We start from the raw sequence: 71,270 nt of genomic DNA on the forward strand, positions 1-71,270 counted from the left end.
CTACCCTGTCCCAATTTTTCACACTTGCTGTCTGGTCAACCTAGTCCCACTGGGCACTGCACTGACCCCGACCGGGGCCCCCCATCCTGCTGGGCACTGCACCGACCCCGACTGTGATTAGAACCCTTCTGTGCTGGGAGCTGCACAGACCCTGACTGCCACTGGACCCCCTTGTGCTGGGAGCTGCATAGACACATTTTAAAACACAGTCTCTGCACCCACAAGCACTTGAAATCTAAATAAACAGACAGATAAAGGGTGGTAAGGGGACATAGAGGCAAGGTGACTTGTCCAAGGTAACACAGGAGGTCGGTAGTAGAGCATCCGAGGAATTTTATCTCCCAGTCCCCTGGCTCTAACCACTAAACAACATACCCCTCCCAGAGACGGGAATAGAACCCAAGAGTCCCAGTCCCCCAGTCCCGTTCTGTTTTAACCATAATGTTGTCATACAACACCCATTGCAGGCATCAATGTCAAAAACACACAAACAGCACACACGAGAGGCTCTGAATGAGACGGTTCCATGCTTTTCCAATCTATTCAAAGCAAACCATGCAGCCAATGACAAGCAGCTTCCATCCAGCATCTCTTGCACTCATTCACACTCACTCCCTTTACTCCTCAGAGAGATTCTTCTTTAAATCATCTTCTTCAAGGAGTGCAGAGAGTGTGATGGTTATTAACCAGGAAGTTGGGTACAGAAGGAAAGATGAGCCCAGATTCCATACCAGAGAAGAATTCCTCCCATTGTAGGAAACACTGGGACAAGGGGCAGCTGAATTTTAGGGGATTAATGGTGATCAATCCCACCAGTAATGTCACTGCTGTGTCCTGGAGAGGTGGGTGGCAAATGGTTTTCTGGTCCTGCTAATAGTTTTGAGAGTTCAATTTTTTTTCTCATCTCGAATCAGGACAAAAAGGTCAAAAATCCTGAAAACATTCACAAACTGAACAACAAAACCTTTTCTGGGTTTGGGTCTGTGGAAATATTTTCTTTGGATTTCAACCTTTTCTCTTTATTAAGCGGTTTTAGGCCTAATTAGCTTAAATTTCTAAACAAAAAGTTGTTTCCAACCAAACCACCCGAAATTTTCATTTAGAAAAATGTTGGAACGAAAAATGTCGACAATTTCAAAAAAAATGCCCTCTACATTTTGTTGAGTCAGGAAATGTGTTAAAACGGACCTTCTTTCAGCATCAACGAATGGGAATTTCTCAACAAATCTTTTTTCATCAAAAAATGCCTAACCAACTCTAATGTCATGTGGGCTGTGTACAGCAGGATGCAGTACCACCTGCTCCCACTGGAGGAGCTGCTCTTAGGTCTGTAGTACACCTGGCTGGCACCAGGGGAGTTCTGATCCTTCAGCACATGGATTGCTGGGAGCAGAGGGGAGAGGCATAGAGTAAGAGATGCAGGCTTCAATGGGGCCATTGCAACTCAGATTGTAAGGCAGTATGCACATGCTCCTTGAAGCCAATGCTGGCTTGGGTAATGCAGAGAGTCAGACTAGATGATCAGAATGGTCCATTCCAGTCTATGAAATGGGAAGAGCAGGTCTGAAAACAGACTGAGATCTGAGTTTCCACATTCAGGCCCTGTATTAGAGTCAGTCTGTGAGTGCAGAAAGGAGTCAAATTTCATTGTGGGGACCTAACTCTGTAAGGTATTTATACAGTCCCCATTACATTAACAGCCCTCTTTTTACAAATGGGGAAACTGAGGCACAGGAAAACTAAGGCCCAGATCCTTAAAGGTTTTTAGGCACCTAGCTCCCATTGATTTCAAACAGCAACTTACCCAAGAGGTCTATGTCCGAGAAAGGAATAGAGCCCTGGTCTTCAAAGTCCTCAGCTAGGACCCTAAGCATTGGTCCCTCCATCACAACAACAAAAAATTACATGCAGCAATAAGGCTCCATACAGCAGCAGCTGAAGTTGAACCCTAGACTTTAAAGACTGCCAGTACAAACTGATATCATTTGAGCTACAGGAGAAGAGATAAGTAGGGCTGTAAATCTTCCTGCTTCTGGCCATAATGCAACTGGGGTTCAGGAGGAAATGGTCACGGGGGCACTCAGATGGGCACACTGGTCTGATCTGGTTTGGCAATTCTGATGTCCCTATAGCAATAGCCCCAAACCCCACATCATCATTGCTGTGAGCTGCAGCTCTAAGAGTGGCTCCTGCAGCCCCTTTTTCAAATAAGGGCTCACATGCCATCAAGTTAGTGGGAGGGTTTGTTTGACGTATGACGTGATATTTACCAAGGTTCAACAAACAGATGAGAAATACAGGGACAATAACATAAGCTGCCGGAAAACTTCTGCATTTTTACCTCCTTCCCTCCTGCCTGGGCAAAAATTGGATTAAAGACGAGAGAAGCAAAGCCACACGGGGATGGAGCGCAGAAGGTTATAAAGTTACGCTAGTCTTTGGAGAAGGACAATGCAGGTTATTCTCCATATGGAACTCACTCAGGTACAGTAGCTGTTGCCCACTTTCCAGGCATGTGTTAGGCGCTGGTGAGGTTTTATTAATGCAGCACTTTGGAAAGTAGGGTGGGCTTATGGGTAAGGTGCTAGGTTAAGCTGGGTCACTGGACAGCTTTATTCGCTTCCCAGCTCTGTCACCAACTCCCTCTGTGACCTTGGAGACAGTATGGATTAGTGCAGTAGCTCTCAACCTTTCCAAACTACTGTATCCCCTTTCAGGAGTCTGATTTGTCTTGCATGCCCCAAGTTGCACCTCCCTTAAAAACTACTTGCTTACAAAATCAGACCTAAAAATACAAAAGTGTCCCAGCACGCTGTTACTGAGAAATTGCTCACTCTCTCATTTTTACCATATAATTATAAAATAAATCCACTGGAAGATAAATATTGTACTTACCTTTCAATGTATAGTATATAGAGCAGTATAAACAAGTCATTGTCTGTATGAAATTTTAGTTTGTACTGACTTCACTAGTGCTTTTTATGTAGACTGTTGTAAAACTAGGCAACTAACTAGATGAGTTGACATACCCCCTGGAAGACCTCTGGGCACCCCAGGGGTATGCATACCCCTGGTTGAGACCCACTGGTCTAGTGGATAGAGTACTGGCCCATCTCCACATTACCTTGTAACCTATGTTCATCTGGAAGGCTGGTGCTCACTGTATAGTTCTGTACCTGCTGGAAGTGGGGATTCTATTCCTGGCTCAGCCACTGGCCTGCTGGTCAGTTTGGGCAAGCCGCATCACCACCCTGTGCCTCAGTTTCCCTGTCTGTAAAATGTAAACTTGTGGCGTGCTTTGAGCTGCCTGGCTGAAACGGGATGTACAAGAGCTAGGGGGGTTATCATCTCAGCTTCCCCACACGTACGGTCCTGCATTGTGCAAGTAGCTTGTAATCTCCTCGGGACAGAGACTCCCTCCCAAACTGTGTGTATGAAGAAGGGGGGTGTCTGTATTGGGAAGAAAACGTAGCCGTGCTAGGTTGTTTTCCTCTCCAGACATCCTCCCTGTGCTAAACACCATCAAATGCGGCTTGCAGCGTTTAAAATGCGGTGTGATTTACAAAAGAATGAGTCATTTTGCTCTCCAGAGCCATTCACTGCTAAAGGACACAGCACATGCCCTGCAGAATTTGCAAGGGACTTTCTGTTTTCTAAATAAATAAGTTGCATGGTCAAATGGCTCAGGCACTAATGTGAACGCAGCACAGCTCGGTTCAATTCCCAGCTCTGCTACTGAGCTGCTGTGTGGCCTTGGGCAAGTCCCTGTCCTGCTCTCTGCCTGTTTCTACGCCCACCCTTTGTCTATTTTGATTGCGAGCCCTTTGGGGCAGACTGTCTGCCATTATGTATTTGTGCAGCACCTGGCACGACAGGGTCCTGATGTCAGTTGGGGTCTGTGCCATGCCCAGCACAACAGGGCCCCAATTGTGGTCGGGGTCTGTGCAGCACGTGGCAGAACAGGGTCTTCACCCTGATGAGGGTCTGTGCAGCACCCAGCCCAGCAGAGTCCCAATCTGAGTCAGGGTCTGTGACGCACACAGCGCGATACGGGCCTCAATCATGGTCAGCATCTGTGTAGTTCCCAGCTTGTCATGGCCTTAATCTGGGTTAATGTCATAAATGTAACTTTGGTGGAGCTACGCTGATTTACAACAGCTAAAAATCCAGCCTACAGCCCAGGCCACCAGCAAGCACAGCATTGAAACCAAAACCTAACTGCACAGCTAAGTAAATAATCATTGTCAATTAGAGGCATATTTGAGCCAATTAGAAGCAATGGGGCCTTGCGTTGTGATAGCGAAGGAGTTTGTCCATATGGCTGATGCTCTCCAGACGACAGACCTCAGAGGCCTCATTGTGGGTCACCCTTGTTCACATGATCCTTGTATTCCTACCGGTAATTAGAATGATGCTTGCTGGCCTTGAGGTAATGATGGGAGCAGTCTGCTCCCTGCCATAGGTTGGCCTGGTCATGTAGGGCGGGGCCTCTGCTTTCAGAGAGTATGGGAGCAGGGGCGGCTCTATGTATTTTGCCGCCCCAAGCACAGCAGGCAGGTGGCTTTCAGCGGCATGCCTGCGGAAGGTCTGCCGGTTCCGCACCTTTGGCGTACCCGCCGCCAAATTGCCACCGAAGCCGCAGGACCGGCGGACCTCCCACAGGCATGCCACCGAAGGCAGCCTGACTGCCGTCCTCACGGTGACCTGCAGGCCGCCCCGGTGCGGCTTGCTGCCCCAGGCACGCGCTTGGTGCGCTGGTGCCTGTGGCCACCCCTGTATGGGAGTCAAGCAACATTACAAACTAGACAATGAGAAACAAGTTAGGAGCCAAGCCCAGGGAGGGCTGGGAGTCAGGACTGTGGGGTTCTACCCATAGTTCTGGGAGAGGAATAGAGCGTACCTATTGCAGGTAGTGGGATCCAAAATCTAAAGGCCCGCCCCCTCAACTGAGGGGGATGTCGTGGAAAGAATCACCCACGCAGTGATTTTAGTTCACAGACTCAGAGCCTGAGGCCTTTATTGCAATACATACCAGTGCGCACTGGGGTGAGGTCCGAAGACCAACACACCGAGCCCCACACGCAGGCGGGCTTTTATTCCATTAAACCACAAGCAAGGTACAAACAATACGTCATGAGTTAAGAAATTAGGGACCAATTATAAGCAGGACATGGGGTGAACACGAGCTCGGGAGCAAATCATAGGCCGGGGATGGGGTGAACACGCGCCGGTCACGAGCTAGGGTGTTGGGGTTGGGGTCACTCTTCCCTCCTCCCCTCGCCTACTTTCTCAATTTCCGAGGAGTGGGCGTTCGGTGGTTTTCCGCAGGGGTGGTGCTCGGCCCTAGCTTGGGTACATTTCTTAAGACTTGGTATATGTCATTTTCCGGGGGGATTGTGACAAGGGCTAAGGGGGGCTTTTCAGGAGATGCTTAAAGAGGAACTATTATAGGTTATTTGCAGATAGCTACAACTGCAAGAGTGATTAGCTCTTTGCAAAAGCAATTTCTTAATGTATTTCATAAACTTGCGGTTAATATATTTTGTGTTTCTTTCCTTCCTCTCTTTCCTTCCTCTGTGACTACTTTTGTCTGGGTTTTGGCAGAAAATTGATTTGAGCAGTATTGTTTAGGCTTTTAGGCCTTCTCTACTCTGCACAAAGGTCACCATCATGACAGCCTTCTGTTGGAGGTGTTTTGGGGCCTGTAGGCCCAGAACTTTCGCTATCGGAAAGAAGGCCCCCCCTGTTCTGTTCCTCCACAGGGAGAAGCCACTGAATCCAGCCGGCAAGCGAATATGAGGGACAAAAAATGAAAAAAATAGGGCAGGAGGGAAGGTCAAAGGTTGAAAACCAGGGATTCCCAAGGGGACACCGAGCAGAGAACCCCTGGCAGCACCCACCACTCCTCAAAGGTGTCTAAAGAGTTAATGGACACCACCCGGGGGAACTCTGCCCAGAGAATGATCAGACGAGGGACAGGAAATAGTCCCGTGACTGGCAGAGTGCACTCCACCCACAAAAACCCTCCCCTGTCAAGCTTCCTCCTCCTGGTTTGGTGGATGGCCACCAGGAGGAGGTTGACAAGGAGGTCTCATGACTTCATGGGGCCACAGATAGGCTGTGCAAGGTCAATAAGTGAGGGGGCAAGTGCAGCCAGAGCCTCAGTAAGAGGTTCTGGAAGAGCCAGAGGTTAAAGCAGGGGGGTTGTACATCAGGACTCCGGGGGTCTAGTCCCAGCCCTGAGAGGGTCTAAGGGTTAGAACACAGGGGGTGGGAGTCAGGGCTCCTGGGATCTATTCCCTAAAGATTTTAAACACAGGGGTTGCAGGATTGGTTCTAGGTGACGAAGCTCAGGGAAGCAATGGCTCTTAGGCTACAAGCTAGGGGAGTGATTCCCCTTCTCATGTACACAGACTTGCGCTAGTACAAATATAAATAGCAGCGTGGCCAAGGCAGCATGGGTAGCAGCAGCGGAGGCACGGCTTAGCTGTGCCAAGTACAAACCCACCGGTTTCATCTGGGTTTGTACTCAGCCCGGCTAAGCCATGCCTCTCCTGCGACTACACTGCTATTTATACTCCTGCTTTCTTGATGAGAGCTAGCACAAGTACATGTGCACGAACAGGGGAAATCAGAACCCTAGTTTACCGTGTAGCCATAGCCTTAAAGAAAGCCAGGGATAGAGGTCACCTCTTCTGGGGCGCAGTGCTGGCTGGAGGAGCTCAGGGTGGGATTTCTGAGGAAGGAAATTGCACATGGCGTGTACGTTCCACATGTTGCCAGGGAAATGGACCTTTGTTTATATTTCTGTAAATAGACAGATTACACTAAGGATTCTTTTCTTCCAAACAGAATCACACCCAATTTCAACCTATACAGAAGCAATAACAACAACAGGGGTGGCAGATTTTTACTGGGAGGCTTAAAAGCAAAGTGCCTCTAAACACAGGCAGATTTAACAAGTAGAGCCCATGTGTGGTGCCTACATTCAATTTTCTTACCGTGCCACCATCTGATCCCATTTTAAAGGGACATGACTTGCAGGGCATCCTCCAGAAAGAAAGGAGAAAAGTTCTGACACTTCTCCAACAGTCTCCTCTGCACCCTTCCAATCAGAAGTTGTCCTGAGCTGTGAAAAACACACCTGATCAACCCCATCCCTTGAATTACAGGGCAGTAATAGAGCCAGGGAATCAAGGGGCTGAGGGTTATGTTCACAAGGAAAATCAAACACCGATGAACTGGCACTAGCAGGGATCTGTGCAAGGGAGGAACTGGGATCTTCACTTGCAAAGCCCAAGGGGATTAAATTGCTCACATAAAAGCATGTAGCAACTGGATCTGAGGTACTTATATGACTCCCACCACAATAGTATCTGAGCCCCTCACTATCTTTAATGTGACAAAACCCCTCAGAGACAGGGCAGTGCTATTATCCCCAATTTACAGAGGGGAAAACTGAGGCACAGAGCAGCTAAATGACTTGCCCAAGTTCTCCCTAGACTCCCCGGGCAGCCAGCTGAGAATGTGGCCCCCCCTAATCTGTGGATCTCAAGGCAGGAATTTCAGTATCATTAGCCCAAATCTTGCCCACATTTTTACCACTCTAACTAGGGGAGTGTTGTGAGATTTTAAAAACCCCAGTATAATTAAAGGAGCATGCCTGAGTGTGTAGACAAAGCATTCTGAACCCTTTAAAGGATGCCAAGGAGGAGCAAGGGGAGGGGAAACGCAGTTCCTGGTGCTTGGGAAAGGAGAGGTCTCTGGGGCTTTGCATCTTGCTTTTTGCTTCCACAGCACTATGCAGACCCAACCTCCCCCTTCAATTATTCATGTACCATTCACTTCCCATCACTGCTGCTTGGGTTGCCAGAACCCAGCAGTCACTCGTGAGCTGTAACAGGTAAAGAAAAGAAACCCACTCTTCCCTTTCAAACCAACCAGAAGTAGGAAGTCTTTGGCAAGGGCTGGGGGGATGACTGGGAACAAGATGGAATCTGTGGGACATTAGTGTGTAGCAAGATTCATGCCCGGAGCCGCTGCTCAGCCAAGCTGCATCCTGGGGCAGGGACTATGTTTTTGTTCTGTCTTCATACAGTGCCTAGCACAATGGGGTCTGACTCCTGGCCCATGACTGGGGCTCCTAAGTGCTACTACAATTCCACAGAGCAGTGAGGTTTAGGAACGGCCTCCCAGTAAGAGGACTGGAAGGCAAACAACCTTGTTTCTGGGATTCTATGACAGGGTTGCCTACAATAGCAGGGACTGGACTCAGTGATCCAGGAGGTGCCCTACAGTCCTATGTTCCTAATACAAATAATAAAAATGAATAGCAGTAACGAATTGGATGAATAGAGCTGGTCAAAAAAATTTTCATCAAGATGTTTGTTTGGACAAAAATGGCTTTTTAAACAAATACATTTTCATTGTGCTGGAATTTTTCCTTTTTATTTAGAATGAAAACATTGCAAAAAGCAAACATTTCTAATTGTTGTTTTGTTTCAATGGTAGGGGGCAGGGGGGCCAACCACTCACTTTAAAAATAATTCTCCACTGAAAAAAGAGGAGAGGAATAGTGAGAGAAAATAGGTTTCTCCCCTCCCACACTGAAACCAATTTATCCAAGTCTCTTCTCATTACTCATCTGAAGCCCTCTCATTATTTCCACTATATCTTTTGGGTGGCCAGAGAGACATAGATCTTAAGGCCAAAGGGGACCATTTCTGCTGTATCATTTCTGAGATGAGGATGACCAATGAGTTTAGGTCAGAAGGGACCAGTGTAATCATCTAGTACAACACTGCCCTAAGAATTCCATCCAGTGACTCCTACACTGAGGCCTGGCCCAGAAAAACACTCCGATTACTGTGTTATCGTTATCCCCATCCTCTCATGGAGCCAGGCTGTGCATGAAGCAGAGACTGAAATAGCATGAGACAGCTATGGATTCCCAGTCACCAGTCCAGATTTCATTTAGCTAAAACCTCATCTAATAATACAAAAACCTCCACAAGGTTAGGAAATGAATGATTGATCTGTCATCTGGTGGGGGGGCGTTGTCTCCTCCCCCCGCCCCCCAGCATCTTGAAACTGCAGTCTAGATTGGTAGGACTGATTGGAGGCGCACTAGACAGCTGTCTACTCCTCAGGGGAAAACACACACACTAACTTTTACCCACCCCTGTGTACAAAATGGGCCAGATCCCCAGCTAGTGTAAATCCTCAGCTGGTGCAAATCACTACATTGGCTTCCATAGTGTGATGCTGTTTGAAACAGCTGAGGGTCTGACCCTAAACACTTGTTTTATCCCCACTTGGTGCACAGAAGATGTCTGTAGTGTATTAATGTGTGAAACTCACCCCTGTACAAAGACCCAGCAAAGACTCTCTCACCTTAAATGGTGCAAAGGCTTTGTGCTGGCCCCTCTACACAGGAGTGAATATCACCTAGGGCTGCCTGGTCCTTAAGATTTACTGGGGCTCAGCGGTACCAACAGCCTTGCTACTAGCAGTATCACCAACCTCAAGAGATCAGAAATAGTGATTCAGACCCAGAAAAATCAAGATCAGCCTAGAAAATGAGATATTTAAAGACTATTGTACATTTTGGTCTGTCTTTTGATGTTTGAACTCCCCTGCCTACACCAGCCGGGGAGGAACAGGGCCGGGGGGGGGGAGAATGACGACAATGAGGGTTGCCAACTCTGACTGAAGCTATTCCAGGAAATTTTTTTCCCCCAACATGGGGGAAATATCCTGGATTGCTTTCAATAGTCACCAGGAGATCGATGCCGATTCTGGGAGAGGCTCTGGGGGACTCCAGGCCAATCCTGGCGGGTTGGCAACCCTATTGACAATTAGTGCTGCCCACTCCCCAGAATGTATTGGGTAAGGTCACTTTGGCCCCTGCTGCAGGAGCTCTCACCCCCTCATCCACCCATCCCCTGTCCAGCAATTAATTCTGCCCCCCAACCCAACAGCTGAGCTCCCCAGCCCCTCTTAGTCCAGCCCTGCTCAGTTCAGCCCCCCCAGCCTCACCTCTGTTCCTCCTGAGGCTCTTCACCCCCCTCTCCTAGTTGGGGAGCCGAGTGGGATCCTCCCTACCCCTTCCTGGCTGGGGGGCAGCTCCAGGGGCTCTTTAACCCTCTCTGCCCCTTCCCAGGCTGAGTGCTGCAGGCCGGGGGCGGGGGCAAGGAGCAGAATCACCATCCTGTCTGAATTGCTCGGGGCGGGGGGAGGCAGAGCTGTCCCGAGCTGCTGGGCTCTTTAGCTCCCTCCTCCCCTCCTGTGAGTATGGCTTTGGGTTGCTATGGGGTCTTGGGGAGCGGGAGCCAGAGGGAGAGGGGAAGAGAATTCTGCCTGCAGCAGCTCTATTTGGTTACTCTGCCCCAGGAGGCAGACAAGTTGGGCAGATAGCCAATTAGAGGACTCAAGTTCACTAGAAAGCTGGTGCTTCTCACTTCATGGCATGAGTGGCTCCAACCCCAGCCAAAATCATGTCTCTTGATAAAGAAATCTTAGACCATGGCTTAGAAGTGGGCAACACTCCAGGAACATGAGTCATGTGGCTAAAGTGCTGCAGGGTGTAGTACTGCCTGCTGCCACTGGGGGAGCTGGAGATGCTGAAAACCTTCACCAGATCAGCCTCCAAGATTCAAGAAACAGCCCGGAGTAAACAGGTTGCTTGTTTAAACTTGTTTTGAAAAGCAGCATGGCCTTCTACATCTTTTCCAAAACTAGAGCCCTTGAGCTAAGCCACTCCATAAACCAGCAGCAGTATAGGGCATAAGACAACGTTAATCATCATAGTAGATTTACTTGGACTGGAAGCTCTTTGAGGCAGGGAGCTTCCATCTCTTTGTTCTGTGTTTGTATAGCACCTAAAGCAATGGGGCCCTGGTCCATGACCAGGGCTCCTGGGCACTATCCCGGTACAGATAATAAAATTACACACACATAGTTACACTGCTCTGATTCCATCCATTTATACTGCACACATAAGGTCGTTCATTAGAATACTTAGCAATGGCCCAGCAGCTAGCGCTAGGCTGGGCTAGGTTTCACTAGACCTGGGTTCTATGCCCGGCTCTTTCACTGACCAGCCGTATGACCCTCAGCAAGTCCCTTCCCCTCCCTGTGCCTCTGTTTTCCCTCCCAACCTTTATCTGTGTAATTATAAGCCCTTTGGTGCAGGGACTGTCTCTCGCTGGGTGCCCGAGCAACAACTAGCACAACAGGGTCCTGATCAGGTGGGGCTAGTAGGAGCTGCTGTGATACAGTAAATATTATGTGGAGAGGGATGCCGTCCAATTTTCAAAAATAAGATTAGGTTAAAATAAAATTAGGGTTTTTCTTAAATTGAGGATTATAAAATTAGATAAAACAAATAAAACTAGATTAGATAACAATGAGAATTTAGCTAGATTCATTATTATTAAACTTAGATACACTAAATAAGACTAGAAAAATGTTGGAGAGACAACGTGGATGAGGTAATATCTATTATTGGACCAACTTTTGTTGGTGAAGAGACAAGCTTTTGAGCTTCACAGAGCTCTTCTTCACCTGAAAGCTCGAAAGCTTGTCTCTTTCACCAACACATGTTGGTTCAATAAAAGATATTATCTCACTCATCACGCACGTCTTTCATATCCTGAGACCAATATGGCTACAACACTGCAAACAAAATAGAAAAATATTTGAGTTATTTTTTGTATTGGGAGGTCTGGTTCTCTTTCTATTCCTGGAAGTGTGTGAAATAGAGGAAGTCAACAACCTTTTTCCCCCAACCAAAAATTACTTTTGAAATAAAAAACAGATTTTCTCATTTTTGGTTTGATCAAAATTATCCTGTCTTCCGCTCCCTAACAACAACAAAACAAAATGAGAATAGAAATGTTTTCATTAAAATGTGAGTTTTCTACAAATGAAAATTTTGTAAGAAAGACCAAAAACATTTGGTTTCCAATATTTAATTGGGGAAAGACGAAAATAACTTTCTGCAAACTTTTGAAGGGGAAAAGTGAGCTTTTTTAAATTTCTGGTGAAAAATTAGTATTTTTCAGCCAGCCCTGGGATACAACATGTTAATAAAAATGATATCTAGTTCTTCCATAGCACGTTCCATCCATAGATCTCAAAGCACTTTACAAAGGAGGTCGATATCATTATCTGCATTTTATAGATGGGGAAACTGAGGCACGGAGTAGGGCAGTGACTTGTCCAAGGTCACGCAGCAGCCCAGTGGCAGAGCTGGCAATTGAACCTGGGTCTCCTAAGTCCCAACTCAGTGCCCTATTGGTGTGGTTCTTTGTCTTTCCCAAGTGGTGTATGCCATATATAGCCATTTGTAAGCCTACTATTGCCCCCTGGCCAAACAGACTTTTCAAGGGTTACATGAGCTTTGCTTTAATTCCTTCCTAGGACTGGGCTGTGGTTTCCTTTGCAAAGCTGAGAACTTATTCACTATCGTGCCTCCTTCCTTATTCCACAGCTGTCTCTGTTAACCGACACTCGGAATCAGAAACAAGGACAAGAAACAGGTTTCTCTCTTTCTTAGGAATCCCGGTTATTAAACGTGCCAAGAATTCATCAGTTATTTCCAGGCATCTGGTGTTTGGTTGCATGGAGGGGTGTGTCTCCCCATGAGAATATTTGCATTTCCCCCTGTTTGCACAACTCCACCTCCATGTGCATGTACATGTGCACATGCATATATGCATTTCCCATTTCCCAGCCTGAATTGGGCATTATTCACACAGAAGCTGAACAACTTCACAGATCAGCTCCGGTGAGTATATTTTGCTCCTGCTGCTGCTACTGTGCAATAAACTCTGAGCCACTGGCAGACCTTAGAGAAACAATGGGCACTGGGTGGAGGGATTTGTGGTGGTAAACTCTGGACTGTGATTCAGTAGGTCTGGGTTCAATTGCCAGCTGTGCTTCAGACTCATTGTGTGACCTAGGGCAAGTCAGTGCAGCATGCCTCAGTTTCCCCCTCTGTATAACAGAGTTAATAATCCTTTGTCTGTCCAGAATGCAAGCACTCTTGCTATGTGGCTGTACTGGGCCCTGATTTTGGTGGGAGCTCCCAGTTGCTACCATAGCACATATAACAACAAGGAGGAGCAGTGGCAAAAGGGTCTAAGTATATTTCACTTGTGTCCTTCAAAAGCTGGACCATGTTAAGGCAGATTCTTCCCAAGGATTTTTGTTTTATTCCAGACCGGAATCTTAGTTGGCCAGCCATTAACAGTTCATGTTACTCTCTTCCTTCTGGTGTTTTGGCCAAGATGGTTTTAAAAAGTGACAGTTGATTTCAGGTGCCATTTGGGGGCGGGGGGACGGGACGGGACTGTCCAACTTCAGATACCTTAAATGGGCCTGATTTTCAAAGGGCAGGTAGCTGATGCTCTGAAGGTGTCTCAAACTGTACCTTGTAGGTGGCTGGCCTGTCTCTCCAGCCCAGGATTAATGCCATGCCTAGGATCTGTTCAGGGCCTTTCATCAAGCCACCATTTATTAATTGCAGTGACCTTTAGCAAACCCCAAAATAAAGCAGTTCAGCATAGAAACCACCTCTTTTCCCCTGAGCCAGGGTTTTCTGCAAAGGCCTATACATCACAGGTTCCTACTCTACCGGCCACTTACCTGAGAGTAACCCTGCTCCCTATCGCTCTTCCCCTCCCCCCATCTTGACCCAGCAGTTTGCTGCCAGATTCTCTCTGCTTCTGCCAGCTCTCGCCACACCTGCATCATTTGCTGGCTTTTATAATCATCTGACACCTTTCCAGCTGGGTCTGATCAACCCAAACACCAGTTCTTAAAGGCACTCTGCCTTAGAACAGAGGTGGATGATCCCAACCCCCCTGGCCTATAAAGGGGTAGACCTCCCTGTTACACACATTGAAAAAACAATGCATTCAAAATCATTAGTCAATTTCAAAACTTTTGGACTGTATTTTTCCTGAGCTCTTGACAGTTCTAGATGCTAGTGATCAGAGAAACAGGCATTTTCTCCTACCAGTGTAGCAGGAGAGTTTGATTTGCTATCGTTCAAATTCTACTGCTGCCAAGTTTTCTGGGGGCTCCTTCTGTGCTGCTGGGAAAGCACCTAGCTACATCCTTGTCAACTGCAATGAGGCAAAAGTACCTCCTAATAGCCTTGTTAATTGCAGTTAGGTGGAGGCAGCTTGGAATTGTATGCAACAAGCCAACAGGTCACCTAGCTCAGAGGATGTGGAGCTGCAACCATATGGACTGGACCACGAAAGACAAAGGTTGGATGCAACAAGGACAGAGATTGTTGCATGAGGTTGCACACTGGTAGATTAGGGTAGATTCCTCCCCCTACCCTCTGTGGAGCTTCACTACACTAAGCTCCTGTCAAAGTTTGCTTGGAGCAAAAATTGAACCTGTCCCTTTTACTAGAGATAGAACAGCTGTACACTAGGGCCCCTATAGGGTTAAGGACCCAAACCTGCATCATTGAAATAAACAGTAGTTGTGATATTGTCTTGAGTGAAAACAGGGTCATGGTCTAAATGTAGCTATTTGAGGGTTACCTAGCAGTGTTGGAGAGCCGTGAAAAAGTAACTACTTTTCATTGATACAGGTGGCCTCCAAAATGTGACGTCTTAGATGTGTCAGTGCCCCACTACCATGGCAACATCATTGGACTGGAGAAGGGACATGAAGTTTCAAAGAAACAATCTTGATAGCAAGGTGAGTATCCTGTGATCTCCTTTGCCACTCCAGGCAATGGGCTCCAGGGTCCCTGAGATCCAACCTTCCCATTGGCTCCCTCTTCTTATCATTTGTATGGTAGTGTGTAGGGCACTGCCTAGACCCTGACCGAGATCAGGGCCCCCATCATGCCAAGCGCTGCACAGACACAAAGTAAGAGATGGTCTCTGCTCCAAAGAGCTCACTATCTAAATAGACAAAGGTGAGAAGTGAAACAGGCACAGGAAGGGGAAATGACTAGACCAAGATTAATAGCAGAGTCAGGAATTGAACCCAGGTGTCCCAAGCCCCAGCCCAGTGCCCTCTCCATTAAAAAAAACTGCCTTTCTGCACAGAATGTGACTTACCCAAGATCATAGAGCAACCAAGCCAGGAATGAACCCAGATCTCCTACCTCAGTGCCCTCGCTACCCAGCACTTGGGTGGGGGGAATTTCATGTCAAGTTGAACTAAAACTGAAATCTTTTCAACATTTTTGGCAAATCAAAAACTTAAAAAAAAATATTTTGGGTCAATGTTTTGTTTCAATTTGAATCATTTAAATTTTTGAATTTTTTTTTAAATAATTGAAGGAAATTTCTGAATAAAAATTGTTTCAAACCAAAAAATTGAAATGTTTAATTTACAAAATGTAACATTATGATTGGAGGGGTGGGGGCTGAGGGTTTTATGAAATGAAAATTGAGCAAAACCAACATGAATTCACAAAACATCTCAGTGTTGCCAAATCTGCATTTTTCAAGGAAAAAAATATCTGAAAAATTTCATCCAGCTCTAAATCTGACCCTTCTCCCAGCTCAGTCAAGTCTCTTTCCTCATTCCAGGAGGCCTCCCCAGACTGAAGACCCCTGCTCACCTTTCTTCTTCCAGCCAAGGGGCTTTGAATTGGAGTGGTGGGACCCCCAATGTCATCCCAGTATGCTATTCTGGGAGAGGTGAGACCCCACCCCAGCACCATGAACCTTTCTAATGTCCCACCAGGCCTCAATGGCTCCCAGGGAGGCCCCGGGCCTATCCTGTATGGGGGCCATTCTTTGTGGCAGGTGGTGTTGATTGTGCTGATGACTGGGATCCTCTCACTGGTCACAGTGGTGGGCAACCTGCTTGTGATGGTCTCCTTCAAAGTCAACAGCGAATTGAAGACAGTCAACAACTACTTCCTACTCAGCCTGGCCTGTGCTGACCTCATCATTGGGGCAGTGTCTATGAACCTCTACACCACCTACATCATCATGGGCCACTGGGCCCTCGGCAACGTGGCCTGCGACCTCTGGCTGGCCCTTGACTATGTAGCCAGCAATGCTTCAGTCATGAACCTCCTGATCATCAGCTTTGACCGCTACTTCTCTGTCACACGGCCCTTGACCTACCGGGCCAAGAGAACGCCCAAGAGGGCGGCCATCATGATCGGCCTAGCTTGGGCCATCTCCTTCATCCTTTGGGCACCCGCCATCTTGTTCTGGCAGTACTTTGTTGGGGAGCGGACAGTGCCCTCAGGAAACTGCCATCTCCAGTTCCTCTCTCAGCCTATCATTACTTTTGGCACGGCCATTGCAGCCTTCTACCTGCCGGTCACCATCATGATCATTCTCTACTGGAGGATCTACCGGGAGACTGAGAACAGGGCCAGGGAACTGGCTTGCCTGCAAGGCTCAGAGAGCAAGAGCATTGTCAGGCCACCCCCCAACAACGGGCCTAAAGGAGGTGGCGTAGGCAGCAACAGCAGCTCCGAGCGGTTGCAACCCATCAAGGTTTCTTCTGCTGTGGCAAAAGCCCACACACAGGCCTGCTGCTTCCCCAGTTGGAAGAAGGCCAGACTATATGTGGAGCAGAGCAGCAATGGGAGCTGGATCAATACAGAGGAGGAGGAAGAGGAGGACGGCTCCCCTGATTCCTTGACATCGTCTGAGGGAGAGGAGCAGCCCTTTGAGGTTCAGAGTGTCTGCTCGGTGGTGATCCGGCTGCCTATGATTGGCAGTGTAGCGCAGCCACCACTGCCAACACAGAAGCCAACCCGGGACCGGGAGAAGCTGGCTGGAGGGCCATGGGCAGGAAGGAATGGCTTGTGCAGGATCCTAGCCCAGTCTCCTGCTGCCCCCGAGTCCCCCAACATGGCCAAGAAGCCGTCAAACAAAAAGATATCACCAATGAAGGAGAAGGGGGCGTTGACTGCCAAAAGCCATCTGCGGAAGAGAAGCAAACAGCTCTCCCAGCGGAAGACCCTCTCCCTGATCAAGGAGAAGAAAGCAGCCCGAACACTGAGCGCCATCCTGCTGGCCTTCATCCTCACCTGGACACCCTATAACATCATGGTGCTGGTGTCCACCTTCTGCCAGGACTGCGTTCCTAACAGCCTCTGGAAGCTGGGCTACTGGCTTTGCTATGTCAACAGCACTGTCAATCCCATGTGCTATGCCCTGTGCAATAAGTCTTTTCGCAATACGTTTAAGATGCTGCTGCTGTGCCGCTGGGACAAGAGGAGGTGGGGGAAGATGCCCAAGCACGTGGTGGCCTTCCACAGGGCTCCAGCACACTGAGCAGGCGTGGGGTGAATTCCAGAATGGTGAGCCAGGCACAGCCAGTGTTGGGAGCCAAATGAGGTGGCGGTGGGGGAGAGGGGGAGAATGGAAATTAGCTTCTAAGGTGGGAAGTGGAGGGTGAATCAGACCATGAATTGTTGAGACTGTATGGTGGAGATTCTCAAACTGTGGGGTGTGCCCCCCAGGGGGATACGGAAAAATGATGGGTGGGGCAACCCCCACAGGAGGTGGGGAGGGAGCGCCACCCAGCCTTGCTCTGCTCCGGCCCTGCCCCCAGCTGCAGGCCTGGCTCCCGGCTCCGAGACACCCCCAGTCTCAGCCCCCGACTGGCCTGGATGCGGCTCCATTCCCAGCCCCACTCCCATCCCCATGCCCAGCTGCAGCCCCAGCCTCAGCTCCCTCACCCTGGTCTGCATCCCGCCCTGCCCCCCTCACCCTCAGCTGCAGCCCCACTCCCAGCCCCAAGAGGGGGGGCGTGCACAGAAGGAAGGGGGAGGCATAAGCCTGAAAAGTTTGGGGACCACTGCTGTAGGGTATCCCTGCGTCATCAGTTGTGGCTAAGGCCAGCACTGTTAAAGAGCATGGAGGGGGACAATTCCGCTCTTGCAAACATGCATGCACTTTGCAGTAAACTTCATCAGTTTAAGTGCCTACAAGGGGAACAGAAATTTGATAATAAAGGGCTCTTCAGTCTAGCAGACAATTAGGATCCTAGTTAAAAACATGCTTTATAGTGGAAGATTCAGGGAACTCAGTCTATTTAGCTTATCTAAAAGAAGGTTAAGGGGTCTATAAGTATCTACCTGGGGAAGAAGAGCTCTGTGTAAGCTTGAAAGCTTGTATCTCTCACCAACAGAAGTTGGTCCAATAAAAGATATTACCTCCCCCACCTTGTCTCTCTACATGGGGAAGAGAAATTTGATAATGGAGGGCTCATTGAACTAGCAAAGGTCTAACAAGAACCAATGAATTCAGACAAGAAATAAAGTGCCTGTTTTTAACAGTGAGGGGAATTAACCATTGGAACAATTTACCAAAGGCTGTGGTGGATTTTCCATTGATGGCAATTTTTAAATCAAGATTGGACAGTTTTCTAAAACATCTGTTCTAGTTCAAACAGGAATTATTATTCAGGGAAGTCCTATGGCCTGTGTTATACAGCCGGTCAGATTAGATGATCACAGTGGTCCCTTCTGGCCTCATAATCTATGAATATAAGAGTGGGGACTCCACTGCCTCCTGCTGAAGGATGAATGGACTTGGTGGAAGTGGCATGGATGGTGGGTGGGACAATGCAGATCCTGGACACTGCTGAGTGGAATTTGGCCCTGGGAACTCATCATGTGAAAACAATTAATACACTAGACCAAATCTTTCCTAAAAGGGCTCTATGCCAGCTCTAGGAGTGGGATCTGGTGGGTTAGAGCAGGAGGAAAGTGGGAGTCAAAGACTTGTGGGTTCTATTCCCAGCTCTGGGAAGAGAGTGGGATCTAGTGGTTACACAGTCAGTACTAGGGGCCAGGACTCTTGAATTCTATTCCCAGCTCAGGGAGGGCTGTGTTGCCGCTGGAAGCCGAGGTGCCAGCAGCTCTTATCAAGATATAACAAGCAAATGTATTACGAGTGTCTCAGTTTGCTGTTCCTTGCCTTTTTCCCCTAGATTAAATCCTGGGCTGGGATGAAGAATGTCAGGCAAACTGCACTGCAGCGGAAGAATGGGACCTGGCTGTGATGCCAGAAGGGGAATTCTTCCGAGACGATCATGAACCCAGCCTTTGGGGTCTGGGTGAGGATACAGCCGGCAGGTGCCGGAACACCATGCACCATTTATTATTGTAATCTTGAACTCATTGTCAGATAGCGACTTTCCTTAAAACCTTGATGAATGTGGATGTATCAAAAGGAAAACAAATGGACAAAGCTGGCTCACGTAGTGCTCTGTGGTTGAGATAAACTGATTTAAAACCTGGTTTAAAATCTAAGCCACAGGGCCATTGAAACCAGGGATCCATGGTTGTGACATGACCTCTTGGGATTTTCAGCTCTTTCCAGTCTTTATGCTTTGACTAAGAGGACACTTGACCTTCCACCCATTCAGCCACAGAGACAAGTGCAGTCTAGCCATCCTACTGCTTAGACCAGGAAAATGGGAGTCAGGACTCCTGGCTCTTCATGAGGAGTGTGTCTAGTGGTTAGAGTCAGAGACTGGGCTGGAAGGAGAGAGGGCGTCTAGTGCTTAAGAGCAAGGACCGGGGGAAGACTCTGGCATTCCAGCTCCAGTTCTGGGAGGTCAGTGGTGTCTAGTGATTAGGGCAGAGGAGAATGGTAGACAGGACTCCTGAGTTCTTCTATTTCCCAGCTCAGAGTCAGAGACTGGGAATCAGATCTGGGGGGCAGGGAGGGCTAATGGGGTAGAGTAGGGTGGCACTGGGAGCCAGGAGTCCTGGATTCTATTTCCAGCTCTGGGAGGGGAGTGGTGTCTAGTGATTAAAGGTGGGGGTGTCTGGGCTCTGGAGTTCCATTCTCAGAGCTTGTGACCTTGGGCAATCATGGGTGGTAAAGCTTCATTGGTTGAGTTTTAGAAAACACTTTGTAATCTGGGGCCAGTGAGGTGCAGAGTATCATTACACTGCACTAAGAGAGATGAAAACTGAAGGTGACATGGGGAAAGATGACAGCTGGAGTGGGGAAAGACAGCAAGCACAGTTGCACCTCCATTCTTCCCATCAGGGTCTTAAAGTGTCCCATTCAACCACATGGACACAGGATACTATTAATAACTCACTCTGTCCCTGGCCTGCTCACAAGGATTAGTGTAGAGAAATTCTTCCCTAGTCCCTGTTGGAGTGGTATAGAGGGGCATGGATGAGCATCTCTCTAAGGGGGTTATATAGGCCCCATTACCATAATATCTAGCCACCTCACAATATTTTAATTAGGGTTAAGTGATTAAAAAAATTATTTGTGATTAATTGCACTGTTAAAGAATAGAATACCATTTATTTAAATATTTTTGGATGTTTTCTACATTTTCAAATATATTGATTTCACTTACAACACAGAATACAACATGTACAGTGCTCATTTTATTTTTTATTACAAATATTTTCACTGTAAAAAACAAAAGAAATAGTATTTTTCAATTCACCTAATACACGTACTGTAGTGCAATCTCTTTATCATGAAAGTTGAACTTACAAATGTAGAATTATATACAAAAAACTGCATTTAAAGTTTTATATAGTTTTATTTTTGGAGCCTGCAAGTCCACTCAGTCCTATTTCTTGTTCAGCCAATTGCTCAGACAAACAAATTTGTTTATATTTGCAGGAGACAATGCTGCCCGCATCTTGTTCAAAATGTCACCTGAAAGTGAGAACAGGTGTTGTCATAGCACTGTTGTAGCTGGCGTCACAAGATATTTACATGCCAGATGTGCTAAAGATTCAGATGTCCCTTCATGCTTCAACCCCCATTCCAGAGGACATGTGTCCATGCTCATGACAGGTTCTGCTCAATAACAATCCAAAGCAGTGCAGACCAATGCATGTTCATTTTCATCTTCTGAGTCAGATGCCACCAGCAGAAGGTTGATTTTCTTTTTTGGCAGTTCAGGTTCTGTAGTTTTCGCATCAGAGCGTTGCTCTTTTAAGAGTTCTGAAAGCACGCTCCACACCTCGTCCCTCTCAGATTTTGGACAGCACTTCAGATTCTTAAACTTAGGTCGAGTGCTGTAGCTATCTTTAGAAATCTCACATTGGTACCTTCTTTGCGCTCTTTGAAATCTGCAGCGAAAGTGTTCTTAAAATGAACAACATGTGCTGAGTCATCATCCGAGACTACTATAACATGAAATATACGGCAGAATGCAGGTAAAATAGAGGAAACGTACAATTCTCCCCCAAGGAGTTGCGTTAATTAAATTTGTGATTAATTATTTTTTTAACGAGCTTCATCAGCATAGAAGCACATCCTCTGGAATGGTGGTCAAAGCATGAAAGGGCATACAAATGTTGAGCATATCTGGACCGTAAATACCTTACAATGCCGGTTACAAAAGTCCCATGTGAATGCCTGTTCTCTTTCTGGTGACATTGTAAAATAAGAAGTGGGCAGCATTATCTCCCATAAATGTAAACAAACTTGTTTGTCTTAGCGATTGGATGAATGAGAAGTAGGACTGAGTGGACTTGTAGGCTCTAAAGCTTTGCGTTGTTTTGTTTTTGATTGCAGTTATGTAACAAAAAAAATCTATATTTGTAAGTTGCACTTTCACAATAAAGAGATTGCACTACAGTACTTGTATGAGGTGAATTGAAAAATACTATTTCTTCTGTTTATCATTTTTACAGTGCAAATATTTGTAAAGTGAGCAGTGTACACTTTGAAATCAATGTATTTGAAAATGTAGAAAAATATCCAAAAATATTTAATAAATTTCAATTGGTATTCTATCATTTAACAATGTGATTAAAACTGCAATTAATCACAATTAATTTTTTTAATCAAGATTAATTTTGAGTTAACTGTGATTGATAGCCCTAATTTTAATACATTTCTCTTCACCCTGTGCAGTAGGAAAGCATTTTTCCATTTTACAAAGAGGGAACTGAGGCAGTGAGAGAATACGGACCAGTCTCAAAAGATATTTAGTCACTGAAATCAATGCAAGCTAAGCACCTAAATACCTTTGAGGATCTAGGCCAGAGTGACTTGCTCCCAGTCATGCAACAAAGTGGAGAATTGAACTTGGGTCTCTCAAGTTCCAGGCTACCATGCAAAGTCCTGAGCTAGCCATCTGCTGCAGAGGCCATTATTCCTTGCTCCATCCTGTACATACATAGCTTTTGCCACAAAGTCTTCAAGCAGCAGTATAGCTCCAACAGTTTTATGCCTCACATGGATGGATATATTTGAGCTACCCAGTCTGTCCCTCCCCCAGAGATCCTCTGATCCATTCTCCCCTGGGGGAGAGACAAGCAAGGAGGACTCAGATGCTCCCCGGGTAGGAAGAATGAATTATACTGTACCATGATCATAAGCGCTCTCTACATTCCGAACTCGCACCAACACTCCTGGGAGCAACATGCTGGCAGGCAGCAGAGAAAAGATATATCAATCTAAGTGCTATTTCCTGAAGATGTCCCAGCAGCGGAGAAAAGATATCCCAGCGGGAAGTCAGGGGCAGTCCTCCAATCCACTTCCTCTTTGTGCCATGATTCCAACCTTTCTTTAGCCTGGTGACTCTTGAATGTTTAATATGAATAAATCATTGACCAAAACATGTTTGAGAGTTACAAACCCCAAGCATGCAAAAAATCACAAGTCAAGCTCCAAAAATCACAAGATTTAAAAAAAAATCTCATGATTTTAAGCCAAATAGTAAACTTGGGGGGAGCGAGGAGGGAAAGATTCATATTTTCTTTCTGGTTTCTGAGCCTTTAGAGGTCACATTTTCAAGCTTTTCACTAGAAACTTTTTTAAAATATATGTAAACAAGAGTCTCACGTAATCATAACTTCAGGGGCTGTGAGCTGAAAGAAAACTCCATTTAGCATGAGAATTGGCAAAGCTGCAAAACCCTGATCACACAGGACTGTACATACTGACATTTCCTCATGCAGGGTCCAGTTGGGCTGGTGTTTATGTCAATGTTCTTCATATTTATTTGGTTGAAAAAATAAAAAGGAAAACAAAATTGCTTTACAATAGTGGTTTTTGTTTTAAGATATGGTTGCACCAAGAGGCCCTGACTGTAATCAAGGCCCCATTGTGCTAGAGCAGGGCATCCTCTCCTGCAATCCTCCCCTGCTCTACACTGTTATAGCATTAAGAAAATCTTAGGTCTTTAATCATCTTGTGTTGCTTTTCTCGAAATTCCCTGTTACGTATCTCCATGGCTCCAGTAGATGACTGGAACTCATCCCAATACAGCATGCTGCCATCATTTGATTTGTGCCCTCATTTAAAGTAGTGAATGGTTATTTAAAATCATGAGGGCTATATTCTGATCTCACCTGGAGCTGGGTAAAAGCAGGCTAACTCCCTTGAGTTAAATGGAACCTCGCTCCAGATTTACACCTGCATACATAGGATAAGAATCTGATCATCTGACTCCAGCCAGTTGTGTATAACATTATTATAGGGAAAACATCATTAAAAAAAGAGGCAGCATGTTTCCCTGTCGAGAAAGAATGGGCTTGTGGCACTACATTAGGTCTGAAATTGAGTGGGGAAGGAAACTGTTTTCCTGGTTCATGAACATTTAAAAAATGTTTCCCGTTCTGTACTGGGACAAAACCAAGGCATTTTTGTAAAAACCAGCCCAAGAGAGCAAGATCACAAGACAGACACCCCCCGTTCCAGAACAGTCAATAGCCCAGTAGTGAGCAGGGATAAGGGGGACCCAGCTTCAGGTCCCTGCTCTGCCTCACTTAGACAGGGCTATTGATTATTCTGAGCTCTGTCACATTTTCACCCTGGACTGGATAAACCTCTTTCAATGAAAGTTTAATTGAAGCAGATACATTCCCGCAAAAGGTTTCTGTTTTGGCTGTTTAGCATTTTCTGACAAAAAGCTGTTTCAATGCAAAATACCCAACTAGCTCATCTCAAGAAACTTGGGTTTAATTCCTAGCTCTGCTACAGACTCCATGTGTGACTAATCTCTCTGCACATGTAAAATGGGGGAAATAATCCCCTCCTTCTCCCACTTTGTATCTGTCTTTTCTACTTAGGCCCCAACCTTGCAAAGACTTATGTACATTAACTTTACACACTGCAAGTAAATCCCATGGATTTGGAATGCTGACAGTGCATAAAGTTAAGCATTTGCAACAGTCTTGCCTGGATCAGGCCCTGGATTGTAAGCTCCTTAAGGCGGGGATTGTCTTTCACCATGTGTCAATGGCACCCTGCTCAATGGTGCCCCCAAGCTGAGTTAGGCCCTCTAGGTGATGGAAGGTTAACATTATTAGAATAGAGCCTACAGGTCCCCAAACTAGATCAGCACCCATTGTCTTAGGCACTGTATAGACACAGTAAGAGACAGTCCCTACCCCCAAGAGTTTACAGTCTATATAGAGCAGTGGTCACCAACCTGTCGATCCTGGAGACTCTCCCAGTTTATCGCAATTTCTGGTTGTAGTGGGGCTGCCGCTAAGGCAGGCTCCCTGCGTGCCCCAGCCCTACGCCACTCCCGGAAGCAGCCAGCACGCCCTCGCAGTCCTGGGAGATGGGGGGGGAGCAGGGGTCTCTGCATGCTGCTCCTGCCTGCCAGCACCGCCCCCGCAGCTCCCATTGGTTGGGAACGGGGAACTGTGGCCAATGGGAGCTGCGGGAGCAGTGCCTGCAAAGAGGGGCAGTGTGCGGAGCCATGTGCCCCCCCCAGGGGCCCCTTCTGGGAGCAGCATGGGGCTGGGGGAGGCAGTGAGCCTGCCTTAGCCCTGTCTGAGGTGTCGCCCAGCAGGAGCCCTCTCCCAGAGCCAGCACCCCATACCCCCTCCTGCACCCTCTGCCCCAGCCATGATCCCTCTCCCAGAGCCAGCACTCCATACCCCCTCCTGCCCCCAACACTCTTCCCCAGCCAGAGCCCCATCCTGCATCCAAACTCCCTCCCAGAGCTCGCACCCCCTCCTGCTCCCTAACCCCTGCCCCAGGCTCAGCCCAGAGCCCCCTCCCACACTCCAAACCTCTCGGCCCCAGCCCAGAGCCAGCACCCCCTCCCGAACCCCAACCCCCTGCCCCAGCCTGGTGAAAGAGAGTGAGGGTGGTGTAGAGCGAGCGATGGGGGGGGAGATGGAGTGAGCAGGGCACGGTAGATCCTGGGGTTCACTTAAATTCAAAAAGTGAACTTTGTACGTAAAAAGGTTGGCGACCACTGATATAGACAAAGGGTGGGAAGGGAAACAGAAGCACAGAGGGGAAGGAAGTTGCCCAAGGCCACACACAGCAGAGCTGAGTATAGAACCCATGTATCCCAAGTCCCAGTACAGTGCCACTGGGCCATGCTGCCATCCAGATCACAACGGCCAGACAAAATATTTTTAGTAGAAGGTGTTAGGACTACAAAGTGCTGCAGTGCATGGTTTGGTTTGAATTGAATCTGGTCCTAAAAGCATTACAGCACAAGGAAAGAACAAAGGAGGTGAAGGGGGAGAATGAGTTAATAAAATCCACTTCCCCCACCCTGCACACTGAAGTCACAGGTTCTTCTATCCCCATTAGACTGAATATTTGACCCTGTCTTACCTGCAGCTATTGCTTTTTGCCATTAAGATACAAGGATGCAAAACTCTGGCGACAGCTAGCATTGCAGGGAAAGGTCATGCTGTATTAACACACACACACACACACACACACACACCCTTCCCCAACAGTGACATGATCCTATTTTTAACAACTGGAAACAATAATTATATTCATAGACAAGCATCCTCTAATAGTTCTAGGAAGTTGAACGTTTAGCAATGAGAGCAGGACAGAGCAGTCAGTACTAGGAAGTTCAATGTTCTCAGAGCCGTAACACACACTTGGGGAGACAGGAAACCTGAGTTCTATTCCTGGTTCTGGGAATGGGGTCTAGTGGTTAGAGCAGAAGGGCTGAGAGCCAGGACTCTGCGGTTCTATGCCTAGCTCTGGGAAAGGAGTGGGGGGTCTAGTGGTTAGGCATGGGGTACGGGGTGCACGTGTGCTATCTCTGCAGTAAACACCCAAAGGACTTCCATCAATAAGGTTGCACAAGCACCAATGATAAAAATGTCTTTCCCCTGATAACGCCTTCCTGGGCATCTGAGGCACACCACAGGCAGAATCACAGCATATTGTACCCAGTGGTTCGGAGCGACCTTAAAGCCTTTCACTGTCCCTTAGTGTCCATATGATATTGTGCTGTAACCAGAGCTTCATGAAGTACAATAGGCACATGTTTAAGGATCTGCCAGCCTAATGACGATTCATCCCAATGATGCATCCAATTTAGTGCTATCAGTGTCTTCTGGGTGTGTTTGATGGATGTGCTGATGTCCCCATATCTCGTGTGGGACCAATGGATTATAAAATAGCACTAGATAGCTGAAAGTAGGAAGCTTGCACAGCTTGTACATGTGTCAAACATACAGATAAGGGTAACATAAAATCTCTCCTGGGCAGCTAAGTACTGAATCTTTACCTGTAAGGGGTTAAGAAGCTGAAATAACCTGGTTGGCACCTGATCAAAAGGACCAATAAGGAAAGAAGATACTTTCAAATCGGGGGAAATTGTGCTCTTTTTGTTTGTTCCCTCGCCGGACCGAGAGAGAGACTACACAGGAACAGCATCTCCTGAAAAACATACTTGAAATGATTAATCTAAGATTACAAAAATTGTAAGTAAGGCAAGGAAATGCATTAGATTATCTTGTTTTAGCTTGTGAATTTTCCCTATTCTAAGGGTAGTTTTAGTCCTGTTTTTGTAACTGTGAAGCTGAGTCCAGAGGGGAGTCCTCTGTGTTTTAAATCTTTTTATTACCCTGTAAAGTTATCTTCCATCCTGATTTTGCAGAAGTGATTCTTTTACTTTTCTCTTTATTATAAAGTTCTTCTTTTAAGAACCTGATTTAGTGTCCTAAAGATAAAGGGTCTGGTCTGTACTTACATTAAAGGCAATTGGTTGGTATATTATTCTCAAGCCTCCCGAGGAAAGGGGGTGAAGGGGCTTGGTGGGGATATTTTGGGGAAATAGGGATTCCAAGTGACTCGTCCCTGAATTTTTGTTTAAATCACTTGGTGGTGGCAGCAATACCATCCACGGACAAGGAAAGGAATTTGTGCCCTGAGGGTTTTTAACCTAAGCTGGTAGAATATAAGCTTGGGGGTCTTTCATGCAGGTCCCCACATCTGTACCCGAGTTCAGAGTGGGAAGGGAACCCTGACATGGTGGCAGCGTGGTGGGATCATTTTGAACCAGAAGCACAGACCTCAGGATTTTAAAAGGACACTTTCTTTTTTAAGCTAAGAACAGCTGGAGTTTTTTTCTCTTTGCCTGAGGGCAGAGTAGTTAAGCTATAGCAAGGGAATTCACAAGCTTTTTTTTTTTCCTTTTTCCCTAGCTCTCGGGCTAGGCTAGGCTAAGGGCAGGAAGGTTAGCAAAGATGACGGAAAGTGAGGTCCAGAAGAAACTGGTATTAGCCAGATTGGAAGCTAAAGAGAAACAGAAGGAATATGAAAGACGAATGGACTTAACGTGGTTGGAATTGGAGGTGGAGGAGAGAAAAAGAGGCGAAACGCTTGGAGGCAGAGGCAAAACACTTGGAGACGGAGTTAGAGCTGAAATGTTTAGAGCTGGAAAGGGCTAAGCTGGGTCTACCAGATACCCTAACAGTCCTTCTCCAGGTACTGCTCCCCATTCTAAGAAATTCCCCACCTACAAGGTAGGCGATGATACAGAGGCCTTCTTAGAAAATTTTGAAAGGGCCTGCCTTGGGTACAGCATCTCTACAGACCAGTATATGGTGGAGCTGAGGCTGCAGTTCAGTGGACCCTTAGCAGAGGTGGTAGCTGAAATGCCTAAAGAGCACATGAACAACTACGAACTTTTTTTTTTTTTTTTTTTAAAAGGCCAGAATTAGAATGGGGCTAACAACCGAGCATGCCTGTTGGCAGTTCAGAGCCCTAAGGTGGAAACCAGACGTGGCATTTTCCTGACACGCCTACCACACTGTAAAAAATTGGGATGCCTGGATATCAGGAGCAGGTGTTAAATCTCTGGAAGATCTGTCTCTCCTAATACAAATGGAGCAGTTCTTCGAGGGTGTTCCTGAGGAAATAGAAAGGTACATCTGTCACGGAGTATGGGGGGACTCAGGGCCCTGCACCCCCGGCGTCCTGCGATTCACCATGACTCTCAGCCAGTCAGTAAAGCAGAAGGTTTATTTAGATGACAGGAATACAGTCCAAGACAGGCCTTGCAGGCACAGACAACAGGATACCCCACAGTTAGGTCCATCTTGGGGTCCTTGGGCACCCCAGCCCACCTCCTGGGGTCAGAGCCCTCCCTGCCTTCCAGCCACCTCACCAGCCAGCTTCCCAGACTCTCTTTGTTCAGTTTCCCGGGCAAAGGTGTCACCTCGCCTCCCCCCCTTCCTGGGTTCTCATGTTACAGGCTCAGGTATTCTCCTTCAGTCATTCACCCATCCCCCAATGCAGACCATCCCAGCCACACTCCCGTCAGCATTCACAGACCACTTTAAGAACAGTTTCAGTTCGTCACATCTCCCCCCTTCGAGACCGAACTGAGCGGGGTCACTTTAGCCAGTGACCCGGGGAAGTTCGAACCTACCCCCCTTCCCATGGATGCCCCAGCATCCCTCCCATTCCTTGGTGAGAATTACACCAGGCCCTTCCAGTTTCACGCCCCACCCCTTAGGTCGGGGTGCTCGAGGGCATTCGCAGTTCGCATGTGGGAAGGGTTATGCGGCCTGTGCCCTTTTCCCACCCCAATACCCCTGGGGTTCCAACTGGGCTGCGGTCTTCTCCCGGCGCTCCAGTCTGGAGGTCTGTGCTTCGGGCTCTCTTGGTTCAGAGCCCCCCTTTTAACCTTGGCCACCCTCCGGAAAGGCTCCTCTAGGCTGGGCAAGGGTCCTAAAGCCGTTTTCCCCTTGTCCCGGGCCTTCCTTCCCCTCTGACAGGGGTCACAGGATCGGCAGTACTGCCGGACAGTAACAAAGACCCCAGGCCAGTAAAAGCTCCGTAGCAGCCTCTGCTGGGTACGCCAGGTTCCCTGGTGCCCTGAGAGGGGAATGTCATGGGCCCGGTACAGCAGCTGGCGGCGATACTTCTGGGGTACCACCAGCTGCCTCCTGATCCCCCGACTCCATTTTCCCTGGGGGAGCCCATTCTCGGTACAGGAACCCCTTCTCCCACAGGAACCTTTTCCGGCCACCTCTCCCCATGGTCTGTACCGCACTGAGGTCGGCCAGGTCCCTTATCTTCCGCAAGGAGGGATCTTTCTGCACCTCGGCCTGGAACTCCGCAGCTGGGACAGGGATGGCCACCTACTCTCTCTCGCCGGCTGGGTCTGAAGCCGCAGCCTCCCTGAGCCGTGTCCCTAGGTGTTCTCTCCCCACCAGGTTAGGGTCCTGCGCCTCGGGCAAGGCACCCTCCCCAAGGTCAGGGCGCAGTGCTCCTCACCGGCTCTGACTGCGGGTCACAACCAGTGCATTCTGGGGGTTGCTTGGCCAGTCCTCCAGGTCCCCCCCCCCCATCAACACCTCAGTGGGCAAATACGGGTGTACCCCCACGCCCTTGGGGCCCTCCTTGGGCCCCCACTTCAGGCGTACCCTCGCCACAGGTACCTTGAATGGGGTCCCACCCACCCCCGTCAGAGTCAGGAAGGTGTTGGGCACCATCCGATCTGAGGCCACCACCTCGGGCCGGACCAGTGTCACCTCTGCGCCCGTATCCCAGTACCCATCGACCTTCCTCCCATCCACCTCCAGGGGAACAAGGTACTCTCTCCGGAGGGACCGCCCCGCGCCCACCGTATAAACCAAAAACCCTGAGTCTGGAGCATCCAGCCCCCCAGAGGAGCTGGCCTGGAGCTCTCCTTCCTCCTTAGCAGGTGGTATTCTGCCAGGCCCCCTTCCCTGGGAGTGCCGCCTCTCGCCCGGCTGGGTCTCTACCCAGTCAACCCTCTGTGGGTCTGGTCTGCTCAGTCTGTCCCTGAGTCTGGGGCACTGGGCCCGTATGTGACCTCTCTGGTCATAGTGATAGCAGACCATGTCCCAGGTGTCCCCTCGAGCCGGTCGGTTGTCCCTGACCCTGGGCATTCCCCATGGGAGGGGATTCCCCACATTCCCCTTTTGGGAAGTACCCGGGTGACTCTCTCTCTGCATCGAAGCGGGCCTGCTCCTTTGGGACTCCTCCCTGCCAGCCCCTGACCGGCTCTTCACAAACTCATCGGCCAGCCGGCCTGCATGTCGCGGGTTCTCTGGTTTTTTGTCCACCAACCACAGCCTCAGGTCGGATGGGCACTGCTCATACAGTTGCTCCAATACCAGCAGTTTAACCAGGTCCTCCTTCGTCTGGGCCCCATCAGCCCACTTGCTGGTGTATCCCTCCATGCGGACGGCTAGTTGCAGATATGAGATCTCAGGGGTTTTATCCTGACTCCGGAACCTTTCCCGGTACATCTCAGGAGTCAGCCCAAACTCACGTAGCAGGGCCTTTTTGAATAGTTCGTAGTCCCCTTTCTCCGCCTCGTCCAGTTGGCGGTACAATGCCACGGATTTGGGGTCCAGTAAGGGGGTGAGAACCCGGAGTCTGTCCGCAGGATCAACCTGGTGCAGCTCACAGGCCGTCTCAAAGGCATCCAGGAAGTCATCCATGTCCTCCCCCTCCTTACGTGGGGCCAGGATGCACTTATCAAAGCTCCGTGCAGTCCTGGGTCCCCCCTCACTCACCGCAGCCGGGGACTCACTGCCCCTCAGCCTCGCCAGTTCCAGTTCCTGCTGACGCTGTCTCTCTTCATGCTGCCTCTGTCTCTCATTCTCCTCCCGTTCATGCTGTCTCTGTTGTTCACGATCCTCCAGCTCTCTCAGTTTTAGCTCTATCTCCCAGTCCAGCCCATTCCGCTCCATGGATGCCGCGCGTGGCCGGGAGGATCCCCTGCTGGCCGGCGAGCGTGGCCGGGAGGATCCCCTGCTGGCCGGGGGGGGTCACTGCACCCTCGGTATTTGCTGGGCTCCTCCTCACCCTTCCCCTAGGCATAGGACGGAGGGGTCTCGGGAAGCCCTCAGCAGCCGGCTGACCACTCCCAGCTGGGACAGACACTGGGGCCTGCGCTGCATCTGCCAGGCTGCTTCCCTCAGCGACAGGGATCAGTTCATTCGCGCGATCTCGCTTCTCCAGCTGGGCAATGAGCTGTTCTTTGGTGAGCTTCCCAATGCGCACCCCCCTCTGCTTGCACAGCTCCACCAGGTCACTCTTAAGCCGCTTGGCATACATCTTCCTGCTGGCCAGTCACAGGCCTGTGTGCTCACCGCTCCCCACAGTTTCCAGGGAGACCCCTAGTGTGCCAGCCCTTCTCGAGGTCACCACCTCTCTCCAGGGTCGAGCTGCAGACTCCTCCGCCCCTGGGACCGCTCGCTGCGATCCCCCGGGGGACCCTGTTACTGCAAAAGTCCTTCTCGCTGGTCACACACTCCCAGGGGTGATAACCGTCTCTCTCTGACTCCTCAGCACGCCTGGTCCCCGTCAATCCCCCTTCGTTTTACTTCTCCCCCAGTCACTTACTGCAGGACGCGCCGTCCACGGAGTGCAGTAGATCCCACCGCTCCCACCAGTTGTCACGGAGTATGGGGGGACTCAGGGCCCTGCACCCCCGGCGTCCTGCGATTCATCATGACTCTCAGCCAGTCAGTAAAGCAGAAGGTTTATTTAGATGACAGGAATACAGTCCAAGACAGGCCTTGCAGGCACAGACAACAGGATACTCCACAGTTAGGTCCATCTTGGGGTCCTTGGGCACCCCAGCCCACCTCCTGGGGTCAGAGCCCTCCCTGCCTTCCAGACACCTCACCAGCCAGCTTCCCAGACTCTCTTTGTTCAGTTTCCCGGGCAAAGGTGTCACCTCGCCTCCCCCCCTTCCTCGGTTCTCATGTTACAGGCTCAGGTATTCTCCTTCAGTCATTCACCCATCCCCCAATGCAGACCATCCCAGCCACACTCCCCTGTCAGCATTCACAGACCACTTTAAGAACAGTTTCAGTTCGTCACAACATCCTGATGGGAAGCCCAAAACTGTAATCGAAGCGGGGAAGATCAGAACCAAATGGGTGGAGATGGAAGGAAAAAAAAAAAAAAAAGCTAGTAGCAGATAGAGCGAATATCAGAATGGGCAACCTGAGACAACACCCTACCACCGGGGGCAGCCCAAGGCCCCACCTACATCCCAAGGAAAACCCCAAACACCTTATCGTCCCACCACACCAGTCTCCAGCAACCCACCTTGCCCCAGTGACCAGTCAGCTGGGCGATGTTTTAAATGTAACGAACTGGGGCATGTGAAGGCCAACTGCCCCAAGAACCCCAACAGATTACAGTTCATTACACCGGAATCACACCAAAGGTCCTCAGGCCCAGATGCTTCCCAGATACCCTCAGAGCAAAGGAAAACTGTGAGTGTGGGTGGAAAGAAGGGGTTATCACGTAGATGGACACTGGAGCACAGGTGTCAGCTATCCACCAATCCTTAGTGGACCCCAAATTCATCAACCCAGAGGCCCAAGTGACGATTCAACCCTTCAAGTCAAACTCTTTAAACTTGCCTACAGCCAAGTTGCCTGTCCAGTACGAGGGCCGGTCAGGAATGTGGACTTTTGCAGTCTATGATGATTATCCCATTCCCATGCTGCTGGGGAAAGACCTGGCCAACCATGTGAAGCTAGCCAAGAGGGTGGGAATGGTCACCCACAGCCAGGCTAAGCAAGCCTTCACACCTATCCCTGTTCCTGAGCCTTCTACCAGAGCCCCATCTATGTTACCAGACACCTAGACTGAGATGGTGGAACTGGACCCCATGCCAACGTCTGCGACAGCAGTAGTGGATCCAGTCCCAAAGACCCAACCAGAACCAGTCCTAGAACCAGAACTGGCAGAGCAACCAGCACCAAAACCATTGCCAGCACTGAATCCAGCACTTGCAACCCCGTCTGCAACTCCAACGCCAGAGGGCACCATCGAGCCTGCACTGGCAGCTGCAGCTAAACTTGCACAAGCAGCTCAGCCGGAGCCTGAAATCCAACATAGTGCACCAGCGGAGAGCGGTTCACAGTCAATGAAAACAACCCCATCACTTACACCACTTCCAGAGGGACCAAGCCCAAGTCCACAATCCAGTGAAGAACTGATGTCTCCAGCATCAAGGGAACAGTTCCAGGCCGAGCAGGAAGCAGATGAAAGCCTCCAGGGAGCTTGGACGGTGGCATGGAGCAACCCACCACCTCTCAGCTCTTCTAATCGATCCCGGTTTGTTGTAGAAAGAGGACTTTTATACAAGGAAACTCTTTCTGGTAGGCACCAGGAAGACTGGCATCCTCAAAGACAGTTGGTAGTTCCAACTAAGTACCGGGTAAAGCTCTTAAGCTTAGCCCACGATCATCCTAGTGGCCATGCTGGGGTGAACAGGACCAAAGACCATTTGGGAATGTCATTCCACTGGGAGAGACTGGGCAAGGACGTTTCTACCTATGTCCGGTCTTGTGAGGTGTGCCAAAGAATAGGAAAACCCCAAGACCAGGTCAAAGCCCCTCTCCAGCCACTCCCCATAATTGAGGTTCCATTTCAGCGAGCAGCTGTGGATATTCTGGGTCCTTTCCCCGAAAAAGACACCCAGAGGAAGCTGTACATACTGACTTTCATGGATTTTGCCACCCGATGGCCAGAAGCAGTAGCTCTAAGCAACACCAGGGCTAAAAGTATGTGCTAGGCATTAACAGACATTTTTGCCAGGGTAGGCTGGCCCTCCGACATCCTTACAGATTCGGGAACTAATTTCCTAACAGGGACCATGAAAAGCCTTTGGGAAGCTCATGGGGTGAACCACTTGGTTGCCACCCCTTACCACCATTAAACAAACGGCCTGGTGGAGAAGTTTAATGGGACTTTGGGGGCCACGATACGTAAATTCGTAAATGAGCACTCCAATGATTGGGACCTAGTGTTGCAGCAGTTGCTCTTTGCCTACAGGGCTGTACCACATCCCAGTTTGGGGTTTTCACTGTTTGAACTTGTGTATGGCCACGAGGTTAAGGGGCCATTACAGTTGGTGAAGCAGCAATCGGAGGGGTTTACGCCTTCTCCAGGAACTAACATTCTGGACTTTGTAAACAACCTACAAAACGCCCTCGGGGACTCTTTAGCTCTTACTAGAGAAAACCTAAAAGATGCTCAGGAAGAGCAAAAGGCCTGGTATAATAAACATGCCAGAGCACGTTCCTTCAAAGTAGGGGACCAGGTCATGGGCAGGGCCATTTACTGTCCAAGAGTGCCTGGGAGCTGTTAACTATCTCATAGGGTCCCCCACCTCAACCCTAAAGTATACAATGTTAATTCTTTAAAGCCCATTTATTCCAGAGAATTAAAGGTTTGTCAGTTTACAGCCCAGGTAGGAGATGACGCTGAGTGGCTTGAAGGTGTTTACTATGAAGAAAAAAGTGCTGGTGGCATGGAAGAGGTGAACCTCTCCATGACCCTTGGACGTATGCAGCGACAGCAGATCAAGGAGCTGGGCACTAGCTTCACACCAATGTTCTCAGCCACCCCAAGACAGGACCGAACGGGCATACCACTCCATTGACACAGGTAATGCTCGCCCAATTAAAGCCCAACCTTACCGGGTGGCTCCTCAAGCCAAAACTGCTATAGAATGGGAGATCCAGGCCATGCTACAGATGGGTGTAATCCGCCCCTCTGAAAGTGCATGGGCATCTCCAGTGGTTCTAGTTCCCAAACCAGATGGGGACATTCACTTTTGTGTGGACTACCGTAAGCTAAATGTTGTAACTCACCCAGACAACTATCCAATGCCACGCATAGATGAGCTATTGGAAAAACTGGGATGTGCCCAGTTCACCTCTACCTTAGACTTAACCAAGGGGTACGGCTAAGTACCACTAGATGAATCCGCCAAGGAAAGGTCAGCCTTCATCACCCATAAGGGGCTGTATGAATTTAATGTGCTCCCTTTTGGGCTGCAAAATGCACCCGCCACCTTCCAGAAACTTGTAGATAGTCTCCTAGCGAGATTGGGAGAATCTGCAGTCACCTACCTTGACGATGTGGCCATATTTTCTGATTCATGGGCAGAACACCTGGAGCATCTACGAAAAGTCTTCGAGCCCATAAGGGAGGCAGGACTAACTGTTAAGGCTAAAAAGTGTCAAATAGGCCTAAACAGTGACATGCCTTGGACACCAGGTGGGTCAAGGAACTATCAACTCCCTACAGGCCAAAGTGAATGCTATCCAAAAGTGGCCTGTCCCAAAGTCAAACAAACAGGTCCAATCCTTCTTAGGCTTGGCCGGATATTACAGGTGATTTGTACCGCACTACAGCCAAATCGCTGCCCCATTGACAGACCTGACCAAAAAGAAACAGCCAAATACAGTTCAGTGGATTGAAGAGTGTCAGAAGGCCTTTAACCCGCTTAAAGCGACACTCATGTCTGACCCTGTGCTAAGGATCCCAGACTTTGACAAACCTTTCCTAGTAACCACAGATGCATCCGAGCGTGGTGTGGGAGCAGTTTTAATGCAGGAAGGACTGGATCAAGAATTCCATCCTGTCGTGTTTCTCAGCAAAAAACTGTCAAAGAGGGAAAGCCACTGATCAATCACCGAAAGGAATGTTACGCCATTGTATACGCTTTGGAAAAGCTACGCCCATATGTTTGGGGACGGCGTTTCCATCAGCAAACCAATCATGCTGCGCTGAAGTGGCTTCATACTGTCAAGGAAAATAACAAAAAACTTCTTTGATGGAGTTTAGCTCTCCAAGATTTTGAAATACAACACATTTCAAGGGCATCTAACAAAGTGGCTGGTGCACTCTCCTGTGAAAGTTTCCCAGAATCAACTGGTTAAAATCGTCCTTAACGTGTGGAAAATATTGTTAGTTTTATATAATCAGTAGTACGTCTAGAGGTGCATGTGTCTTATTAACTCTTGTTTTCTCCTAGAGCTCCAGGAAAAAAATCACAGCCAGTGTGGAACAGGCTGTCCAGCACCGTCTGTGATTTGGGGGGCATCATAAACATATAGATAAGGGTAGCATAAAATGCCTCCTGGGCAGCTGTACTGAATCTTTACCTGTAAGGGGTTAAGAAGCTGAAATAACCTGGTTGGCACTGACCAAAAGGACCAAAGATACTTTCAAATTGGGGGGGGCAGGGGGGCGGGGTGTGTGTTTGTTTGTGCTCTTTTTGTTTGTTCCCTCGCCAGACCGAGAGAGAGACCAGGCAGGAACAACATCTCCTGAAAACATACCTGAAATGATTAATCTAAGATTACAAAAATTGTAAGTAAGGCAAGGAAATGCATTAGATTATCTTTTATTTTAGCATGTGAATTTTCCCTATGCTAAGAGGTAGTTTTAGTCCTGTTTTTGTAACTGTGAAGCTGAGTCCAGAGGGGAGTCCTCTGTGTTTTAAGTCTTTTTATTACCCTGTAAAGTTACCTTCCATCCTGATTTTGCAGGTGTGATTCTTTTACTTTTCTCTTTATAATAAAGTTCTTCTTTTAAGAACCTGATTTTAGTGTCCTAAAGATAAAGGGTCTGGTCTGTACTTACATTAAAGGCAATTGGTTGGTATATTATTCTCAAGCCTCCCCAGGAAAGGGGGTGATGGGGCTTGGGGGATATTTTGGGGAAATAGGGATTTCAAGTGCCTCGTCCCTGAATTTTTGTTTAAATCACTTGGTGGTGGCAGCAATACCATCCAAGGACAAGAAAAGAATTTGTGCCTTGGGGAAGTTTTTAACCTAAGCTGGTAAAATATAAGCTTATGGGGTCTTTCATGCGGGTCTCCACATCTGTACCCGAGAGTTCAGAGTGGGGAGGGAACCCTGACAACATGCCTCTCCCTTCTGCATCAATTCTGGTCCAGCACTGGAGCTGAATTGAGATACTGGCCTGGCACTCAGAACATTTGGATTCAAGTCCTAGCTCTTGCCACTGACTCCTTGTGACACTTTGGGAAAATACTTCTCTCTGGGCCTCAGTTCTCCATGCGTAAAATGGGAAAGGATAATCCTTCCTTCGCTTTATTTAGAACGCCATCTCTTTGGGGGCAGATACCATCTCTTTGTTCTGCATTTGTATAGCACCTAGCACAAGCTGCCCCTGGCCTCTATAACTAGGGCTTCTGTGTGATACTGCAATACAAATAATAGCTTCAGACGCCATTCTAGACCATTCATTACTTTTAAAGGGGAAGAAAGCTTTTTTTAATATTCCGGATGGCCCAGATTCAGCAAGGTAGATATCTAAGTATGATGGAAAATTGGAGAGGTTGCAGAGAAGAGCCCCCAAATGATTTGAGGGATGGAAAAAAATGTCTTATGCTGGGAGAGTTAAAGTGCTCATTCTGGTTAGCTTCTCAAAAAGGAGACAGAGGTGACTTGATTATGGTGTCCAAGTACCTTCATATGGAGAAAATACCAGGTACTGAAGGGCTCTTTAAACTAGCAGAGCAAGGCACAGCGTTAAACACTAGAACCAAACACTAGAAGTTAAAGCCAGGTTCTAGTTAAGAGAGGAGTTAATGCAGAGCAGTCCTTTGGCCTGTGTTATACAGGAAGTCGGACTAGATGATCACAATGCTCCCTTCTGGCCTTATAATGTTAAATTGAACTTAGAAATAAAGCACTATCAAGGGTGATTATCCATTGGAACAAACTCCCAAAGGAAGTTGTGGATTCTCTGTCTCGACATCTTTAAACAAAGACTGGAGGCCTTTCTGGAAGATGCTTTAGCCAAGCACAAGTCACGGGGATCACAAGAGTCACTGGGTGAAGTTCTCTGGCTTGTGCTATGCAGGTTAAAGTAGGTGATGCAATAGGACCTTCTGGCCTTAAAATCTAGGAGAGTGATTTCCTTTGACCACTCTCCTGCCTAGAAGTTAGACACAAGCTTAAGAACCTTGCTGAATCAGGATCTAACAGAGGGATGTGGAAAATAGAAAGATGAAATACACAACACCTTTACCTGAACAGCTTTCCCTGGAGAACTGCATAGTAAACTCAGAAGCACCCCCAGCATCTAATCTCACAGCATCTGTATCAGTAACAAACAAGGCAGCTTAAAATGAGAGATCCGTGTAAAAATGTTTATTTACTAATGTTTTTTTAATACAGTACCTTAAAAAAATTACACACCTTGGCTCCAATTAAAGTGGGAAGGAAAGGGGAAAAAAGGAATCTTAACAGCAGCAAAAAATTCCCATTTGTTTTTCACTCTGTAAATTAAAAAAACCCAAACCCAAAATATGCTTCTGAAACTTTGTGATTTAATTAGGTTATGGAAATGGAAAAACACAAGTCCACTATTCTCAACCCATAGTTGGCTGTTAATGCATGTGTGTGGGAGTGAGGGAGGCAGCTTGCTAAGTCAGAGGGAAAAGCTGTGAAAGTCAGTTAAAGAAGAAAACTAACTCAGCAGCAGGCGGCTTTCCCTGCTCAGAACTGTTTGACATTTCTCCTCCAAGAGGGGGCAGGGGAAGAAGCAGCATCATAAAGAAGAGTCGAGGAAATCAAGCTGATCCCCCCCACCACACACCCTGAAAAACATTACAAGGTGAAAGCACAGAAATGAGCTATATAATATTCCCCATCCCAACCCTAAAGAGCCTCCTTATGGGAAACCAATATATCTGGGGACACATCTGACCTGAGCGTTGAATTCCCATTGCAAGGAGAGCTACACAGAAATTTAAGAAAAGTAACCCACCCCAAAGTGACAACAGAGAGGTTTAACAAGCCGTTTTGGTGTTTTTTTGGGGTAGGCGGGATAAGACACACATGTGATACTTTGCAGAGGATTGTGGTCCGTCCAAGACAAGACACTCACGGCCCTGCAGTGCTGGCGAGAGCTGCTGGGGAACGGCCAATTTCAGTTCAGGCAACAGCTCCCCAGTTACCCAAGCAAGAGATTTGCTCAGTGACTGAGCCCCATTTATTAGGAGGCTCTGGATGGAATCAGAGGCAAAAAGGGTTTCTGCCTCTCCCTGCATTGAATCCCCACCCATTTCAGCTTGGACAGTCATTCATAAGAGTGGATAAGGTAATGAAGTGGGCAAAGCTATGCTTCTCTTTTCAGGTGGCTTCCAAACACATCCACTGCTGAGTGGATATAGGATTTCAAACAAATGCAGACATGTCACTGTTGTGCAAGTGTGGAGGGAGTGGGGTCTTTTATTTAATGATTTCCATCTGAAGTAGTGCTCAGAACGGGTCTGGACTGACAGTCTACTTTTAGCCACATAAGGGCCAGCATGGCAAGCATCCTCATTGTGCCACCATGTCCAGTCTCCATGGCCTCCTTGACCCTGGCATTTTTGTGGATTGAGACCCACAAAAACTCATTTCATACAATGGCTTCTGATTGCTACCAGCTTGGACTAGATTTGAACCAGTAACCTAGTGGTGAACGAGAGTGTTCCCATTCACCATCTCCTGAGCCATCCAGCCCCTTTTGTACAGGTGAAGTGTTTTTTTTAAAATGCATTTCTAGTGAGTGAGGAAGAACGTAAAAAGGGATTTTGGAGGTAGGTTTGAAGTCGATTTAGAAAAAACAGGCACATTATTCAACAGAACCCTTTTGTGTCACCCTTCCAAAGATGCTTCATCCTATACCAGGGCTGTACAACAAAAATCGTCCCATGCACCTTGACCCCTGCTACTGAAAACGGTGATGCAAGGAGGGCTTCAAAAGGTCACCAGTGGATTCCCAGTCACATGTTTCTATGAGATTCCTGCAGAGCGGAAACAAAAATAGCGAGGGAGAGGGATCCTTATTTTCCGAGCGAGGGAGCGCCCAGCAGCGAGCTGGGAGGAGAAATAACTGGCTTAACTGGCTTCTTTTCCTCCATCATCGAGCAGAGCAAGGTCCTGAAACGAGCCAGCTCAGCCCAACACACCATGGCATGAGGAGATGGGTCCCTGCTGGCATGCATTCATACCCATTGACCGGCTGGAACAGGCACTCCCAAGTCTTGGGCATGCAGCTCCCTTGGATAGGCACATTAACTGGAGCGGCAAAGGGATCTGCAAATCAAAAGACTAGTCCATCCGCACCTTGTTCCATGGAAACACCGGAGTTCTCTGCTTGTTCCGAACCCTCCGTCCCAAACCATCCTCCTCCTATCAGAAGGCATGGTGCTGCCATTGCTACAGCACGGGAGGACTCAAGCCTCTTGCAGGGATGGCGATCAACCAGCTTCTGTATGGGACTCAAGAGTCCGGGATGAAAGCCCCAACTGTAGTTTCATTATCCTAATGATATGAAAATCTACACCATCACCAAAAGCCAGGGCGACAGGCTTTGTAGGTTAAAAATATAATAAGCAAAACTCCATTAAAATGCTTGAGTGCAGGGGATGTACATGGGAAGGGCCAACTTACGCATTTGGACTATGTTAAGGCAGCAGTGAAGAATCCTAAGGACCATCCCTTTCTCCTCTCAAGAATGGAGTCTGTAAAGGAGGCCGGGGCAGACCTTTTCCAAAATAACCTGGTGAAATTTTAAACCCTGTGAGACCATTAGAACCTGGAACTATGGGATATTGAGTGTAGTTTTACAGGACAGGTGTAAACACGCCATCAAGCTGAGGTACTGCAGGGTCTATGGGTTTGACTCTGATCTCAGTCAGACCAGCATACACCAAGAGACAATGGAGTCACTTCATATTTAAACTGGTTTGACTCAGGTGGAAATCAAAGGCCTTCTCTACACTGGGATATTGATCCATGGTTGACACTGGCTGACAAACAAGGGATACCACACCCTCACCCACACATTGGATCCCTTTTGACCAGTGCTGGAATCAATTCTCTAGCAGGCGGTGTTGAAAATAGTGTGGTCTTGTCACCTATACCAGTCAAACCACTTTCAACTTGTGGAAGGAAGGGGTGATCAGTGATCGATAACCTACTATCAACCAGGGACAAGCACTGCTTCCTGTCTATACTAGGAGAAGTGTGTGGACTTAAACCCAGTAATTAGAGTAAGTGGAGGAGGAGGAGGAGGATTTGGGACACGCAGAATGTCTGGAGCCATTTCCCTTTACCTGACGGGTTGATTTTGCTCAGACAGACTTGTAGCATAAGAGCGTGGATGACGGGAGCCCTGGAGGTGGCTGCTAACTCGGTAATGCTGAATGGCAAAGCAGACTCAGGAATAGGAGTCATTTAAGCAAGGATGTAAGACCCCTTTTCTCCTATGGCGCTTTTCTGCAGTTCCTGCACTGGAGAGTCCAAGAGACATCTTTCACCAGGATGAATAAGGCGATTCTCCCTCCTATACAGAGAGGAGATTCCTGTTTTTCGCATCTCATCTGCGTGTCAGGATTGGTTTTGCCTTCAGTGAGGGTCAAGCATTGGTTCACGCTATGTATGTTTGGAACAGTGCCTAGACAGAGGCCGAAATGCAGCAACAACCAAGGGAGAGCCTTGCGTACAAGACTTCACCTGATATGGCGGGGGAAGTGGATCCACTTCTAACCCCAGGCCAGGATGGATCTTCTGGTAACAGGCGGAGTCCAATCTGCTTTGGGAAGGAGAGAAATTGAACAAAAAGGAACCCAAAGAAACACGGGAAAGGTTAAACCATTTAAAAAAAAGGGGGGGGGGGGGAAGGGGGAGAGAAGAGACAGAAAAAGTAAAAGAGCCCTGTAGGTAATGAATGACTGGAGGTTACTCTACTGAGCCACACTTTGCCCTCCAACCCAAAACCGGATCAAGAGGAGTTCTGGTTCTGATAGATTGAGGCTTTCTCCTTCAGCAAATCCAGACACAAGTGACAGCTCCAGCTCCCTGCAAGAAGAGGTGAAGACTCAGTAACTAGGCTTTCCCAGAATGCTTAGTGAACTGCATATGTGTGAGGGGGCGATTTGCCGGCTGCTGAAATGTAGCCAGCTCCGGGGTGGAACACAGCAGCTGTTTAACAGGATGATAGAGCAATGTTAGAACAACAGATTAACAGGCAATGCTATCTAGGGTGCCAAACTGGGGTCTATTTCCAGCTCTGCCACTGACCTACAGTGGGACCTTGGGCAAGTCACTTCCCCTCTCTGTACCACTATTTCCTCTCCCAGCCTTTGTTTATTTAGAATGTAAGTGCTTTGGGTCAGGAACTGCCTCACTGTGGGTTTGTCCACACAGTGTTCATACTGCTTTTAACTATACCAGTTTGAAAATGGTATAGCTAAAGCGGCACAACCCCCTAGTATGGAAACAGTTATACTGGTGCCTCATGCCAGTAGTTTATTCCAGACTCTTGGTTGGGGCCTCTAGATATTAACATACTACTACTAAAAATAAACATGCGATAACAAGTGCCAATCTCTTTTGGGCCCTCAACCGCTACCACCATACTACTAACAATCTTGGCTGAGCCCCCAAGATGCTACCATAATATTACCAATAGTGCACATACAGTAACAAGGCCCAGATCTTGGTAGGGGCATCGTAGGGAATATGGTCATATTAATAAATGACTTAGGAGAAAGTGAACTGGCAACATAGAGATCTCAGATTCAGTCCCTTTCCAACTGGCAGTAAATATGAAGGAGGCATTAACCCTTTAAGCCCTCCCACTCTCCAGTGGCTCCTTTAGAAGCAAAACAGGATGAAGGTTGTGCAGCCTACTAGGCAGTACTGCTCTTCTCTTACAGTCCTTGCCCAATTCCGTCCACAAGCCTCATGCTCTTGTCCCTGGAACATATCTAGGGCTCTACCAAATTCATGGTCCGTTTTGGTCAATTTCACAGTCATAGGATTTTTAAAATCGTAAATTTCATGATTTCAGCTATTTAAATCTGAAATTTCACCGTGTTTTAATTGTAGGAGTCCTGACCCAAAAAGGAGTTCCAGGGGAGTTGCAAGGTTATTTTGGAGGGGCGGGGGGGGGTTTACGGTATTGCTACCCTTACTTCTGTTCTGCTGTTGGCGGCGGCGGCTGCCTTCAGAGCTGGGCAGCTGGAGAGTGGCAGCTGCTGGCCGAGAGCGTAGCTCTGAAGGCAGCGCCGTCGCCAGCAACAGCACAAAGGTAGGGATGGCATGGTATGGTATTGCCACCTTCCATCTGCACTGCTGCCCGCAGAGCTTGGCCCTCAGTCAGCAGCCGCCACTCTCCAGCTCTGAAGGCAATGCAGAAATGAGGGTAGCATAGTATGGTGTTGCTACCCTTACTTCTGTGCTGCTGCTGGCAGGGCGCTGCCTTCAGAGCTGGGCTCCCGACTAACAGCCACCACTCTCCGGCCACCCAGCTCTGAAGGCAGCGCAGAAGTGAGGGTGGCAATACCACGACCCCCCTAAAATAACCTTGTGACCCTCCTGCAACTCCCTTTTGGGTCAGGACCCCCAATTTGAGAAACACTGGTCTCCCTCATAAAATCAGTATTGTATAGGATAAAAGCACACAAAAGACCAGATTTCATGGGGGGATACCAGATTTCACGGTCTGTGATGCATTTTTCATGGTCGTGAATTTGGTAGGGCCCTAAACATATCCCAACAAGTGTTAATCCAGGACCATGTGCTCCCAGTATGCTAGGAAACAAAGCTCCCAAGATCTTCAGATATTACTCCATCTAGGTAACGTTAAGTGAGATAATTAAAAGGCTAATTAAAATTAACATGGGTGAATCTAGACCAGAGATTGCTTCTGGCTGCTCAACTGTAACCAGTTTGCTTTGAAACCATGAATCAGCGCATTGTGCAAGGAAAGGTGGGGCTGGTGGAAAATCTGTACTCTGCCACTGTACTCTTGATTTTGCTACCAACGCAGAAATGTTTCCATGCTTGGAAGGATGCTGTCCCCGTACTTCCTTCCTCAGGAAGCCTAATGACATTCCTACCACATCCCAGTTGGCATAGAGAAAGTGATGATTTAGTACCAGGAGGATCTTACTGGAGAGGGAACTGCCCAGAGAAAGTGTATCTGACTATTTCGACAGCAGGCTGAGGGAGGGAGGTCCACAGACCTACCTAATCTGACCTCGTGCATGACACAGACCAAAGAATTTCACAGGTTCTGATGTAAGCAGAAACGTCTCTGATCAATTTCAATGAGAGCTGCACCTGCTTCCTCCAAGTCTGAATTTGTTGGCCGTTGTATCTAAATCCTCCCTTTTAAATATCAATATTGGATGTTTTTCTAACAGATCTACTCCAACTCAAACATCAACTAATTCAGGATAGTCCCATGGCCTGTGATATACAAAAGGACAGACTAGTTGGATCACAGTGGTCCCTTCTGGTCTTGGAATCTGACTCTAAGAAAACCAAGGAAAGTTATGGGGAACTTGGAGTATTTGTGCAACACCTAGCATAATGGGGTTCTGTCCCATGACTGGACCACCTAGGGGATATCCACAATATGAATAAGTAGAGTCCCAACCTAACCCTACACTTAGCACAGTGTTCCCTTCACCACAAGATCCTACACACATCTCTTAGCACATTTGTCAGTTTAAGAGGCACCCAGGACTGGAATAAGTGAGAGGGGGTGCTGCTGCAAATTAGAACTGTAGGGCACTGGGCGGGGGAGGGAAGGACTTGGGCAGCAGAGGGATCTGTGGGTTAGGATCATAGGGGATCAGCAGAGCTACATGTGTTAGGGAGCTCAGAGCTGAAATAGCAAGCGAGGCTGTGCAGCAAGTTTGAGGGACCTTGGCAGAGCTCTGGGTGGGGAGGGAAGCCAGGCCCAGAATAGTATGGGATGTTATACGGGATTCAGAGATGTGTGGGAGAAAGTTGCACATTTCCTGCTTGCATCATGCCATGCCGCGGCCCAATGCTATCAATCACTAGTACTTAGAACCAAAATCATATAAGTTATCAGAATTCTAAAGAGACAGATGAAGAATGGGCCAAGGAGCACTACATTTACCTTCGGGTGGCTCTGACATGGGCGGAGTTAGACAGTACATGTGATACCCACGATCACAATCGTCACAGAAGAGCAGCTGGTCCTAAGCAGAGGGGGGAGGAAAATAAAGGAAAATTCGGATGATTCAACACAGCTTCACAAAGGGGCTCTATTTACAAATCACTGCATGATTCTGCCATCCCACAAAGAACAGAGAGAGCTTTAGTGACATGCGAGTCTAACCAACTCCTCAGGATTAGACCTGCCACATTTGACACTAAAAGCATAAGCCTCTACCACTCAAGCTACAAGAGTAACTCCATTAGCTGATACCAGTAGTAGATTCCTATGTGGAACAGCCACTGAAGAGGTCTGTGTAACACCTGCAGGGCTGGATCAAGGCATACTCACATACCTAGGGTCCTGGCTCTTAGATTCATGTTAAAAGGTCAGGATTTCAGGTTTCGATTTTCTACCCTTTGGTACTGCGAAACAAATTCTGATAGAGTGACCTGAGTGTGATGCAGAGACGTCTGCCTGAGTCTGCAGAGAGCCTGAGACATTAGCTCTATCTAGGATGGAGCTTCTCCATAAGTGACTAACGTAGTGATGCCCGCCTGAGTTTGCAGAGAGCCGATTAATTGCTCTGAGAATGGAGCTGCCACATGTGAAACCAATACAGCCTGCCTGTATCTGTAGAGATCCTTAGGTAATGGGAGAAGCAACTACCAAAACCAGTGAGGAAGCCACATTGCCCAGCTAGAGTAGAACAGGTCCCCTGACCTAGGGGGAGACGGCAATGTGATGGTACACCTAAGGTCTCAAGCTGCATTACTCCAGCGTGGAGAACACACTCCCCGAGAGCCTACCTTGGACATTATCCATAATCCTACCTCCCAGCTAGTCTCCATTCAGAATTTAAACTCCCACAGTAAACTCCATTCCAAAGATTATTCTCCTGTCTCTGCCAAAACTGTGCAAGCTGCTGCTATCGCTGTGCAGCATGGCAAGATGTAGGCAGATAATACTTGGGGAGATAATTTCTGGACACAAACGACATGTACCCCTCGGGGCTTGCTGGTCCCCATTTGCAGCTGGGGATGCCCAAAGCGTCAAGCTTGCTCTGCCATGGTCGATCCTGCCAGCACCGAAAGGTACTCACATCGTTCTCCGAGGTACCACAGATGTTGCAGCATTTACACTCGATGCACTGCCAACGGTACGTCTTCACTGCTGCCATCATAACCGGGGTGAACTGGAGGCAAGAAGGGTGCCCTGCCAAGGTGGGTGAAACAAAGCCACACATGGATGTTAGACACGTCAGGCCTGGACAAGTGGCAAGAGTTCAGAGAAGCAAGAGAAATGGAAATGAAGCATGAAACATAGGAAGGCAGGAAGATACACAGAGGTTGTTTTCAAATAGCAGCAACTGCAATGGTGACGGCTCTTGCCCCCAGAGAGGGGGAAATAGAGAAGGAGCAGTGCTAGACAAGGAAGGAAGTAGAAACATACAGAGAGGCTGCTCCAGACAGCAGCAGAGGAGAAGGCTCTCCAGCTAACAGGAGAGCAGGGTAAAGAGACAGACAGATGGGGATGCTGAAGCACGGAGAGGGGAAGTGACATGCTCATGGTCACGCAGCCAGTCAGTGGCAGAGCCAAGGGTTGAACCCAGGGGTCCTGACTTCCAGTCTCTCGCTCCTCTAACCACTAAAGACCTTTCTCATTCTACAGCTGGATATGGAATCTAGAGGTCCTGAATCCCAGGCCGCCTCTTGCTCTAACCCATTAGACCCCTCTCCCCCACTTCCAAAGCTGGGAACATAACCTAGGAGCACTGACTCAGTCCCCTGGCTCCTCCTTCAGCTGGCTTAGGTGGGATAAAAGAAACCAGGTAGCCAAAAGTTTGCACTGGCCTTAAATAAAAGAGCAGAAATGCTCCTGGCTCTGGGCAAGAGAGACATCAGCTTCCCATCATGCATCACTGCAGCCACCCATGGGACAAATAAGAGGGCAGCCAGCATAAAGAACCACCCCAACTCAGTGAAATGAAGCAGCAGCAACACCTCATGCTGGATCACGGGCATCTAGCCTCTTGAATGCAGGTATTGCAAATCAAAGTACCTGATCGCCCGCAGTCTGAACAGGACACCAGCTCCTCCGGGTGCCCAGTCTTCTTATTGATTTTTGAGTCTCCCAGGCAGAAGTCACAGTAATTGTTGGGCAAAGCCAAGCCATCAGGACCTTTCTTGGCTGTTTGGAGAAGAGCCAACCCCACCCCACCAAACAGAGACAAGGTTATTTAGAGTAAGCAATGACACCTAGAAGAACATCATTCAACGAGATTCCTGCAGGGACTTTGGCCCACATAAGCTTCCAGATGCAGCAGAGAGGAGTCACGCTGTAGCCAATGTATCCACTTCTAGATCCCTGCGTGGATACAAAATGTATATCCATGTATATAAAGCGGATATCCGCGGAGATGAAGGGCTCTAGAGACAATGAGCGAGACCAGCAGGGCCATGGCCAGTGACCAGGCCAGGAACAGCAGCAGCATGTCGAGCTGCCACTCACAGGAGCCAGCGCCCAGCCTGGCAGCTCCTCCAGCGTGGCTGTACTGTCCACAGCCCTGACCACTGGGGCGGGCATAAGGTTCACCAACAGCAGTCCCTGGTCATGCTAGTATGTGCAAACGGCTCGCACACTCCTGGACAGGAGTCCCTTCCATGCAGCAGTGTGCATCTCCTGTCCAAGAGCATGCAAGCCACTTTCACATACACCTCTACCCGATATAACACTAATTCGGGTATAACGCGGTAAAGCAGCGCTCCGGCAGATCAAAGCAAGTTCGATATAACGCGGTTTCACCTAGAACGCGGTAAGATTTTTTGGCTCCCGAGGACAGCATTATATCGGGGTAGAGGTGTATTAGCTTTCGCCGCTGGTTTCGCTTGCTGTTGCTAGAGCCCTGCAACTCCGCAGATATCCACAGGTAAAAAGCGGATATAAATTTTGTATCTGCACAGGGCTCTATCCACTTCTGCAGTACCTTTCATTTGCGGATCTCAAAGCACTTTAGAAACACAAAGCCTCAACTCTGCATGTGACAAAGGTAACTGTTCTTTTACCTGTGTTACGCAAAGGTAAACAGACAGAGAGCGGAAGCGTTTTGCCTGATACACAGCTAGTTGGGGCAGAGGCAGAAAAAGAATCCAGGAATCCTGAGTTGTGGGCTGGCTAATCTAACCGCTCTGCTAATTCCTCCAACCTAGATTACATTGGTTCCCATGGATCCCAGGTGTCTCAGCTCCCTTCTCTAAGACACTAGGCTCCTAGAGCCAGGGACAGAACCAAGGAGTCCCGACTCTGAGCTCCTCTTGTTCTAGCCCTCTAGACCCCCACTTCTCTCCTAGAGGTGGGGATAGACCACAGGAGTCCCAGCTGTAGTCTTGGTACCCTCACCACTACACTCTGGCCCTATGTCTACATTTCTAACGAAGGCTACAGAAGAGCCAGGACACGCAGGAGATGGGGTCAAGACAGTGGCTAAAGGTCTTACACTTCTGCTCCTCGGATCTCTGAGAGACGGGCGTCGGGGGCTGCGAATCTTCCTTATCCTCCCCCTCCTCCTCGGCCAGATGGGAGTGAGCATAGTGGTAACTGAGCCCAGGGCGGTTCTTGTAACGCTTCCCACAGACTGCAAAAGAAAATGGGGATGGGTCTGAGCTCCTGGCAGGCATTTGAGCCACACACATCACTGCTCACGTGCAACCCCCGCAGCTCCCTGTGACAGCCCTTCCCAACCCGCCTTCCTCCGGAAGACACAGCATTTAACAGTGTACAACAGCCAACATGGCTTCAGGAGGCTACTTCATGAGCCAGCAGACTCATGGCTTGGCCAGACCCTGAGAAGCCATGGGCGTTTCTACCCTTGCTGACTGTAAGCCATAAATCCTCCTACTTTTCCCCTACATCTCCTGCTTGCCCAGCAGATCTTCATGGGGATGGGAAAGCTTTGTCCAGAACAATCCAAGCCATGAAACATAGAAGGAAATTCTCATCTTCTCTTGCGTTTAAACCTGCCTAACTAAGAAATTCTGAGCCCCCAAAAGGTGGTGTCTCCTTGGATGCATGGTTTCTCTGATCAAGTGATGCTGGAACAAAGCTGAAGGCATCCCACACAGAATCCCAGAAAGCAAACACCACACTATCCCCACGCTCCCACACACACTTCTGTTGCCTCTGCCTGCTTTGCTGTCCCTAAAAGGCAGCTGCTTTACAGCCACAGGGGGTAGAGAAAAGGCTTGTTTTCCATGCAATAAACCAACCTCCCTTGCAGGGCTGGAAGTAGAGAGCATGATGCCCCTGGAATCGGAAGCCATCTCCCCGGTCTGCGTTCCTTTCTTACCATTTACCTGACATTGTTTGGTAACAGAATGGCAGTCTCAGAGATCAAAGCCCACAGAACAGGCACAGCGCAGACAGCATCAGCGCAAGTTTCTCCCACACCCTCTGGCCACAAAACAGCCAGGACAAGTCCTACTGTAGAGGGACTTCCCCACCACTGTGGGGTGGCAAAAATGAGCTGTCAGTCTTCATGGCATATCCACTGGCCTCTCAGTGTCAACAGAAGGCTTCTGAGAGGTGGGCACCACTGGGAACTGGTCTGAGACCAACCTGACTCATTTCATGTACTAGCGAACAATCAGCAGTCAGATGGTAGCTGCTTTTGGTCATCACCAACAACCTAGGCTGTATTCGAACTGCTGAGCTGGCAGTGAAGGGCTCGTATTCTACCTCCCATCCTGAGCCACCTGATAGCCATTATAGCAATTACACCTTGCTTAAACAGAACTGGGGGTGGAGGAAGGGACAGACAACAGGTTTTCTGTTGCAATCCACTCCCTTTGTGCTACTGGAGTGGGAACCTCCTACAAGTCTACAGCCAGGGAAAACCTCGGTAGCCAGAGCTGGCTCTTATGCCTCCCTCTTTGCAGTTCCCAGCATAGGGGTCTGTCTGTCTGAGGAGTGGCTGGAGCATGATGTGCTGCTGCCAACCCCAGCTGGCACATGGTTCCTCAGGGATCATGCCAAGCTAGTGCAAATAAAGCATTCCTCCTAGTCTGCTCTCATTTGCCTTGGAGGTGGAAGCTGGGCCACAGTAGAGGATCTCCCTTGCATGCAAAGATCCCTAACTTGGCCTTCTCCCACTTAACCCAGTGAGACAAAAAACCCAAATCCCACTTATCGATGCCACCAAGCAGCTGAGGCAGAAGGGCAGTAAGCAAAATGTTCAGAAGAGTTCTGAGAAGAGCCTAAATCCCACTGAGCTTCAATGAGACTTGGCTTCCCTAAGTCACTTTTGAACCAGGGCTTAGGCACTGTCCCCACTATAAAGGGTTTGTCAGAGCAGCTCTATCAATAGAGTTACATCAGCAACCCCTCCCTAGGCCAGGTCTACACTAGGGATTTCGACCTACATAATAGCTATCAGTCAGCAATACAAAGAGCAGAGATCACTGGCTGACAAAGCTGTGCTGGCAGAAGTCCCTAGTGTCATCAAACCAGCAAAGCCGCACTTTTACCAATACAGCTTGTTTTGTTCAGGGGGAATCTGGGTGTGCGTATTGGTTTTACTGCGCTGGGATAGCGCTGTCCACGCTAGGAGCGATTTGTCAGTGTAGTATATGGACTGAAAACCACTCAACTTGTTTCATACGTTGGCCTCCCAACCACAGTCAGATGAGGACTGTTTTCAGTCACAATGAACCAGACTGGATTCAAACTGGTGGTAAGGGGTTTGGTGTCCTAGCCCCACTCTGAGACAGCTGGTGTGCATTATATCTATTACATTCTGCTTGAAACAAAACTGGGGAGGGGGAAGAATACCAGTAAAGCACTCCCAGCGTAGACATGGGCTTTAGTGGAGATGCACCTTATACCACCACCACCACCACCACCCACACACCCACAAAAAAAAGTTCTTTTGACAGTATAACTTATACTAAGTCCTCGAATGAAATAAGCTAGGATTTTTTTGCTGGTATAGTGTGTCTACACTAAGGATTTTATTGGCACACTTGCTGTTTGGGGGGCGGGGGGGGGTTAACATTTTTAATGGACATAGCTATGCCAGAAATACTTTTCAGTGCAGGCCATGCCTTAGGAGCCTAAGACACTTAGTTGCTTTGGATAACTTTACTCAAAATCCCTATCACCCAAGCTTGCTAGTGGGTGGGAATGGAGTCCTGGCTGGATAACAAGGAGGAGAGAGGCAGGGCGGGAAAGCAATGAAGCTTAAACTGGGTCTTGGAGAGGGATGGATTAATTCGGGCTTACCAAGATTTACCCAGAAAAGCAAAGCTGGGGACAAGGGAAATCCCAAGCCTCTTGGTTATTTAACTGAAGACTTGGATCTAGCAAAGAAAGGGGAAAAAAGACAAATCCCTCTAAAACCACTTTAAGCCACAGTCAATTTACATAGCGATTGAAAAGCCCATTTGCCAAAGGGAATTATTGCTCTCTTAGCTCTGTGTAAACACAAGTACAAGCCAGGCCTGGCTAGCTCCTCCAGCAGCACTGTTCTCTGGATACTTCTGCTGTGGCAGGGATCTTGCACATGCTGGCTTGGATGGAATGGAATTGGACTCTGAGCAGTCATTGGGAAAGCCAGGGTTATGGTTAGCTTCTCGATGGCTGGCCTCTAGTCTAGGCGATACCACATTTTAGGTATTTAATAGTCATGTCAATGAGAATTAAAATGTCTATTCTTATTCTGCGTATTTCATTCAAAGACCCCAAAGCACTTGACAAAGGGGGATATTTATCCACCACTTTATCCACCTCCTCCTCTCCCCACTAGACCACCACTCACCCTTCCTGGAGGTAGGACTAGAGCCCTAAGGGTTCTGGTTACAGCCAGGACCTGAGAGTCAGACAATACTGTTGCACCACAGAGAACAGAGGCAGCAGAGGCCTAGCAACAAGGTGGCTGGGGATGAGTAGGAGAGCCCATACACTGAATTTCTCTTCACTGCAGATGCCATGTAACAAATGATGGGTGATCAGGCCCCATGTGAGGAGTTTAATCAGGTCACTGAAGTATGCACTGTTGCAGAAAATTGCAGACCCATAACTTTGCCCATCAAATATTTAACAGAGCCTGCAAATTCCAGAGCCCCAGCCAACGCACTGGCTTGCCCAAGAGCCTTTTGGACCTGGCGTTGCATTAATATCTAATCCCAGCTGTGGAAGAAAAGGGAAGCATTTGGCAGAGCCGTGCAGGTGCCGCTTAAGTGAGATGGGGTAGCATATTAGCTAGGAGGCACAGGAGCCCAGTGAGTCGAAAAAGCCACCATAAGTCTGAGCTAAGAGGCAGAATGGCAGCATAAGGAAAAACCAATTTGACTCTTATTACACCATCATTTACCAGCTGGGCATGTGTCACTGGTGTCCTGGCCAGGCCAGGAGGCATTGCTACAGCAGCCAACAGGGACTGGTTCAAGCCGTCCCACCCCCTTCAGAATTCTGAGGACAATGGTCAAAACCCCCAACCCCCCATGATGTCATTCATTCAAACATCTTGCAGTTTTAATGGACCCATAACATCTCCATTTCCCAAAAGGCATCCCCTGTGATAACCCAGAACCCCTAGAATAAAGACGGTCCTTATGTTTCAGAGGAGGTCTAGCCAGCATCATCACAGAGGGAGAGAAATCTTTTTTTTTTTTTTTAATAAAGTACATATATTTGAGCCAAAATCTCAATGGCAGCTGATAACCTTTGACCTTCATCCAGAGTCTGACGTGGCCAGGTTCTGACAGTAAAAGCACAGTGCCTATTCCAGTAGCAATACACTTTGGCATTCCTTGAAGGAAAAGAGTCATGCCTCGGCCATTCCAGAGTGGGTTTGAGTTTGTCACGTGAATTTACTGCTGGCGAAAAGGGCCAGATTGACATCCCAAGACAGTGAGGCCTCTTTGCATCCACAGCACCAAGAACAGCTGGGCAAATTTCTCCCTGCACTGTGGGCAAGAGGGAAGATTTTCAAAAGCAACTCGCAATTTTGGGTGCCCTGTTTGAGACATCTCTGAGGGGCCTGATTTTCAGCAAGTACATGGGCCCGCCCTCTGAAAAACAACTAGTCAGACGAGGGAACTTGATAAGTTTATGATCAGGCTAACATGACAGGGCTGCCTGAGATAGAAGGACCTCTTGGTTCATTGAGTCCGGTCCTTGCTTAGTGTAATGTTCTGCAAATCAGGTCCCTTTAATAAGGGCTCTCAGGATGGGCAACCCAAGATTAACAGTCACGTTTGAAAACCATGGCCAAAGTGAAAGGAGAAGCTCAGTCTCCATGGCCCATTCAATCCATGGCCTCTCAGACAGCAGGAGAGCCAATCAGTGCCAACTGTGGTGGCGGTTTGGTTTGATTTTTCTTGGTGCTCTGGATTGCGACCACACTCCAAAGAGTCTTTAAAACTAACATTCCAGGAGAACAAAGTCAGGAGGAAATAAAAAAAGCAGACAGAGAGAATGGACTACCTCGGTCGGGAGGTTTCAAGGTATGCTTTTGTTTGTAACTATCTGAAATACAGAAAGAGAATAATGAGAAAAAAGGTGAACACACCATAGGTCACACACATGGCAAGCAACAGAGAGCAGAGTGATTTTAAAAAGGAGAAAATAGAAAAAAATACTGCTTAGTTTTCTTAAAAAACTAGTGACAATTCTACCAGGACAGTAGGAAGGAGAGAGAGAAGTAACTGCAAAAACTCAGGATTTTGTACATTCTTTTGCCAATTTAAAGTTCAGAATCACAGGAACAGCCGCTCCCTTGGGCTGCTTAAGCTTTTCCAGTGGCATTCCCACTGACAGCAAGGAAGGAAACAGCAGCATAGAACTCTGCAAGGGGCAGCATGGGATGAGTTCTTGGGGGACGTAGTGGCTGCTACCAAATCAGAAATGGAGTAACGCACAACAGGGACGTCATAGAAATCCCATTTACTTGCCCTAGACACGCGCTTGATGTATTCATTCCCAGCAGGGCTAGTATGCCTTTCTGTTGCCAATAAAATTACTGAAATTGAATCCCATTAGAGATAAATTAGCTCTCCCACACCACAAGTGTGGCATGAAACCCATGTTTCGTGGCCAGAGCATGGACCAAAAGGTCTTTAGGACAACAATCAGCAAAGCAGCGACTATATCTCCAGTAGGACAGAATTGATCCCTGCCCTCCAGTTGAACTATGAGGTCTGAGAAGAGGGAGAGGACAAAGTAATTGGATTCCACAAACCCTGCAGCAAACAGATAGCTGAGTCATGTATTGCATAGCATAGGGAAGGGTGGGTTGGGCTTTTCCAGGCCCATAAAACAGACTGAACCTAGAAATCAAAGACAGGAACCCTGGTTAGTGGGAATGAGACCTCTGTGTTCATTCTCCCCACTACCCATACCCATTCAGTCAAGAGGCAATTCTCACCATTAGATTCAGAGACCCTGGCTGGACATTAATATGGAGCTCTGACAGCTCCTTGCAGCCGAACAAAAAAGTAATATGTTGGCACTGCTGCCAGAAATGCCGCTCACACCTGTGGTGCAGGCTAAAGTGTTGCGAGAATGCAAACGGGGTGACCAGCCGTTTCATGCAGTCCAGACATCTGCAATGGCCTCCTTGCTTAGTGAAGATTCTGCTGGAGTGGGAGAACCTGCCCCCTGCCCCCAATGCCAGATATCGCATGTGTCCTTCCAGGGGGGAAAAAACAAACAAAAAAAACTGGATTCTGCGCACCCAACAAAAATGACAGATCTGGATTAGGGCCACGGCTCCAGTAAAAACAAAGAAAGGGGGAAACTTACAAGTCCTCTGAATATTCTCAGATCCACCTTCATTTTGAATGACTATCACACCCCTGCAAAAATCCCATCCTGCCCCCAGTGGATCCTGGAACACCGTTCCCTTCACCGCTCACTCCAAAAGCAAATACATTGGAGACAGCTTGGTCCCAGAGTACAGACTACTGGGAGACAAGCACTTTTCATACTCACTGTCGCAGGCATAAGGTTTATCTCTATCTTCTAATATGGCTGCATCCAGCTTCTTCCGAGCACCACTGACGCCTTTACCCTGGGAACCAGAAATCATATCAGTAAAGTGCTGTAGCCAAGACATTTGCTTCTAGAATTTAGTAATTCTTATGCCACCAAACTAGCTGACAGTCCATAAGGGACTAGTCAAAGGGGCTCCTGCATGCCTGTAGTTAAGATAACAAAATAACCAATCTGCTTGAATAAAGTCAATCAAATAGCGCCCCTTAGTGGTCTTTGCCTGAGATAATTTATAGATTTTAAGGCCAGAATGGCCCATTTGATCATCTAGTCTGACCTGTGTAACTCAGGCTGGAGAATTCTGGCCAATTACACAAGTTATTGGGCTCAATCCTTGGGTTTCGCTAAAGCTTCTTCCAGAAAGGTATCCAGTCTGGATTTGCAGACACCAAGAGATGGAGAATCCCCCACTTCCCCTGAGAGTTTGTTCAACGGTTAACCACTCTCTCTGTGAAAAATGCGTGCCTTATTTCTAATATGAATTTGTCTGGCTTTAACATCCAGCCATTGGTTCTTGTTCTGCCTTTCTCCACTAGGTTACAGACCCTTTTAGTAAACTGGGATTTTCTCCCTGTAAAGGACGTATACACCCTAAGCCCCGCAAGTCTGAGTCAGCTGACTTGGACCAGCCACAGGTGTTTAATTGTAGCACAGACATACCCTAAGTCTCTCCACGCATGTTCTCCAGCTCTCAAGTCATTTTTGTGGCTCTTTTCTGCTCCCTCTCCAATTTTTCAATATCCTTTTTAAAGTTTAGACACTAGAACTGGACACAGTATTCCAGTATTGGTCTCACCAATGCCATACAGAGAGGTAAAATCACCTCCCTCCTACTCAATACTCCCCTATTTATACATCCAAGTAGATCACATGCCAGGCAAGAACTGGCCTTGGAGACCAACACAAAGTGGGTCTCAGATTAAAACAATCAGAGATTTTCTCAGGAAATTCAAAGAACCACATTAAAGTGAACTAAGATGTGGTTATTTATCCAGTTGACCCAGCCCAGCTACCAGAGACTGACTATCCCTTGGGAGATTTCTCCCATTTTCTGAACATGAGAGACAGACTGTGATAATATAATAATGACTGTTCTCTAATCTCATGCTTCAGCCCTGCATGGGTTAGGAAGGATTTTTCCCCCCCGATACACAATTATCTATTTTGGTTTTCTTCCATCTTTCTCTGAGATCAGCCACTGGAGGACACCCATTGGGGTGGACTGGTACTCCGAGATGGTTCAGAGGATCCTGTGTCTTTCACGCCTGGCTGATGTGTCTTGCTCAAATGTTCAGGGTCTAACTGATCATCAGATTTGGGGTTGGGAAGGCATCTTCCCCCAGGACAGACAGGAAGGGACTTCAGGAGGTTTTCACCTTCCTCTGTGGGATGGATCATCTACCAGGATCATCTGGACATGTCTCACCTAATTAATTCCCTACCATTAAGCATTGGTGGCACCTCGCTCTCTCCTGGAACACACAACAGTTTAGTTTCCTGAGGACTAAAATGCTTTGGTTTAACTGAAGTCAATGTGACCACTGCAGGGGTGACTGGCTGAAATTTAATAGCCTGTGCTATATAGGAGGTCAGACTAGATGATCTAATAGTTCCTTCTGGCCTTAAAGTCTATGGAACTGAAAAAGAAGTGAACCAGCAGTAGTAATCACCCAGAAGATCTAACCCACAGGTGGGTTCTCATTAAATTATTTCCAGGCAACACTGCAGCAGCATTTGAGCAACTGCTTCAGGGCTCTCCTGACTGGTCTACTGTGAGACTGTAGTAAGTGTGTCCTGCCTGCATCAGTGCAACTCCAGTGGACATTTCAGCTGCTGCATCATCTAGACCCTATCTGATGACATGATGGCAAAAACGCACATGGTGCTGTCTACTCCAGGCTCTTGACATTGCTAGCACCAGTGGTAGTGAGACAGTGGGGGGAGGGGGAGGTTTGGGAAGGGTTGGGCAACCAGGCTAGGGTTTTCAAAGCAGGGAGCCAGGTACCCAAATCCCACTGAAATTCAGCTGAGTTCCCCTAGGCTTCTTTGGAAATCCCAGCCCCTATTTCTTAACACTGTGGCAACGTGTTCTGTAACCATGTTGGCTGTGGATATATGTAGTATTGAATATGGCTTAAAACATGATCACAAGCATGAATGGTGACAGGCCTTTACAGTGAGCATTGGTATATCAGTCTTCAGGAGAAATTCATAGGGTAGACTCAGCACAGTCACTAGGCTGGGCCCAGCGAGACAGAACCAGGACAACCCACAGCACCATAACTCATCCAGCTGGCATTACCTTGGCTTTGCCCTTGCCTCGTCGCTTTGGCGTATCCTCTTCATAGTCTTCATCATCCAGATCATCCAGGAAGTCATCAGGTTCAAGGATCCGCTGTAGAGGGGAGAGGGTTTATTGTAGGGGGAAAAAAACTTGGCATGGTTTGGGGAAAGAAAGAAATGGAGAATGGACAGTGATGTTAGAAATTGGCTGAGGGATGTCCACCAGAAGCTACAAACACATACGGAGGAGTATGTGGCATATATGAGGGGGTGGGAATTTTCAGGTACATTTTACTCCCAACCACACCAAAGAGAAGGCTGGTCTTGTGATTACAGAACCAGGCTGTGATTCAGGAGACCTGGCTCACAGCTCCTGGATCCACTACGGACCTTGGGTGAGTCTCTCAGTCCCCAATTCAGCATGAAACTTTGAATGTGTGGCTAACTAAGTACCAAGTAGTTATTTATTTTTTAAAAGGTGCAGGAATTTAATCCAGGGGCACATAAAACATCATAGCCAAGAAGCTTATTGCAGAACAGACTCAGTGATGAGAGAACTGCAGTGCCAAGCAACACTGCTCAGCCCAAACTGGGAGCTACTGGGAAAGGTCCTACAAAAGGTCCTGCTAGGAGAGTAGAAGAGAAAAATGAATTACTATGGAGCAGATTCTCCATTCTCACCATTAGAGGAAGAGACACAGAAGTGATGCCTTCTCCTTTAATGCATGTTTGGATGGAGGAAGTGGGGAAGATACAATGTGTAACAGATTTTGCTATCCCCAAAGTACTTAATGCTAGCAAACAGAGTATAAGTAATGGTGGCTAATTATGGATTACCGTGACCACCGCCCATCATGGTCTCATTGTTTGCTTGTGCTCCCCTAGTCCGTTTGTTGTGTCCACCTGTTTTCTCTGGTCTTACACTCAGATGTTAAGTTAAGTTCTTTGGGGCAGGGGACATTTCTTTGCTCTATATTTGTACAAGGCCCAGGCACAACGGGCTCCTAGGCACTATTTACATGACAAATTAAATGAGACTACTCACGGTCTTAAAGTTAGGCAGTTGTTAGATTGGGGCCTTAATCTCTTGGTGCCTCAGTTCCCTATCAGTAAAATGGGGATAATACTTTCTCACTTTCGACCCAACCCTTTGCCTGTCTTGTCTATATAGAACTTTTCAAATAGAAATTGTCCCATTACCTAACACAATATGTGCACAACACCTGGGAGAATGGGGCCCTGATGAGGCCTCCAGATGCTGCTGTGATACAAGGAAGGGAAAAAATGGGGGAAAAAAAAAAAAAAAAAAGAGTCCCATGCAAAGGATATATAATACAGCCACCATAGTAAAGAGTGCTGTATAAAAGCCTAGGAAGAAAAACATTGTTTACACTGAAGTTCCCGTGATAATACATTTCTCTAGCACCTTTTGTCCCTATATGGTCCACAGAGGGGGATTGCTTCACACAACACTAAGTTGCAGCTGTCTCTGCGATGGAACGCAGATTCTGATTGTGGAGAACTGGGAAACTTCTGATTTATTTTTATCAAAGAATTTATGACTCAATTTCCCCTCTCACCTTATATTGTTGCCTACCAGGTTTGAAGGGGTTAAACTTTTCTCTTGAAACAAGACAAACAGCACAGTGACTGAGGGGAAGTCACTAAGCATAAATGAACCATCAGAAACTAACAACATTAAGGGATAATTACTGCAAATCTCTAAAGATCCCCATAGCATGGGGGGAAACTGCAGAGACTGGTTTTCACAGGTTCCTGAGAACCAGCAGACAAAGAACTGAGAAATGTGCAGAATGGATGGACAGCCGGGTGGGGTATGGGTGTCTCTTACTGATTATAGTTTCACGTCAGCTCTTAGACCCAAGAGGAACAAACCCTGATGAGCTGTTTGAGGGACCTTGAAACCTACCAGGGTCTCCATGTGGAAGATGGATAACACCTGGTAAAACAGCATGGGTATAAGCTATTTATAGTTTTCAAGATATGTTTTCTCTGTAGTGCGGGACAGCAAGAGCTGAACTAAACTTCAACTTGCTATGGTGATCAGAGGGAGTTTCAGGAGGAAACTGTAGCTTAAATTTCCAGAAAGAAGGGAGAGGAATGCAGCTTCCTGTCCCAAGAAAGGAAATGGGTCAAGACCTCAGTGGAGATGTCCTAGGCCAGGCCATAAAGAGTCAGAAGTGCAGTTGCCTTGGTTACTGTGATATCGGTTTCACACCAGCCCACCAATTTCATCTGGAGTTACTCCTAATTTACACTAACCAACCCCAACAGTTTAGGACAAGAGTAAGAATGCATCTGCCTGAAAATGTATTGGGAATCCAGGAGAGAGAATTGGAATTTGACCAAAGACCTCAACTCTTATGGAAAGAGCCATAGGATATTTTGTGACCAGAAAATATTTTGGAATTTAAGGTCCTACACACAATGAACTGTATACAACTCAATTTATCTGCCCAAGAAGGATAAAGAACAGAGCCAACCCTACTGGGATTTTAACATGTACTTCCAGCAAGTCTTCCTCTAAGGCTGTTTAAAATAGTTGCTCTGCAGTGCAGCCAAGTAGATAGAGCACTGGAATCAGGAGACTTGTAGTCTTATTCCACTGACCTACTGTGTGACTTTGGCCAAGCCTCATCCCCTCTTGATGCCTCTGTTTAAGCTCTTCAGTGCAGGAACTGACTCTTTCAGTATGTTTGTTCAGTGCATAGCACTGGGGCCAAGCTTTCAGTTGGCCTACAGCAACCAAAATAATAACTAGTAGTAATCATTATAATTTGCTCTGGTAACCGAGACCCATGAAACTGGAACATTTACGGCAATGCATTGCATCGGTACTGAACCAAGGAAGTTATTGCCAACCTGATATTCAATCCACTAAACCATCCCCTCTCACTGGATCACAAAGGAATGCCCAAGACAATTATGCAAAAGAAAATACCCAGGCAGAGGTGGGAGCAGTTTTACATATGTAAATCTGCAAAATTTTCAGCTGGAAAATTCCCACCCCGAACCCTCCTTCCACAAAAATTAGTCTGACAATGGGGTAAAGGATAAGAACAAAATGCATGCTGAAGACATTCTCTCTATTCAGCTCCAATCCTTACTAGGCTTGTAGGGCCCTGGTATGTGAGACGTTCCTGGAGGTTGGCCAATGCATTTAATATAGATTCAGCAGTTCAATAGGAGATGATGAAGAGCAGAGCCCCCTGTGGCTTTGAGGGCCTCATTTACATTTCACAGCAAATTCCACGCCCCTTATGGGAAAAAAGTTCCTAGAAGCCAAAGTTAATTTGCAATTGGGGTGGGGAAGGGGAGAAATCTTTAATAAAAGAATAATATTTGATGTTTTACAGAGGGAGACTCTAGGATTCCCAGGATCTTAACTTCACAGGACAGCAGGATTAAATACAGCATTGCAGTGATTGCACAAGTTAACAGAGGAGCCTTACACATGCTGCTACAGCTCGCAGGCAGCCCTGGACTCTGGTCAGAGCCACCTAGTGGAGAGAGCACTGGACTAGGACTCAGGGTTCTATTCTCAGCTCTGCCCCGACTTGCTGGGTGATCTTGGGCCAGTCCCTTCAACTCTGTGCCTCAGTTTCCCTACCTGTAAAATGGGAATAATGATACTTACCTCCTCTGTAAAGTAATACTGATGAAACATGCTATACAAGAGCTAGGTATTACTTTTGTTATTTTTAACATGCTATACAGCAAGTGGGAGCATGGGCTAGGACACAGGGCTTAGTATCCTCATCTCGAAGAGGTGAGGGATGATGCAGAGATTAGGAAGAAAGGAACTTTGGTGTAATGTAATTCAAAGCATGACACCACCTCATACACCCCAGCATCACGCCACAGCTGTGGAATTAATCAACCCAGACTATGATGGAAGGTTTGAACTCCATACCTCCTTTTTGCAGAGGCAAACAGAAGTACCAACCCCAAGGTTCTTGTAGGCTGGCCATCTTGTGCTGTGAACGAATGCACATCAGATCACATCAGCAAGGGCAATACCTGAACAGTAGAGCTCCAAAGCATAGAAACACCATATCTGATACAACAGTGAGGGACACATCAGTGAGCACAAAGTGCTACAATGAGTAGTGAGGGCAACTCAGTAGAGAGCCCTCCTCCAAGTCAGTGCTGATTCCAGTGCCTCAGTAAGATACCAGGGCACTGCTGTGTGAAAGGAACGGTGTGGGCAACTCAGCAGAGGGTATTACTCCACATTAGTGCTACTGACCCCAAACCCCCCAGAAGGAGACACAGAGTTACCATTTTTCAGATGACAAAGAAAATAAAATTCCCATTGCTTATCGGGCATTACAGGTCCCATGGAACTTTGTATAACAATAAGGGTGATATCCTGGCTAATTCCATTCTGCCTCACTTAATCCCCTTGCAGTTTCATTTGGATACAGTGTTCTTTGCTCCCGCTCTAAACTTTTGTAAACAGCCACTGCATTTCATGCCAGAGATGGCTGCATGTGAGGGGTGGATGAAAGTACCCCATTTTGTGATCTACTGATGACAAGTGCTTGCAATGAGGCACACAAATCCCACATTGCCAGGAAAAGGTTAATGAGCTGCTGTGGGCTCAGTCAGCACCCTCTGCTATATTTGCAATAGGTGTCAGTCTCAGAGGGAGGAGTTAAAAGGGAAAAGCCCAGCTCTGTTGGGAGCTGGATGGGAAGGAGAGCAGACCTCCCAGCTCTCACTCTGTAAGAGAAGTCTGGCTGGGGCCAGGAACTGACTAGAGATGGCTGCCTGCCAGAGCCTCCCTGAAGAAAGGTAGGCTTGACACAGGACTACAGTTTTGATTTGCTACCTGTTTTGCCTCTGGGTACTGAGTAAGACTAGTACAAATAATGCCCTGCCTGAAGGGGGTGATTGTTAAATAAAACCCTTTTGTCTTCTGCACCCGACCAAGGACGCAGCAGTGAGTTGTCATGAGCCCAGGAGTGAACATAGTGCTATGTAAGAGCTAGATGATATTATTATAACAACATAGCCACCTCTTACCTATCCTTACATGGGTATAGTGAGGGCTTGTTCTCGTAAAGGGCTTCCATAAACTTGGATCAAGTATTATCCACTGAAGAATTCACACAAGGTGCACCAGCTCCAAGCCAAAAAACTCACTTCAAAAGAAACGAACAAGTCTGGCTGCACAAGAACCTATAAATATAAAACCTAGTACACATGGCTCCCCATAAAATAAGGCTGCAAGAATGAAACAACTTAAGCACAGAGTGAACATCCTAATGCTACCACAAAGGTGGGATTCATTGCTGTTGCACCACAGCCACGTTAGTCAGGACTGCGGCAATCAGTTGCAGATTGAACTTGTGCCCACAGGTGGGAAGTAAAGTAGTGACTACAGTCACAGGGCTTCTGCTTGAGACAACAAACACAAAACAACAAAGCACCAACCTGGGCTCCAAAAGAAATAAAAGGGAGAACAGGGGTGGAATGGAAAGTGGTTTCCAATTACTTCATCCTGGGCAATGAATGACTAAAAGCTCTAATTACTTTTTAACATGCTCTTTATCAGTTATAAAAAATGGTAACATCATGAAGTAGGCAGTAGCCCTACTGTCAGCAGTGTTCCCTCTAATTTTTTACATCCATGTGCAGAATGAATTATGTGCACCAATATGGAGGTGATGTGTGACATATCACCTTCATATTGGTGCACATAAAATTCATGTGGTGGGGCCAGGGATGAGGGGTTCAGGGTACAGAAGGGGGCTCAGAGCTGGGGCAGAGGGTTGGTGAGGGCTCTGGCTGGGGGTGCAGGCTCTGGGGTGGGACCAGGGATGAGGGGTTTGGGGTGCAGGCTGCCCAGGGGCTACGGTGAGGGGAGAGGACTCCCCCCAGCCCTCTCCCCGCCATGGCAGCTCCACGCTGGGGCCGGCGGGGAGGGGCACCTCTCCCCACCGTGGCCCTGAGCCCCTGCGCGGGGCTTAATAGGCAGCTTTGCAGCAATTTAGACTGTCAACTGGATTATTTGTATCCAACAAGAGCAGAGCAGAGCTACCATTTACCCAAGTATGAAGCTCTTTGGGGCAAACCAATACTATGATGATGAGGGCCCTGTAAGTACATACACACACCCAAATTTGTAATGTAAAAAATAATCCCTTTCAGGGATCTTTTTCCAGCATAACACAGCCCCCCCACCCAAAAAAAACCTAAGCCACATGAGCACAGTTCTTATTCTCCTTTTGCAGATCTCTTAAAATTACAACTCCACTCTTGCTGCAGATTACACAAATGCCCTGATTGGTAACAATGGAAAATTTTTAAACAGATATTTTTTAGAGGGTGCTTTCTAATTTCCTTGCTTGTTCCCAGGAAATGGGAACATTTATTTCTCTGCAGACATCCCGAAACAGAGCAAAAAATCACTGCAGGGTTCCCTGTACTGAAACTTTGTTGTTTAGGAGGCAAAAGGCAGTGGGGTCGGGGAGGAGTCAGAGCATGGTACGGTCCATGATATCGATCATGATAGTGTGCTTTAATTGATTCAGCTCCTTCCTTACCCCACTTTTCTTTTAAGCTGTTAGGGGCTGAGAACCTGCAAGCTAAAACTTTGGCCCAATGCAAAATAACAGAGCTGAATTATTACCACCACCACCTTGTGCTTCTATAGTGCTTTTCATCAGCAGATCTCAAATCACTTTATAAAGGAGGTCAGTATCACTAGCCCAGTGGTTCCCAAACTTTAAGAACCTGTGAACCCCTTTCGCTAAAATGTCAAGTGTCGTGAACCCCCTCCTAAAAAATGAATATTTCCAGGGATTTTCTCCTTTACCTGAATATAAATTATAAAAGCAGTGATCTTGGTAATATAAAATTTGTTTTTATGAGACACTGTTTATTACACACTATTCATTATTAATTATTATTTATCATTACAGTTTTTTTATTACATTATGAAAATGGCAACACTCTTCCAAGATCTCACTTTCGTAGCTTGTATCACTTTGAATAAGCCTGTTATAAGACAAGGCTCCTATGTTTCATCAAGGAGTATCAGATGTGAAACAGCATGAAGGTATTTAAGAAGCCAGCTCAAAGAGTTCCTCCTACACAAGCATTCAGGTCTTGAGCAGTCCAGGCAAACAACGCATGTTACAACAAAGCTTAAACTTGTTCTTCATAATAATTTTAAAAACAATACTAGCTGCCTATTTAATTTTAAAAATATCAAAAAATATCCACCTCCCTTTCCATTTCTTATAAGGAGTCTTGAAGTTTAAATCTCCTCAGTGTGATAGATAGGCTTGCTTTGAACTGCTTAGCTCTTGGAAGTCCAGGGGCTCTGGGCTGCTGGCCCTGTGCTGCCCAAGATCCCTAGGGACAGTTCTGTCCGCCATTAGGGAATTTTTTCCTGAGAACCCCCTGTAACATTTCACGAACCCCCAGGGGTTCATGAACCCCAGTTTGGGAACCACTGCACTAGCCCCATTTTATAGATGGGGAAACTGAGGCACAGAGCACTGAAGTGACTTGCCCAAGGCTGCCCAGCAGGCCAGTTTCAGAGTCAGGAACAGAACACAGTCTTCCCGAGTCCCAGATCAGTGCTCTACCCACTAGTCCACATTGCTCTTATAATACTTCCCTCCTCCACCGGTAGTCAGAGCAACAGCAGTAATAAATTCATAGTAATAATAGTAGCTAACTCTAATATAGCAGAGTCAGTGGCAGAGCCAGGAACAGAACCCAGGTCTCCCAAGTCCCCGTCCAGTGCCCTACCCATGCATCCTCTCTATTAAGCCAAAATGGGGCCCAGATAAAATGAAAGTTTTCTTTTTCTACCACCAGAAAGCAAATCCAATAGTTCACTGCACTCCTGGCTTCCTGGTCTGCCACTGCTACCTCCTGCTCCCCACTCCCAATGGCAGGCTCCCACCAGGGGTTCAAAATTTTGAGTGCTCAGTGGCTCCCTCCTAGATCCAGGCCTTCATCCTCTGCCAAAAGACACACACACACATACACACACACACACCCCCAACCACAAAAGCAGCAGCCGAAGAGGGGCCTAACAAGAGAGAAACGGGGCGGGGGGAGGGAAGAGTGTGTTTTGTTTGTCTTTAAAAGTGAGACATTTGTGTTTTACCATGAAGCTCCCTCTTGCAACATAGGGGAGAACGCCCTCTCTCTGCCGTACCTTCCGCGCACGGCTGTTGGTGACAGGGAACTCGCTGAGGCTGTCGTCATCGTTGCGCGGGTCTGGCAGGCTGCGTTTCTCCAGGGGGTCAGTCCTTAGGAGGGCCTCCAGGCTGCTGCCATCCTGGGAGATCAGCCCCTCTTTCTTTAAGGTCTGATCAGTGTCTGTAGAAAGGGGAAAGAAAACTATAACCAAGAGCTAAAAAAAAGCAGAAGTCAAGCAGGTTCTCCGTGCTACTAGGTCACAGCTACACCACCAAATCAACTAATTGCATGCAAGGGAGAAAACACATCCAAGGCATTAGCACAATTTGGAGATGCAATTAGGACCTGTCTACATTGTGGGACAGAGTTATCATGTCAGGTATCAGGAATGTTGCAACTGGGTCCTGCAATACAATTGATTCTGTAGCACAGATGGGACCTTGAACTGCACTGGAACTCTGAAAATATCACTACAGTTCTTCTAGTCCAGTATCACGAGCTACCTGCCATGCCCAGAACCATTTACTCTGGTATCTCCGCCATCCAACTGCACTGGATCAGAACAATGGGTCAGTCTAGCCTGCTACCCTTCTATTCCCTGTAATGCTGAATCAAACCAATGGACCCATCTAGTCTGGTACCCCACCCCCTATCCAACAATGCTAGACAAAACCAATGAGCCCATCTAGACTAGTATCATCTCTCCAATACCAGCCATCAACAGGTGTTCCTAAAGAAGATGTACTCCCTCCAAAATACGCAATTCTGCAACAACATTTATTAGGGAGGGGTATTTTCCCCAAGACCAGATGCTTAGTAGTTGGCTTACATCCCAAAGGACTGTGGATCTCTATGTTTATCCTACCTTGGTGCTTCCCAAACCTGGGGGATACCACACTGGTCTAGAGAGCCATGGGGTAAAAAACTGGGGAAAACTGCAGAACACTGATCTACTCCAATTCCCCACTGAAAAAGTGTCCATGTGGGGTAAAGCAACCGGCAGCTTCTTCAAACATACATTCCCTCCCTGCTCTGCAATGGTCCCAAATCAGCTGCCCATAGGAGCAGCTCAGGTGAGTAGAGCTAGCAGTTGACTGCTCCAGTTCTCGCTACGTAGAGCTCAGCCACAAATGCCACAACCCATACAGTGCCAACAATGGATGATTTCTACCCCAGCTGGTGTAACTGTGGCATTTATGGAGCTCAGTAGTGCCAAGAGGTTATTTCTGACCATGCTCTATGCAGAGTATGGATGTGACATGGGTGAGGCTGCATCGTTAACCCGAGAGAGGAACATATGAACACAGAACTGGAAGGGACCTCCTCCTGGGTCATTGAGACCACTCCCCTAATATCACAGGAAATAACCTCAGGCAAAACAGCTCATGAGAAGAGCCTAATAACTGCATTGCGAGCAGAGATCAGAGGGAGGGGAAGTGTCACCTGGTTTGATGGAAGGGAAGGAAAGCCTCGGATCCTCAGGAGGGTGAGCACGGCGTTTTTTCCGCCAACGGCGAGCTGGGTAGGAGTAGAGCTGGCCAGAGGCTAAACCTTTAAAACACAAAAGAAAGCCTGAAACCTGATATTCTCTGACAAATTGATGCCACAAAGCGATGAGTATAGGCACTGCCTTTGGAAATCAATGGGGATTGTGGGTAACCCCCACACCCCTCAGGATAAGACCCTAAGTTATTATGAGTATTACAGTAGCACCAAGATCAAGGCCCCATTGTGTATGGCACAATCATATAGCAAGAGAGATCTTACCACCACACAGTTTACAATCTAAAACAATACATGGTGGTAGGGGGAAACTGAGGCACAGAGAGGCAAAGTGACTTGCTCATGGTCACTCAGCAGGTCATTGGCAAAGCCAGGAATAGACCCCATGTCTCCTGATTCCCAGTCTAGTGCCCTATCCCCTGGATCACACTGCCTCTCTGTAACATGGGATAAATGTTGGGAGCAAAACGTAGCTGCTAAGAGCATTCCATTCCCCATTGTATGAGAGGTTCAGTCTATATCAATGCATAACAACATACAGAGTGTGGTAAGATGAACTCCTGAATGAAAGGGCTGAGGGGAAGCATCTATCAGCAGCTGCATGTTTGCAACCAAATTTTTGTTTCTTAAAGCCATGGTCAGGGAAACCTTCAAAGCTGCAATCCCACACATTCCTCCCACACACACTGAAAAAGGCTGTGAGATGCCTACAAAACACTGCTGTCTAGCACTGCTTAGGCCAGCTAAGATTTATGCTACCTCAGTACACATTATTACTGAAATTGCAGTAGCATCTAGGAGCACCGGTCATGGACCAGGACCCCATGGTGCTAGGTGCTGTACAAGGTAGAACAAAAAAACAGTTCCTGCCCCAAAAAGCTTCCAATTGAAGTATTTTTTTACCCCATCCTTCCAATCAATCGTCATCCCATTTTGTCTGTTTTATCCTGTGATACAATCTGGGTATGCTCTCTGGAGCAGGAGCTATCTTTGCAGCTTGTCCACGCAGGGAATAGCACAATGGGGCCCTGATTGTGGTCCACAGGTAGTATCATCATATAAACACCATCACACACATTTCCTTTTCCAGGTTAGGGGATGTCAGGGCTTTCTCTGCATTTCCTAATACAGAGTTAGGTTTTAAGACTAAATGTTCCAACATAATATTCCTCATGACTTAAACAAATTTGTATTGTCAAAGAGCTGTATAAAATAACACAAATTTACAAAGGTGATCAGTATTACTATTCCCATTTTACAGAAGGGACATGACTTACCCAAGATCACCAACAAGCCAGTGGCTGAGCCAGAAACAGAACCCAGGTCTCCCGAGTTCCAATCGGATGTTCTAGCCACTAGGCCACACTGATCCCACATGTATTGATGAGATCGTAAGTAACAGTTCTGATCCCAGGACACAGAGAACCTGAATATTTTCTCAAGTTCATAGCAGGTTAGTACCAGAGTCAGGCAGAAACCAGTAGCCCCAATTTTCAGTTGCCACGGTTTATTAAGTCACACACTCTACTCAGAGACAGGAAGGGAACCCAGAGATCCTAATTCCCACTCACCTTGCTATAATAACTAGACCCAACTGCCTTCCAGAGTTGTGATTAGAATCCAGGAGTCCTGACTACCAGTTTCCCTGCTCTAACCACTACACTCCATTGAATACAGAAGGCTGCTGAACTTATTTATGCAACACAATAAACAGGTATGTCTTCAGGGCTGTGCATGATGAAAGATAGGTGCAAAAGCAGCTGAGGAATGATAAGGGAACTGTAAAACAAATGTATTCTTGTTGCTTTGAGGCAAACAGCCATCCTTAACCAAAACCAAACAGCCTCCCCGCTCCTTCCTCATCTAAACACTTAAAGTGCAGCAAGAGTTATGCCCATGTACCACAGGGTGAATTGGCCCTTTAAGGGATTTCATCTTAGCCCCCACCTGTGACTTTTCAGATGCCTCCCAGCTGGTGAGATAAAATGCCAAGAAACAAGCAGTTCTCTTAATAAGCAGAACTGAAGGACCATGGGTCATGGAAAGGACTTGGAAGGCATGTTTGCCACACAAGCTAGGGGAAAGACTTGGCTAGAGATACCTGCTGTGAAGGCAGCAGCAGATACCTTAGGAGGGGCCAGGCCTGTCTTGAATGATGTTGAACTCTGTTCGAAAACTTAATGCATCCCTGGGAAAAGGAGATTAAATACTGAGACATTGGAGGGAGCTTCACTGACACACTGGTTGGTTACCTGGCCTGCTAGTTTACACAAGAGTGGGTAAGCTGGGGCAGAGGGGAAGTCTGGTGCTGGGGTTGAGCATACGCTATTGTACCATAACAGCAGAAAAGGCCCTACCTGGGCCTCTGTGACGCTTCTCCATCCAGATGTAGCAGTTGCTCTGTGCCACTCCGGTCTGCGAGTCAAGGAAAGGCAGCCGGACGCTCCTCTCAGCACACAGCCTGGCATTGTAGTTGTGGCACTGCTCCATTGCGTCTTTGTAATACTGCTCTCCAAGGCTGTGGGTTGAGGAAACAGACACCATGTATTAGTTATTAGGATTCCCTGACTAGCTGCCATTGCTGCTTGCCTTTCCTGGCACTTTCTACACACCTGTTTTTAACACTCTCCTGAAGCTCTGGCAGGATTGGATGTACCAACATAAATATTGGAGCTAGACCTTTGTAAAGATCTGTAGCCAACTCTGAAGACAACAGAACGGCTGGAGCCAAGTACTAGGGACCACTGACAAACAAACCACTGTGATATATTTTGCTCTTGGGGATTTATATCCCTAGTGCAGGACTTCCCAGGAAACTCTATTCAGAAACACTTACCTCGGGACTTTGCACCCTCTGACATTCCATCACCACCACGTAGACATGCCCAAATCAGACTTTTAGTTAGAATTAACATTAGGGAGCGGACCAATGACCCACACAGATCAGATCCCTACAAGAACCCAGCTTCCTGGAAGGTATCTGGAATTACTCCAAGTGAGATACACACCAATCCCTCCAAATAAGGATTTCAGACAGTTCTCCGAAAGCTTTTGGCATATTTTTCTCAAAGCTGTTTACACTGAATAATGTTCTGCATGAACCACAGAGGCTTCCTATTAATTTTTATCAAAGCAATTTTTAGTGTTTTTTATTTTATTTAATATTATTGTTATTAGTTGTCAAGTTGCATAGCATTCTAAATCTCACGAGGGTGGATTTAATGCTGATGCAAGTAACCAGCCTATTTAAATCCCAGGATGGTGGGCAGAGCCAACTGTTGGCTCCAACCATCTCCTTCCCTGCCCCTCTCTTTCTCTCAGCTTCACTCCACACCTGCCCTGTTCCCCTCAGTCCCTTCACTTTTCATTTAGATGACCTCCCTCGCCCCAAAAAAATCAAACTCACCTAACAAAAATTGTGGAACATGCTGTTTGCTGACATCACACCGATTCCTCTCTTGTGTGTGTGATGCCCCCTTTCCCCATCCTCACCTGTTTGATCTATTTAGACTAAGCTCTTTTGGCCAGGAACTGTCTGCTATTCTGTATTGTCTTTGGGCGCAGTTCCTCTGGGGGGTGTCCTCTACCTCCTTAGACACCTTTGAGGAGCAGCAGGCACTGTTTGGGGTTCTCTGCTTGGTGTCCCCCTCTGGTTCCCTGATTTTTAACCATTGACCTCACTTCCATTCCTGTTGTCTCCTTTGCAGTCCCATGCACTCACTTGTGGCCTCGGCCTAGTGATTCCTCCCCCTTGGGGGGGATGGGGAGGGGGCTTTTAATTTTGGGCAGGTCTAGACTCATTTGTCCAGTACCCGCAAATAGTACTCTGTGTTTGTGCAGTGCCTAGCACAGCAGGGCTCCATTCTTGGTTGGTCCTTAGGCACTACCATAATAAACATGATTAAATAAAGGCCCACCCCCTCAGATGAGGGACATGCTGCAGAGCCCTGCACTTACTTGATTACAGGGTACAAAGTATGAAAGGCAGGTCACAGGGTCAAAATGAAGGGTCTAGAGGGAAGATGAGCAGAGAACCTCAGACCAGCCTATTTGAATCCTCAGGAATGGTGGACAGAACCCACCAAGAACAAAAGACCCATCCTCTAGACAAGGGAAGTCCCATGGGACCTAGAAATTGACTGAATACAGGGGACAAGTGAAAAAACAGGAATGGCAATAAAGGTCAAAAGGTACATAATGAGTGAACCAGATGGAGACACAGGGCAGAGAACACAGGACCAGGTTGACACCCCTTGAATCTGAAGCCCTGTTAACCAAGAG

The 71,270-nt window shown here is 47.6% G+C and overlaps 2 protein-coding genes across 5 annotated transcripts in view; one reads left to right on the top strand and one right to left on the bottom strand.

Annotated features, from left to right (window-relative positions):
• The first annotated feature begins 2,339 nt into the window (after window positions 1-2,339).
• On the top strand, window positions 2,340-19,140 carry CHRM1 (cholinergic receptor muscarinic 1). 3 transcript variants are annotated; one of them, XM_024193536.1, is made up of 5 exons: window positions 2,340-2,484; window positions 12,494-12,790; window positions 14,615-14,724; window positions 15,570-17,308; window positions 18,946-19,140. In XM_024193536.1, the coding sequence occupies exon 4, from the start codon at window positions 15,651-15,653 to the stop codon at window positions 17,280-17,282; it is 1,632 nt and encodes a 543-aa protein (XP_024049304.1). In that variant the 5' UTR covers window positions 2,340-2,484; window positions 12,494-12,790; window positions 14,615-14,724; window positions 15,570-15,650; the 3' UTR covers window positions 17,283-17,308; window positions 18,946-19,140. The 3 variants fall into 3 exon arrangements, with proteins under 3 accessions (XP_024049304.1, XP_024049303.1, XP_029767066.1); XM_024193535.1 differs by lacking the exon at window positions 12,494-12,790; XM_029911206.1 differs by lacking the exon at window positions 2,340-2,484 and having other exon boundaries at window positions 12,403-12,790.
• A 19,001-nt stretch (window positions 19,141-38,141) lies between these two features.
• The window catches only part of DPF2 (double PHD fingers 2), a 41,146-nt gene continuing 8,017 nt past the window's right edge, over window positions 38,142-71,270 (bottom strand). The window contains exons 2-12 of one of the 2 annotated variants that reach the window (XM_024193558.1): window positions 69,347-69,507; window positions 66,930-67,037; window positions 65,503-65,666; window positions 57,319-57,411; window positions 54,957-55,035; window positions 53,451-53,492; window positions 48,466-48,603; window positions 47,031-47,159; window positions 46,072-46,184; window positions 44,931-45,012; window positions 38,142-41,851 (exon numbers count right to left, since the gene is read on the bottom strand). In XM_024193558.1, coding sequence (XP_024049326.1) covers window positions 41,775-41,851; window positions 44,931-45,012; window positions 46,072-46,184; window positions 47,031-47,159; window positions 48,466-48,603; window positions 53,451-53,492; window positions 54,957-55,035; window positions 57,319-57,411; window positions 65,503-65,666; window positions 66,930-67,037; window positions 69,347-69,507 — 1,186 coding nt within the window. In that variant the 3' untranslated portion in view covers window positions 38,142-41,774. The remainder of the gene's footprint in view (window positions 41,852-44,930; window positions 45,013-46,071; window positions 46,185-47,030; window positions 47,160-48,465; window positions 48,604-53,450; window positions 53,493-54,956; window positions 55,036-57,318; window positions 57,412-65,502; window positions 65,667-66,929; window positions 67,038-69,346; window positions 69,508-71,270) is intronic. The other variant, XM_024193559.1, reaches the window with a different exon arrangement.

Source organism: Terrapene carolina, unplaced genomic scaffold (genome assembly GCF_002925995.2).
Source record: "Terrapene carolina triunguis isolate 2854851 unplaced genomic scaffold, T_m_triunguis-2.0 Scaffold89, whole genome shotgun sequence".
In the NCBI taxonomy this organism is placed as follows: Eukaryota; Metazoa; Chordata; order Testudines; family Emydidae; genus Terrapene; species Terrapene triunguis.

Coding starts and splice junctions, on each gene's coding strand:
- CHRM1 (XM_024193536.1), top strand. CDS start 15,651: ATGTCATCCCAGTATGCTATTCTGGGAGAGGTGAGACCCCACCCCAGC.